The sequence below is a fragment of the Mirounga leonina genome, unplaced genomic scaffold (genome assembly GCF_011800145.1).
Source record: "Mirounga leonina isolate KUSES-001 unplaced genomic scaffold, KU_Mleo_1.0 Mir_129, whole genome shotgun sequence".
NCBI classification, from domain to species: Eukaryota; Metazoa; Chordata; class Mammalia; order Carnivora; family Phocidae; genus Mirounga; species Mirounga leonina.
The window spans coordinates 21,396-93,484 of record NW_023270323.1 but is presented as its reverse complement, the minus strand read 5'-3'; the positions used below and the strand labels follow the sequence as shown (position 1 = coordinate 93,484).

At 38.5% G+C, this 72,089-nt stretch overlaps 2 protein-coding genes across 6 annotated transcripts; both read right to left on the bottom strand.

The window, feature by feature from the left end:
- Nucleotides 1-22,865: 22,865 nt before the first annotated feature.
- Nucleotides 22,866-40,410, bottom strand: LOC118010824 (alcohol dehydrogenase 6-like). The gene is given in 8 exon segments (XM_035005538.1): nt 22,866-23,109; nt 32,313-32,409; nt 32,412-32,442; nt 33,661-33,921; nt 35,044-35,260; nt 35,362-35,422; nt 35,425-35,448; nt 40,311-40,410. Coding segments are annotated over 8 exon segments (1,035 nt in total).
- Nucleotides 40,411-43,473: 3,063 nt separating this feature from the next.
- On the bottom strand, nt 43,474-68,588 carry LOC118010307 (alcohol dehydrogenase E chain). Of its 5 annotated transcripts, none has more exons than XM_035004456.1 (11): nt 68,500-68,584; nt 67,600-67,675; nt 63,919-63,994; nt 54,262-54,363; nt 53,635-53,773; nt 52,254-52,341; nt 51,938-52,157; nt 49,500-49,760; nt 47,540-47,675; nt 46,569-46,707; nt 43,474-43,641 (listed from the first exon to the last, which is right to left on the bottom strand). In XM_035004456.1, the coding sequence occupies exons 3-11, from the start codon at nt 63,934-63,936 to the stop codon at nt 43,617-43,619; spliced, it is 1,128 nt and encodes a 375-aa protein (XP_034860347.1). In that variant the 5' UTR covers nt 63,937-63,994; nt 67,600-67,675; nt 68,500-68,584; the 3' UTR covers nt 43,474-43,616. The 5 variants fall into 5 exon arrangements, with proteins under 5 accessions (XP_034860347.1, XP_034860350.1, XP_034860348.1 ...); XM_035004459.1 differs by having other exon boundaries at nt 63,919-63,989; XM_035004457.1 differs by having other exon boundaries at nt 67,600-67,691; nt 68,500-68,583.
- Between the last annotated feature and the right edge of the window lie 3,501 nt (nt 68,589-72,089).

Here is a 72,089-nt window from a genome sequence, read left to right as displayed (position 1 = left end):
TGAGACTTTTCTTGTTTCTTGAGGAAGGCCTGTATTGCTTGTATACTTCCCTCTTAGGACTGCCTTTGCTGCATCCCAAAAATTTTGAACAGTTGTGTTTTCATTTTCATTTGTTTCCATGTATTTTTAATTTAATTTCCTGGTTGACCCATTCATCCTTTAGTGGGATGTTCTTTTACATCCATGTATTTGTGGTCTTTCCAAATTTTTTCTTGTGGTTGATTTTAAGTTTCATAGTGTTGTAGTCAGAAAATGTGCATGGTATGATCTCAGTCTTTTTGAAGTGGTTGAGACCTGATTTGTGACCCAGGGTGTGATCTATTCTGGAGAATGTTCCATGTGCACTCGAGAAGAATGTGTATTCTGCTGCTTTGGATAAAATGCTCTGAATATATCTGTGAAGTCCATCTGGTCCAGTGTGTCATTCAAAGCCCTTACTTCCAGGGCTCCTGGGTGCTCAGTCACTAAGTGTCCGCCTTCAGCACAGGTCATGATCCCAGGGTCCTGGGATCGAGCCCCACGTTGGGCTCCTTGCTCAGCAGGGAGTCTGCTTCTCCCTCTCCCCCCCAACTAGTGCTCTCTCTCTCGCACTTTCTCTCTCTCTCACTTTCTTTCTCTCTCTAAAATAAATAATAAATAAAATCTTTTAAAAAATATAAAGCCCTTGTTTCCTTGTTGATCTTCTGTTTAGATGATCTGTCCATTGCTCTGAGTGGGGTGTTAAAGTCCCCTAGTATTATTGTATTATTATCAATGAGTTTCTTTAATTTGTTATTAATTGGTTTATAGATTTGGCTGCTCCCAAGTTAGGGGCATACATATATATAATTGTTAGATCCTCTAGTTGTATAGACTCCTTTATTATGATAGAGTGCCCTTTTTTATCTCTATTACAGTCTTTCGTTAAAAATCTAGTTTGATTTAAGTATGGCTACTCCAGCTTTCTTAGTTTTTTTTTTTTTAAGATTTTATTTATTTATTTGAGAGAGAGAAGGAGTGAGAGCATGAGCAGGGGGAGGGGCAGAGGGAGAAGCAGACTCCCCGCTGAGCAGGGAGCCCGATGCGGAGCTGGATCCCAGGACCCCAGGATCATGACCTGAGCCGATGGCAGATGCTTAACCGACTGAGCCACCCAGGCCCCCTTCCTCCAGCTTTCTTTTGATGTCCATTAGCATGATAAATGGTTCTCCACCCCCTCACTTTCTTTCTTTTTTTTTTTAAAGATTTTATTTATTCGTTTGACAGAGATAGGTAGAGCGAGAGAGGGAACACAAGCAGGGGGAGTGGGAGAGGGAGAAGCAGGCTTCCTGCGGAGCAGGGATCCCGATGCAGGGCTCGATCCCAGGACCCTGGGATCATGACCTGAGCCAAAGGCAGATGCTTAACGACTGAGCCACCCAGGCACCCCGCACCCCCTCACTTTCAATCTGGAGGTGTCTTTGGGTCTAAAATGAGTCTCTTGTAAGCAGCATGTCAATGGGTCATGTTTTTTTTTTTATCCATTCTGATACCCTGTGTCTTTTGGTTGGTGCATTAGTCCATTTATCTTCAGAGTAATTATTGAAAGATATGAATTTAGTGTCATTGTATTACCTATAAAGTCACTGTTCCTGTAGGTTGCCTCTTTTCCTTTCTAGTTTTTGTGACTTTTGGTTTCTCTTTCTTCCTCAAAGTTTCCCCTTTAATATTTCTTGCAGAACTGATTTAGTGTTCATGAATTCCTTTACCTTTTGTTTGTCTTGGAAATATCTTTCCTTCTGTTCTGAATGACAGCCTTGCTGGATGAAGCCTTCTTGGCTGTGTATTTTTCCCATTTAGCACCTTGAATATATCATGCCAGTCCTTTCTGGCCTGCCAGGTCTCTGTGGATAGGTCTGCTGCTAACCTTATGGGTCTACCCTTTTGGTTAAGGATCTTTGGTCTCTAGCTGCTTTCAGAATTCTCTCTTTATCTTTGTATTTTGCAAGTTTCACTATATGTTATGGTGTTGACCTGGTTTTTGTTGATTTTGAGGGAGTTCTCTGTGCCTCTTGGACTTAAATGCCTATTTCCTTCCCTAGATTAGGGAAATTCTCAGCTATAATTTGTTCAAATAAACGTTCTGACCTTTTTTCCTGCTCTTCTTCTTCTGGGACTTCTATGATACAGATATTATTTCTCTTTATGGAATCGCTGAGTTCCCTAGGTCTTCTTCGTGATTCCTTTCCTTCTTCTTTTCAACTTCATTATTTTCCATAATTTTATCTTTAATATCACCTGTTCTATCCTCTGCTTCTTCATTCCTTATTGTGCTTACATCCATTTGGTTTTGTGTTTCAGTTATAGCATTTTTTATTTCAGCCTGACTAGTTTTTAGGTCTTTTATTTTTGCAGCCAGGGTTTCTCTGGTGTCTTCTATACTTTTTTCAAGTCCAGTTAGTAGTCTTATGACTGTTGAACATAGAGTCTGCTTGGGACTCTCTCTCCCTCTCCCTTTGCCCCTCCATTCTTCCCCCACCCTCAAATAAATAAATCTTTTTTTTAAGATTTTATTTATTTATTTGACAGAGAGAGACACAGTGAGAGAGGAAACACAAGCAGGGGGAGTGGGAGAGGGAGAAGCAGGCTTCCTGTGGAGCAGGGAGCCCGATGTGGGGCTCAGTCCCAGGGCCCTGGGATCATGACCTGAGCCGAAGGCAGATGCTTAATGACTGAGCCATCCAGGCACCCCTAAATAAATAAATCTTAAAAAAAAAATCCTACTGCTGCATCTCTGCCTACTAAAAACTCTAATACATATTTTTTAAGGATTTAAAAAATTTTTTTAAGTAAGCTTTACATCCAACACGGGGCTTGAACTTACAACTGTGAGATCAAGAGTTGCATGTTCTACCAACTGAGCCAGCCAGGTGCCCTTAAACTCTAATATATTCTTAAAGTCCATCTCCAGGTACCTATCTTGCCTTTTCCAGTTCTTTTTGGGTACAATCTTTCCTCTCTTTGAATACCCACAATACTCATGTTTACACCTCTTATAAAGTTGTTCACACATAGACAGCTATATGAAGCAAAAGTTATTCTGTCTTGTGTTCTTTGTGTCCCTCTTTGACACCTCTCTCTCACCTCCAGCTTCCTTAATTGTAAAGATTTTATTTTACTTACATTTCATATCCTGCAGGGTATAGTTCAGAGACCGAAAAGTTCTCCATGCTTAGTAAATGCTGATCAAATTTAATATTTACCTTGGAGATACAGTAGTCATTAATGCACTTACTAGCCTTCTTTCTGCCTTTGTTTTTGTGTTGCACTTTGATGAGTTTCTTTGAAGATAGAGACTGTCTTTTATTTTTTGTAAACATCAAAAGAACCTGCTAAAAAGTGTTTTGAGAGGAAGCTGGAAAAGAGATTTCAGAATGGTAAACCCCTGGGCTTTTGGATGTGAGGGCTGTTTCTGATGTTTAAAAAAAAGGTCATGTTCTTCCTGAGAGATTGGCTTTATCTTTTCTGACCATTGATTTTTAGGCTTATAGTTTTTGAAATTCCCAGTGTTGTATACATCTAAAAGTGTAATTTCTCTCCCATTACATTTCTATATATGCATAATTTTAAAATAATAATTCATTAATCTCAACATGAATATCCAAACAGCTTATTTGGGACCCACGATGGTCCAAACTGAATTCATTGTGTTTCTGCATAAACTCGATCTTTTTCTATTTCTAAACTACATGTTTTCTTTATTTCCTGCATCTAATTTTACATTTCCTTGATTCTAAAGCCCTTTTTTTACAAGATAAAATTACTGATATCAGTTGCTTCTTACCATCAATGACATATCATTGTTTAATTGGTAGTATGTTTCTTTCTTAGAGGTATATAAAATTATGGTGCCTCGGGGCGCCTCGGTGGCTCAGTTGGTTAAGCGACTGCCTTCGGCTCAGGTCATGATCCTGGAGTCCCGGGATCGAGTCCTGCATCAGGCTCCCTGCTCAGCAGGGGGTCTGCTTCTCCCTCTGCCCTCTTCCCTCTCGTGCTCTCTGTCTCTCATTCTCTCTCTCTCAAATAAATAAAATCTTTAAAAAAAAAAATTATGGTGCCTCTTAAAATTGATGGCATTTTAGCTCTGATAAAGTAGAGTAGTTGCAAAAACATGTGGATTGTAATTCCTTAACTTTTCACCCATTTTGTTTCTATTCACATAACCATTACCGTAGTTAATGGTCTTCCTTCATTTCTTCATTATTTCTTTACTTTTCTTTTTCTTATTGAGATAAAATTCAATTAACATAAAATTCACCATTTAACCATTTGTAAGTGTACAATTTAATGGTTGTTGAATATATTCACAATATTACGCAGCGATCACTAATACTAATTCCAGAATATTTCTGTCACCCCAAATGAAACCCCATACTTTCTAATTTCCCCCTCTGCCTATTCTCTGGCAACCACTAATCTACTTTCTGTCTCTATGGATTTGCCTATCCCTGGGTGGCTCAGTCGGTTAAGCGTCTGCCTTCGGCTCAGGTCACGATCCCAGGGTCCTGGGTTGGAGCCCCACATCAGGCTCCCTGCTCAGCGGGGAGTCTGCTTCTCCCTCCCCCTCTGCCTGTTGCTTCCCCTGCTCGTGTGCTGTCTCTCCCTCTTCCTCTCTCTGTCAAATAAATAAATAAAATCTTAAAAATAAAATGGAATCATACATACATACAAATATACATACATATATGACCTTTGGTGCTTGGCTTCTTTCACTAACATTTCCAAGGTTCATCTGTGCTGTAGCATGTCCTCTGTCCTCTGCTTCTTCATTCAGCCCTAAAAAGGGCTTCATCCCTTTTTATTGCCAAATAATATTCTGTTGTATGGGTAAAGCACAATTTATCATTTTTCAAGTGATGGATATTTAGGTTGTTTTCACTTTTTGGCACTATGAATAATGCTACTATAAGCGTTCCCATACAGGTTTTTGTGTGGAACATACATTTTTAATTTTCTTGTGTATGTACCTAGAATTGGAATTGCTAAGTTATGGTAACTCTGTGTTTAATTTTTGAGGAACTGCCAGACTATTTGACACAGTGGCTGCACCATTTTACACTTCTACCAGCAGTGAATGAGGCCTCAAATTTCTCCACTTTTCACCAACACTTGCCTTTTTTCTCTTTTTCCTTTCATTATAGCCATTCTAGATCGTATGAAATGGTATTCTTCACTGTTTCTTAAATGGTGTGCCCCTCATAACTTCCTCATTGACCTTCTGGTTTTTTCTCATTTTAGTTCATCCAAACCCCACTGGCAGAATAGATTTCCAAAGGGAAGTTATATAATTTCCTTTATAACTTTTTTTCAATGGTTCCATAACAAATCTGTCAAATTAGGTATGACTTTGTTATCCTGGAACACAAAGACTTTATATCTCTCTATAAATTTTGCTGCTATTATTTCACTCCTTCACTGGTGGCACTTTGTTTCAACAAATCTGGAAAATTCGCTGTTGCTTGAACATCTCCTATACTGTCTTTTGTTAATTTTGTTTCCTATACCTTCACTTCTCCAGGTAGAATTTCTACTTTTCATTAAAGGCTCATCTCACAAATCCTCTTCCAAGTGAAACCTCTCCTGATTCTTCCATCCTTACTTCATTTTCCCTCTTCTGAGCATCCAGAGAAATTGGTATGTTTCTTATATTATCCATCTTACTCCACCTTTTAATATGAAAGATTGTGTTCTTTTCTTGCTCTTCCCCCTTAGGTACAAAGGCTTACTCATCTTGTGTCTGTAGTTTCTTGCAAATGTAAAATATTTAATAATTAACTAATGGGACTTTGAAATCATTCAGTGGTTTCACAGAATTAGGTGAATCTTTTTGAAGTATAGTGTGTTGTGTGGTACTGTGTATTTAAGTTATGTATTAGGGAAAATAGAAAGAACTTGCTTTAGTCTAATTGGAGAAACAGGGCTGAAAATATGAAATCTACAGAAATATGTAACTGTGAGTCTAATAACTTTAAGCTTGCCTTGAAGGGGAGGAATCATGCTGGTGGATTGGTAATGTGGTGGACAGAATAAGAACAGATTCCTGGAAGTTGAGCTAGAACTTTAATTTAAAGGACAGTATTATTTGGGAAAGCTAGAGCACAATATAGGAAAGACAGTTTCTCCAGTAAATCTGGTAACTCAAGTTACATGTTTGGTAAACTATCTTGTTAATTGATTTAATTATTATCACCTGTGGTTTTCAGCACCTGTTAAGCGGCCTAGAAATTCAATGATCCATGTTGTTAAATGACCTTTGTTTTCCTGGAAGGATTTTACAGAGGGAACAGGCCTGAGGTGATGATTTATAAAGACATTCCAGTTTATGCCAATGAGGAGATACTAAATTCAGATACTTAAGTAATAATAACTAGGTCACTGAGAATTTGCTGGTAGTGAAAGCAGTTTCATAATGAATAGGTTGCCTTGTCTGAAGGCAGTATATCTGGCTAAGATGTGCCTGATTGACTGGTATTTCCCTCTGATTCTCTTCCCAGGAGGAGATTAGGAGAAATGTGCAGGTGCTCTCCCAGCCCCAGACCACTGTTGCTCTGTACTTTTGTAGTTATTCTTACAATGTTACAATATTAAGGCTATTAATAAAAAGATAGGTACTGCTAGTCTCAAATAGTTTGGGTTAAGACTTTAGAAGAGTTACCCTCTGAGGTCAGTGTGTTTTTTAAAAGTATAGTAACTATTGCATATTGTTTCTTGATTTTGGGGAAGAGGGGAGGTAGTGGAATGGAATAATTAGGTATTAGTATCTATTACTGAGAAAATTGGTGCAGTTTTGTGTATTGTGTATTTGTGTATTGCTGGAGATGATTACTCTTACACTTAAAGTAAGTTCATATAATTTACCTTTTTATGATTCATCTTTTTAAAGCATATTTCAGAATACAGATTAATATATTCATATAGCATATTATAAACATCTGGCCCATGATTTTATTGCTAATTTTAAAGTTCCAAAAAACAGGAACTTTTTTTTTATCCAAGATAAGGTAGTACTGAGAAAAGAAGCATAATAAATTAAACTCATAGGGCGCCTGGGTGGCTCAGTTGGTTAAGCGACTGCCTTCGGCTCAGGTCATGATCCTGGAGTCCCTGGATCGAGTCCCGCATCGGGCTCCCTGCTCGGCAGGGAGTCTGCTTCTCTCTCTGACCCTCTCATGCTCTATCTCATTCTCTGTCTCAAATAAATAAATAAAATCTTTGAAAAGGAAAAAAAAAAAATTAAACTCATAGATGTCTGCACACTATAATGCCAATTAATTAATTTATAATGGGAAATATATGGGGCCTGTCAGAAATCTGTGACTGATCCCTGCAAAGGCCACATCTTTGCTGATCTGTAGGTCCATTTATGAAACTTAAATTAGAATTCAGAGTTCAGACAATTCACTTGGCTATTGGGAGACCAAAAGAAAGTTAGGGATATTTTATTTAGACTAAGGGGGAGGGAACTAAATTATTCAAGACATTTTTGGCAGGAAATGATAGAAATCTCTGACCCCAAATTCGCTTTAAACAAGGTCCTTACGGGTTTAATTAGATTTCCAGAGCTAGGGCTGGCTCTGGAGTTGGTTGATTTACTGGGTCAATGATGTCAGTAAGAACTTAGATTTTTATCTTTTTCTCTTCTCTGCTGTCACTGTTGAATTCATCAAGGGCTGCTTCCCCTTGTGATTAGAAACCTTGATTGGTACTACATGCTTCCTCGTTCATTTGAAATTGGGAGAGAGGAGGAGAGGGTTATTTTGAATTTGATTACTAGCGTTGAAATTCCAGAAAAAGAAGTGTCATCTCACTGAATTCCAGAAAAAGTGAGAATTCCTCTCTTCTTGAAGTCCCCCAAATATCCTGAGGTTCCTGTACCTGTCAGAAAGTTACATTTTTTTATTTACCTGGTAAGGCTGCTGAGAACTTTGTAAGCAAGATATCAGGCCCAAATTTCCAAAGGGCTCCATTCGATCCGTAAAGTTAACCTTAGTTCCTTGAAACTGTCTGTGCATGTCTCTTTCAAATATAACATTCCAGTCAAAGTCTTAGTAGAATAACCAATGTTATAAGGAGAACAGATTCTTTTTTTTTAAAGTTTTTATTTAAGTAATCTCTACACCCAACATGAGGCTTGAACTCATGACCCCAAGATCAAGAGTTGCATGCTCTTCTGACTAGGCACCCCAGGAGAACAGATTCTTATTGAACTTATGCAAAAAATTATAATTGCCATGGAAGAAAGAATACTCACTGAGAGTTTTTTGAATTCTAGAGGGTTCAGGTAAGGAGAAAAGATAAATGTTTTAATTTGTTTACAAAGCATTTTTTTAAAGATTTTATTTATTTATTTGACAGAGCGAGAGAGCACAAGCAGGGGGAGCAGGAGAAGGAGAGGGAGAAGCAGGCTCCCCGCTGAGCAGGGAGCCCGATGTGGGGCTCGATCCCAGGACCCTGGGATCATGACCTGAGCTGAAGGCAGATGCTTAACCGACTGAGCCACCCAAGCGTCCCTCAAAAGTCCTTTTCACCTCCTTGAAGCTGAAACACATTTGTGAGAGCATCAGGGTCTAATAATAACCATAAATGACAAAAGACTCAAAATGGCCATGGTTAAAAATCTGATGAGAGTTCATTTTAATGCAGTCCACAAGAAAATGTGGTTATTTTTGTGACACATAACATTTTAATAATTAGAATTTCAAGTGATAACATTACACCAGAACATATTAGAACTTTAGGAATTTTATATACTTTCTAGTACAGTTATAGCATTCACTCATACAATATAACCAAGATGGTTTATCATCCCTTATCTGACAGTGCTTCCCATGTAGTTTCAACTAGCCTAATTAGTCAAGAAGACTTCATTTTAGGATTGGACTATTTGGGAAGTTTGTTACAATCAAAAGATTTTAAAGTACCTGTCTAAATAGGATCATAGATCATTATAAAACTTAAAACTTAATTATTTGTGTAACTGAGGTGGCCATAAGAGATTCTGAAGACAAATACAGAAGGTTATACAGTTAGAAAAACTTAGGTCTTTTAATATTGAGATTTAACCTTCTTAAGTAATTGAAGACCTGATAAAGGCAAAATATAGAAACTGTTTTTCTGAGCAGATAAAGAAGTGCCTTTGTTCATGATTTTTTTATCAAGAGCAGACCAGCAATCCAAGAAAACTTTGTCTTTCTAACAGAGAAAAACTGAATTCTGTTCTGGTCTTATAATAGTGTACTTTTAAAACTTATTCATTACTCTAAGTCCTGACCACACTTAAAATTCTTTTCTAAAGATTCCCCTTTATAAACCTGGTACAACTTTCTTTTTCATTTAGATTTTGTCTTAAATTTTCCCTCTCTAAATAACCAGTCTCATTTCAGGACAAAATTACTTGTTTTCCCTGCAACAAAAATGTATTCTCATTTCTTTTTTTTAAACTTATTTTATTTTATTTTATTTTTTAAAGGTTTTATTCATTTATTTGAGAGAGAGAGAATGAGAGAGAACACATGAGAGGGGGGAGGGTCAGAGGGAGAAGCAGACTCCCTGCCCAGCAGGGACCCCGATGCGGGACTCAATCCAGGGACTCCAGGATCATGACCTGAGCCGAAGGCAGTCGCTTAACCAACTGAGTCACCCAGGTGCCCATGTATTCTCATTTCTTATACCTTTTTCTTTTCTTTTTTTTTTTTACATCTCTTACTTTCCTATGTATAGAGTTGCTTTCCTTATCATTTCTAGCAGTCTCAATTACATTTATCAGAATTTTGACTTTTAGAAACTTCAGTTTCCAGTGAAAACTAAGTAGTAACCTATTGTGAACTGTTTATCAGTTCAGTTCAGTTCTTTAGATTGACAAATTTGTGAATATATTTCATAACTTCTAGAAATGTGTTTTTTCATAGTATAACTTTCAATAAAGCATAAAACATATTTAGACCCAGGTATCTACAGTTTCTCTGCAATAGGACAAAAGCAGCCAAACCTGTGTTTTGTAATCGTTTTAGTATTTTATCTTATTTGGAAAAGACTTAGATATTCAATGAATTTAACCCAGTTTATCATTTAACCTAGCAAAACTTCAAGGTCTCAGGTTACCAAAGATTTTGAAAGCTATTAAAAGTTTACCTATAAACCTTTTTATTTATTTAACCTATTTGCTTTTAACAATTACCCTTTGAAAACTTTGAGACAGAAGAAATTAATCATTTTAAATCATTTTTGCTGACAAATTGCAGCAGAGATAACATGAGCTTATTTGACCTATAGTAAACTTGGTAGAATAAACGTTTTGTATTTAATGCTGATAACCCTAAGTACATGTCTATTTTAATTAAACCAGCAATCTTGAATTTTAATTTACCGAAGATCATCCCAGATCACATGAACTTGAAAAACATTTGGGTTAGTTCTTTTTGAGTTTCAGAGTGCCCAGTTTTTATAAGCACTTGCTTTTAAAAATTAGAGCTCCTTTACAAATTAATCTTAGCAACACCATCATTTGGGGGTAGAGAAAATACCTCATATTTATAACACGTACAGACACATACACACAAACAAGATGCAAACAAAATCTAGCCTTTGTTTCACTAAGGTTTGTGGAGAGGACATTAAAGGCCCAAATTCCAAATATCTCTCTTTTACAAAACAAATCTAATTGCAAGATAGCATTATAATTTATGGATCCATTAATTAGTCATTTTCCCACTTTCCAATTAGAACACAGCTGGTTTTGTCCAAAGATGCCAAAAGCTGCAGCAACAAACAAACCAAATGAAGCCCCAGGGTACGTCTGTGAGCCTTGGTTCCTCCCGAGAAGTTGGGAGCTTCATCGATGGATTCAAATAGCTTCCTAGTTTCTGGTTACTTAATCTTATAGCCGGCTGTGTCTAATCATGTGCCCAAGAAAACTAATTCAGACATGTCAGAAGAAGTCATAGGAGTTTGGTCCTGTTATAATTCTTGTTTGGTATTTAAATTATTAACTAAAGTAAAACTGTTGTTTGGTTTTATTTAGTGGGAAGAAACTAACCCTTATTGAATGCCTAGTGAATATTAGGCACTTTGTTACTGGTTTCATCCTCTCTTACAGCCCTGGAAGGTAGATAGTATGTTTCCTATTAACAAATAAAGTACATAGCTCTCTGATTCTGAACACTTGCTAGTTAAGAAAGTGAGGATTTGACTTGAAGTCTGTTTGAATCCAAAGTTCATGTTTTTTTCTAGTTAAGCTGGTGCTCTGGAAAGTTTTAGGTTACTCAATACAGTTTGGACTCTGTAGTTTCCCTTCTCTTGCCATGACTTGTAAATAGAATTGTGACTTCTAAGGTGGTATTCATTTTACTTTCATTGTTATTAAGTTAGTAAACATAATATAGAATTAATAGGTCCTAGTTAGAAAAAAAGGATTATTTTTCCATCTTTAGATGAGTGTCTGTAAGGTAATTCATAACAACATATAATAAATTTAGCATTGGGATATCAGGAAAATATGACTCTTGTTTTTCAGATTTTAGAGTAAGCATCCTTTGTTCCAATCCCTCAGATTGAGTCAGGGCCCCTTGTGTTGTACTCTCACAACACCCCCTCCTTTTCCTTCATGGCACTTTTGACTTTCACTTTTAAATTTGGTGATGTTGAGTTATATCTCTTTTTCACCTAGTGATTAAGATGAATATAGCATGCAGGATTTAAATGGACTTACAGTAATTCTTTACCATTAGCTTACCACGCAAGCTCTAGGTGATCATAGGTTATGGCAGGGGAAAATTTGCGGAATGAACCTGAACTGCTCTGAAGCAGAGTCCGCATGATGTATTTTTCCTCCAGAGAAAACAAAAGATCAGAGCCTGAAGAGATCACAGAAAGAGATACTGAGTTGTTAAATGTTACATGTGTTTTACTGAATATTAATGAAATACAAAATGAGAATTATAGCTCAAGCACTTTCATGTCCTGCTAATGTTAGAAGCAAAGCATGGTTTCCAAACCAAGTAATAAAAACCTAAAAATCAGAGAACATACCACAAAAGACAGTAAATGCTCTATTTTCTAAAAGGCTCAGCACAAATACAAACCTTATATCTAGGCCTATTATATACACACATTGCTGTATTAGTATTCACAGCTCACCTTAGATTCCAGTCTAAAATAGATTCATTCTATTCTTTTCATTCTGGTTCATAGCAGCCAATTATCGTCTTAAAATACTGATCACAGTCTGTAATTATTTTTTTTTAAGATTTTATTTATTTATTTGGCAGAGAGAGACACAGTGAGAGAGGGAACACAAGCAGGGGGAGTGGGAGAGGGAGAAGCAGGCTTCCCGCCGAGCAGGGAGCCCGATGTGGGGCTCGATCCCAGGACCATGGGATCATGACCTGAGCCGAAGGCAGACGCTTAACGACTGAGCCACCCAGGCGCCCCTGTAATTATGTATTTATTTGTGTGTTTACACATTTAGTATCTGTCTCCCTTATGAGACTGTAAGCTCGATAAAGGTAAAGGACCGTGTCTGATTTGTTCAAATCATGCACATGGGCTGCCAACATGCCTGACAGTTCATATACAGACCATTTGTTTCTTGAATGTTGAATGGCTTGGGTTTAGTACTATCTGTAATCTGTGCCATCTTTAAATAGGGAAGGGTCAAATTTGGCCTTTGTACCATGAGTGTTAATATCATTAAAAAACATTTCTTGTTAAAAATTCTTTCCTGTTAAAAACTTTTTTTTTTTTAATTTTATTTATTTACATGAGAGAGAGAAAGAAAGCACGAACCGGCGGCGGGGGGGGGGGGGGGGCAGAGAGAGAGAGGAAGAGGGAGACGCCCCACTGAGCAGGGAGCCTGATGCAGGACTTGATCCCAGAACCCCGGGTTTATGACCTGAGCTGAAGGCTTAACCACCTGAGCCACTCAGGCGCCCCTCCTGTTAAAAACTTCTGACCTCAGATCTGTATATAGTCAGTATGCATTTTGCAGATCCATGGCCATTATGGGTTTAAATATAATTTGTCAGACTGCAGAAACTCCCAAAGGTTGGGTCTGTGGATTAGGACAGGTAATTGGAAAGAATGTCTGTTGGGTTGGTGAAGTTAAATGCTACTGAAAATACTGTATTCAAAGAGAGATGCTGCTGTCCAGAGGATTTGAACCTCATCTGGAAAACACTTATGAGGTGCCTTAAGACTTGTAGATACTAGGCAAGAGCACATTGTTGTAGAGTCTTAAAGACTTAAATTTTTAATTATTTGTTTTTAAAAATTACATAAATAGTACATGTTTGTTGTAAACATGAGTTGGGGTGGTTTCAATCCTTTGTTCACCAGGTAAGTCACTGTATATAATTTATCTTTTGATTATGGCCTTTATGGTCTTCAAGTCTTCTCTTCCTGATATGTGTGTTATCTTGGTTTATATATGGCACTCTAGGTATCAGAATAAAATGAGAAAAATCTAGGATGCTGGAAAGGACACATTTACAAAAATAAATGTCCCTAGTTTTTAAGATCATCAGGGTGTTCATGGCAAATAATGGCTGAACACTTAAAAATGTAAAGTAGCTGCTTGGAAGATTTCCTTATGAAGAGCTGCATGGCGCCATGTTCTGCCAATAGTCATGAACACTTTGACTTTCCCTCCTTAGTTTCAGCATCTTCTCCTTTTAGCAGACTGCCTGGACAGAGATGCCACTGCTTCCTGGTCCTAGAGGCAGTCCACTGGCCTCAGCTTGTCCAACTACTGTCTCTCCCAGGAGGCTTCCTGGGCCATGATGGACATGGAACACTAGCTGACTATGCCCAGGGGCCAAGCCATGCTAGTTAATGTAGCTTCTATTCAATTTGCAGCAAGTCTCTGGCTTAGGATAGTGTTTCTCAAGTTATACATAGTGAAGAATGATTTCTGTTTATATTTTCAGTCCATAGTGGGATGGTACTTACTTTGTAAAAAATATAAAAACCAGTTGTTAGAAAAATGAAATGGAAAATATAAAGACAAAGACAAAAATAAGCCTTAATTTTTATTATTAGATTGGTTAGCCCAGTGATGGGTATTAAAGAGGGCACATACTGCATGGAGCACTGGGTGTTACACGAAAACAATGAATCATGGAACGCTACATCAAAAGCTAATGATGTATTGTATGGTGACTAACATATCATAATAAAATAAAATTTAAAAAATTAAAATTAAAAGATTCAAAAGACATAAAAGTACTCTGTAGCACATCTGCTACAGAAGTTTCTAAATGTTTACTCTCAGTTTGGTATTTACTTTGTTATGGGCTGATAGCAAAGAGTTCCTCGACCTGTACTGGTCCACTGTCCACACTTTTTTTTTTTTTAAAGATTTTATTTATTTGACAGAGACACAGTGAAAGAGGGAACACAAGCAGGGGGAGTGGGAGAGGGAGAAGCAGGCTTCCCGCCGAGCAGGGAGCCTGATGTGGGGCTCGATTCCAGGACCCTGGGATCATGACCTGAGCCGAAGGGAGACGCTTAACGACTGAGCCACCCAGGCGCCCCCCACTGTCCACACTTTGAGTAGCTGGTTTAGGCTTTTGCTCTGAGACCCTTGGCACGTATTTATGGAAAGTGTTTTGTATTTGGAGACATTACCTGTGTTCCTACTGTATGTATTTGTGTGTGTGTGTGCGTGCGTGTGCGTGTACATGGGTGGTCGTGATAGTTGTTTTCTTTCCCCACTACCTTCTCTTTGATCTGACTACTTCTGCCTAAGTGGAACCTCTAGCAGTGTTTTCAAACAGCATGGCACTGCTCCTGCAAATTCTTTGGGAATGTTAAGGGCCTATCACATGCTGCACCTCTAGTTGCTATGCCTGGATATAGCCTTTTCTTTTCTTTTAAAATTTCATTAAGTTTTTAATTTTCATTCCAGTATAGTTATCATACAGTGTTATATTAGTTTCAGGTGTATAATATAGTGATTCAGCAATTCTATACATTATTCAGTGCTCATCACGGTAAGTGTACTTTTTAATCCCCATCACCTGTTTCACCCATGCCCCCACCCCAGCCTCCCCTCTGGTAACCATCAGTTTGTTCTCTATAGTTAAGAGTCTGTTTCTTGGTTTGCCTTTCTCTCTCTTCTTCCCCTTTGTTTTGTTTCTTTAATGCCACATATGAGTGAGATCATATGGTATTTGTCTTTGTCTGCCTGACTTATTTCACTTAGCATTATACTCTCTAGTTCCATCCATGTTGTTGCAAATAGCAAGATTTATTATTTTTATGGCTGAGTAATATTTCATTATATTTTTCAATATATATGTATATTATATATACACATACACACACACCACATCTTCTTTATCCATTAATCATCTGTCATTGAACACTTCGGCTGTTTCCATAATTTTGCTATTGTAAATAATGCTGCAATAAAGATAGGGGTGCATATATCCTTTTGAATTAGTGTTTTTTTGAGGATTCCTGGAGTAAGAGGGTTGAGGGGCTGAGGTGATTGGGTGATGGACATTAAGGAGGGCACGTGTTGTAATGAGCACTGGGTATTACATACAACTAATGTCACTGAAGTAATAATACACCAAATGTTAATTAACTGAATTTAAATAAAACAAATTAAAAAAAAGAAGAATTGGTGTTTTTTGTATTCTTTGGGTTAAATACCCAGTAGTGTGATTACTGGACCATAGGGTAGTTCTGATTTTAACTTTTTGAGGAGCCTCCCTGCTGTTTTCCACATGGCTGCACTAGTTTGCATTCCCATCAACATTGCATGAGAGGGTTCCTTTCTCTCCAAATCCTCACCAACACCTGTTGTTTCTTGTGTTTTTGATTTTAGCCATTCTGATAGGTGTGAGGTGATATCTCACTATAGTTTTGATTTGTATTTCTCTGATGACAGTGATGTTGAGTATATTTTCATGTGTCTGTTCAGGTCTTATGCCACTTTTAATTGGATTATTTGGTTTTTGGTATTAATTTGTATAAGTTCTTTATATATACTTGGACATAACCTTATCTGATAGAACATAGCTTCCTATTTACAAACCCAAAGGGATGTGACTGGAATATCTCTGGATACACACAAAAATGCACAAAGATTACAAGTGCATAACACATGGTGGACAGCATTGTTGGCATCTGTCTTGTTACTGTTTGTTCCCCCAGTGTCCAAGTTACTAAACTCTTTTCTCTCAACTCCAACCCCCCTTGTACACTTGGCTCTGTGATGCTGGGACTCTTATAAACCACTGTTCTGCTTTGCTGGCTGACTCTATTCTCTGCCAACAAGGGGGCACTGGGATTGTGGAGGAGAGGAGACTGGGAGGGTAGAGAAGGAAGAAGGACTTGCTCTTTCTTGTTTGTGCACAGTGAGTTTCCTGATTTATTCTTTGATGCTTACATTTCCTGTCAGAATCACCCCAGCATCATTTCTTCACCCCAGTAGCAGCAGTATCCTCTCATAGCAGCAGCTAAATCCAGTTAGAAGTTTTTCCAGCCCTTGCAAAAGTTGCCCATGATGCATCTTCAGAGACCCCAGCTAGCCAGAGCCCCCTCCTCGAGGTCTGAGTCTCAGGTCGGTGGGGCCCCTCTCTCAACCTTCTGTTTTAATAATTCCAACATTGTCCTTTTGTTCTCCCAACCCTAAGGAGTGTAGCAGTTTATTGGGATTGCTACCTTTATTACATGGTAGTCTTTTCTTGCCTTTTTAATCACCTCATAAACCAACTCTATTGCTACCTAACAATTTCTTATATGAACTGGTATGGTTTCTGTCTCTTGACTGAATCCTGACTGAAGCATAGCAAAGGACAAAGGTAAGGACCTTTGACAGTTTAAGTTTGTATGCTTTCAGCATGCTCAATAATGCTTATTTGAACTTGAGCTTGAGCTACGTTTAGTGTCATAGAAGGCAATAAATAGAGTGAAACTGGTTTTGGCATTCCTGAACCTGGGAAAGTCAGTACATTTGTTGAGTTGATGGCTATTTTCATAGATTGCACTGTTTCCCTGATCCCCATCTTCTTATTTATTTTTGCCATTCTACAGAATCTGTCTCAGTTAAACTCAACAATCCTTATTGTATCCAACTAGGACACTTTTTACAAATGCTAAACTAAACTAAATCCAGGGCTACCCTCAATTGCACTAGTAGGGAGGTGGAGCCATCTCGTAAACCAGACTTCAAATTGGCCTGCAGTGCTGAGTAGGACCAACCTGTGTAATTAACAGAATATTGTAGAGATGATGGTATGTGACTTCTAAGCCTAGGTCATAAAAGACACTGTGACTTCTGTCACTCTCTCTGGATCACTGGCTCTGGGAGAGGTCAGCTTCTATCTTGTGAGGACACAGCAATACGAATAGGTCAAGGTGGTAGAATGAGAGACCTCGTAAGGAGCCAGTGCTCGTTTGCCAACCATCTGAATGAGGCCCTGGAAAGCAGTTCATCCAGCCCTAGGCAAGCTTTTTTTTTTTTTTTTTTTTGAAAGAATGTTTTCTTTTCTTTTCTTTTACTTTTCTAAAATTTTTATTATATTACGTTAATCACCATACATTACATCATTAGTTTTTGAGGTAGTGTTCCATGATTCATTGTTTGCGTATAACACCCAGTGCTCCATTCAATATGTGCCCTCTTTAATACGCATCACTGGGCTAACCCATCCCCCCACCCTCCTCCCCTCTAGAACCCTCAGTTTGTTTCTCAGAGTCCAGAGTCTCTCATGGTTTGTCTTCTCCTCCGATTCCCGTCCCCCTTCATTTTTCCCTTCCTGCTATCTTCTTCTTTTTTTTTTTTTTTAACATATAATGTATTATTTGCTTCAGAGGTACAGGTCTGTGATTCAACAGTCTTACACAATTCACAGCACTCACCATAGCACATACCCTCCCCAGTGTCTATCACCCAGCCACCCCATCCCTCCCACCCCCCACCACTCCAGTAACCCTCAGTTTGTTTCCTGAGATTAAGAATTCCTCATATCAGTGAGGTCATATGATACATGTCTTTCTCAGATTGACTTATTTCGCTCAGCATAATACCCTCCAGTTGCATCCACGTCATTGCAAATGTCAAGATTTCATTCCTTTTGATGGCTGCATCAGGCAAGCTTTTGATGACAGCAGTCCCAGTTCCCATCTTCACTGCAACCTTATGATAGACTAGGAACTGGCTCCATTTAGCTAAGCTTTCCTCAAAAAGCTCACCCCCAGAAACTGTCAGGTAATAAATGTGGTTGTTTGGGACATAAGTTCTGAAGTAATTTGTTATGGGCCAAATAGATAAAACACAGACCATTACATTAATCAGTATGTAACTTTGGTCTTGGTGACAAGTATTATGATAGAGGTGGAATGCAAGTTGTGGTACAGACACTGGATGAAGTAGTAGTTCTTCCAAAGACAGGCCGAACTGCGATGCAAGTTTTCATGCGTTCTGCAAGCCTGGTATAAATTATTACTTGTTAATCATAAAATAATCAGAGAAAGGGAAGTATTTATTTCTTTGTACATGGAGGCAACCAAGCACATTTTCTCGTATGAAGTTCTACAAGTTAAGGACACTTTAGTTTTTCTAGCCAAGTTTACAACTTTAACCAAGGGGCTAGATTCCTGAATTCATGTTTTTATTTTTCAGATTTGGAAAAGCAACCTGCAGTATGTGGGGTCAGAGAAAAAGCTTTCAAACAAAATGTCTTGAAGTCCTTTAAATTATTGATTCCCTTCTTCCCCCAGTAAATTCTTCAATAAACTGGAATGCCTCATCTTTCACAAAACTTTAACAAGGGAACACGCTAGCATTTTGGTTATCCTAGTACTAGTGTCATCTCAGACTCTGTATCTGACAGTTCTTGAAAGATCTGGGCATTTCTTCTCTCCCTGTGTCTAATTATGCTAGTTTGTCTGCATGGGGGAGGATTAGGGGATTTGATAGTGTATATATTTACTGCATGGTGGGTTCTTTCTGAACCACTGGTGCATTTCTTACTGCTTTAGTGAAAGGGGTGACCCCCCTGGATTCTACTGAGGAACATGGTCATCTGGTGGATTTTCAGATTTTTATGTCAGATTCATTGTAACATGCCACCTTCTCTGAGCCTCTTGACTTTTGGTACTTTGCCAAAGCAATTCCGGCATCTGTACCTCATTTGTTGTAGGCCATTATTTCCACCACCACCCCCAAGCTTTGAGGAACCATCCCAGTAGCCCAGAACTGACTGCAGGTGTTCTTCTCAGGGATTCAATCCTGAGTTACAGATTGTACCCATATCAACGACCTCTCCCTTATATTCTGTTCCCTTGGTCCAGCATGCTCATGATTGATTTTCAATATGTTTTTCCAGTTCTTGCTGATACATGTGAGCCACATACTGTGATTATTTTGGTGAATTATTTTCCTAGTCAGGGTGAGACTTGAACTTATTTATTGGCAGAGAAGTCATGAGGTGAGGGAAGGTAGGTATCCTCTTATGAGGCATTTACCTTAGTAAGGCTCCTGTGGTGTCCAGGCAGGGAGAACCTGCTCTCCCGTGGCACTGGGGAGGGGGCCACTTCTTTAACAGCCAGCGGTTACAGCCAGAGTAATCGGAGGAGATAAGGGGAAATTTAAATGCTGTTATACAAGTTTTGTGGTTTTCAGTCGTGCTCTTCTTTGGTGGTTGGTTGACTCAACCTTGTTGTTTTGTTTTTCCTTCAACATATTGATGATACTTAACAAAAACCAACTAAACCCACAGTTCTTGTAATTACCATTGCCATTTTATCTCTCAAGTGCTAATGATATTGCACAAGCCAGTACATATCCTGCAATCTGTATCCCCTCCCAATTCACCACAGAAGACTCTTAGTCATTGTATTACGAGAGCATGCCAAGGGGGATTATTACCCACTTACACCAATGTGTTAGTTATCTATTGTTTAGCAGCTTAATACACAGACATTTATGCTCTCTTAAGTTTTTACTGTTCAGGAATCTGGGAGCAGCTTAGCTGGGTGTTTTGGTTCAGGATCTCCCACAAAGCTGTAATGGAGGTGTTGGCCAGGGCTGTAGTCATCTCAAAGCTGGACTCAGGAGGAATCCTTGTTTAGTTTTATTCACATGGCTGTTGACAGACCTCAGCAGCCAAACTAACTTGGGTCTTCTCCACAGGGCTGCTTCGTGCTGTGACAGCTGGCCTCTCCCAGAACAGGCAGTCCAAGAGAGAAGATCCAAGAATGGAAACCATGGTCTTTTTAGAACTCATTGCAGAGTGACATCTCATCATTTCTGCTTTTGAAATTGAGTCAAGTCTAGCCCACATTTAAGGAGAGAGGATTACACAGGGGCATGAATACCAGGAGGCAGGGATCCTGGACGTCCATCTTAACCACAGACCACAGTGCTGTTCTTTTGCCATCTTGTTGGCAAGTGATCCACTTTCAGAATCCCATCCTTAGGATTGCCTTCTTAGGACTACTTCTGGTACCAAATATCTTAGTTTGGGATAGGAGCAGAGCTTGAGACAAAAATTAGATTTGCAGTAGTTTGATTAACAAGATGGATGGGACACTAATAGGAAAGTGGGGAAATTCCAATTCAGACTTGGGAAGATAGTGAAGAGTCATCCCAAGGCCCAGAGTGAATAAGTTTGATAGCACCTATCCCCTCTATCTGCAGGGAGCAGGCACCCTGAAGGAAAGACAAGATGTCTACCTCAGGATGCTTGCTCTGTTTGGGAAGCAGAATCTCACAAGAGCCCCTTGACATTACATGATAGCCATGATATCCTGTTGGAGAGAGAGACTGAGGATGTAGCCCACCTTCCTGACCAATCTTTTTTTTTTTAAGATTTTATTTATTTGAAAGAGAGAATGAGAGATAGAGAGCATGAGAGGGAAGAGGGTCAGAGGGAGAAGCAGACTCCCTGCTGAGCAGGGAGCCTGATATGGGACTCGATCCCGGGACTCCAGGATCATGACCTGGGCCGAAGGCAGTCGCTTAACCAACTGAGCCACCCAGGTGCCCGTTTCTGATCAATCTTAAATCATGAAGCTAGTCGGTTTAGGTTTAAAAAAAAAAAAAAAAAAAAAGACATTTTATATCCTGGTCTCTCAAGGTCTACTGACATGCGGGGCTCCTGTCTGATTCAGTGGCTCCAGATCTAGGGAAGCCCGGGCTGGAGCAGAAGAGACTTGAACCAGGAAGGGAGCTCCTGTTGTGTGTATAGTGGGGAGAGGATTGGGAAAGAGACTGTATGTCTAGGAGATAGGGAAGGAAGTCCTATCCCAAGAGGAATGATAATCTTAATCCTGGATCTAGGAGAATTAAGAAGGGAAACCCCTTCTTAATTCAGAGTGGTAGGGAGCCAGGGTGAAGGGATTGGATGCCACAAACTATTAGTGGATCTTGTCTTCCCGTCATCCACTTCTTGGAGGAAAGAATCTGTGGGACACATTAGTTAAAGCACTACACAATTACCCCCTTTCTGTGAAGAGTGAAGTAAAAGCTAGTTTTGTTGTTTAATACCACAACTGCCTCCCAGGGAGTGTGGATCCTGATAAATAACAAGACTCTCCCCAGGACCCCTTCCCCCCATTTTTTTCCTGCTGAATCCCTAGATGGCTTAGTTATAAAGCCAGGTAATATGAACTGCTGAGAGCTAAACTGTCCTGGCCAATTGAAGAAGAACTTGAAATTGCTTTGATAATCCAGGAGAGAAGAGGTAAGTACCATCGACGTAAGTGATGGCTTGAGGCTGGGTTATATAAGATGAAATACCACTAGAAGTTCCCCTCAGGGGAGTTATATTAAGAATGAAATACTTAATGTTCAATGGGGATTTATTTAAGTTGATGTAATGAAGACCCACCCTCTTGCATCAGCTTGCTTCAGCCTGAATGTTTAATAAACTCATGAATGGTGAGTTTTGTTTCTTTGGTGTGAAATGGGCAGAGCTTCATGGGGTGGGAGAGAAAATATGTAAGGAAACACGGGCCCAGAGGTAGAGATGAAAATGGGAGTATCTTGGGGTGACTTGTTTAAAGGGTCTGAAATTGGGTGATTCAGATCAAACTTAACTCTAAAAGGGAGGATGTTACTGGGTGACATTGGGTCACGTAAGAACAATGTTGGTGAGGGTAGTGAGGGTAGGTAGAATCCAGATATGAGCATACTGCTGAGTGTATCGGAGGCAAGAAAATAGAAACAGCGTTGTGTAGATAATTCTTCTAGACCACGAAAATGATACAGAACACAATTTAGTTGGTGAAATAAACTGCAGATCTTGCATATATCACATTGTACTTAAGGTAGCAGGATACAGTGGATACTGAAAAAAAAAAGTTGAAATGTTTCTAAAACAACATTTGTTTTGGATTTCAATTTTTTTACTTTGTAGACAAGTAAGTTAGATTCCCCTTCCTCACGTCAGGTAAAAATAGGCAGATTAAATCAGTTGTGAGATTTTTCAAAATGGCATGAAGCGCCAAGGGTAAAGAATATGTAAGCAGACTTACTCCCTTGTGGGGAATGCCAGTGTCCAATTTATGACTGGTGATTTATTTACACTGGTGTCTGGTTTGTGGGCCAAAGATAGACATCAGAATTTGGAATTCTTAAGATAATTTCCCCTTTGATATGAAACAAAAACAACAGTGGCCTCTTTATAAACTATGAACTTGAACTTGGTAAAATTTTATGAGCTAAACCTCATCAGTTAATGTGCCATGTAAAAAGAAGAAACCCGCCAGATTGTAAATTAAACGCTATTGGCAAGGGTAGGTGAACCCTTAAGTATTTTCAGGCTTACATCTTTTATAAACGGAATAAAATAAGATATAGAGGGGAAAGAAATGTTTTACAAATTCCTGAAACCTTAAATTCCAGCCATTACTTCCTGTTTACTGCCTCCCCCAGCCCCCACACTCCTTTTTCTTGGTCCCAAACACTCAGACATAAAAATTATGTGAGCAACTTGCCATTTTCTGGTTTTCATTAATTCAATTGCTTCATTGATTTTATCCAGATTCAGCGTATGGATAAGTAGTGGATCTAGATTAAACTTCTTTGCCATATAATCAGAAACCAGTTTAGAGGCGCCCTCTCTGCTTTTCCAGCCTGGAAATACACAGATAAACAACAGATTTTATATATGAGACTCACTGTACAAGAAAGTCCATATAAGGTAACTGCTGGAGGTGCTGGCTTTGAGGAAATCAAAGGATTTCCCATTAATTGTCTCAGTTATGCTGAGAGTGACTGTCCCAACCATATATATACCTTGTATAGAAGGCTTTTCTCTTGAAGGAGACCTCTGATACTACAGAGGAGAATTTACTCAAAGCAAATAGAACATGGATCTCATCTTAGATATTCTTGGTGTCAGGTTGTACTGTTTGGGGAGCTGTAAATCCATATTTAATGTATAACAAAGACCAAAGTCTAGGGAACTATGAAAGGAAGCAATTCAAAAGTTGTGTGTGTGTGTGTTTTGATCTGCAGCTTCCTAAAAAGCCAGATATCTTAAGAGAAAAACTTTCATCATGGCAGTGATTCTAGTCACAGCTTTTAGAAAAAGAATTTGTACAAAGCAAGGTAAAAATGAGGTGTACTTTATGGAAGTAAGAATTGCACAGGGAAAGGAGGTCAGCCAAAGTAACGTAAGCTTGGTGTTCTCTTTTCTCTATTCTCATGATTTTCAAGAAATACTATCCTTATATTTAGCATTTATACTATCCTTATATTTAGCATTGTGCTGAGTAACATGCCTGGTGGGTCATGACCCAGAATTTGATGGCCTGCTCGTTCCTGGAAAGGGTGAGTGTAGTGTAATTGTGCAGGGAAGCAGGGGTGTTATAAGCAGCTTATCCTGTGACAGGATCTTGGCACTGTTCTTGGTTCCATCCTGGGCCGGGTTCTCTAACCTTCCTGCGTACTCTCAAAACTACCTAAAACTTTTTTTTCTGTTAAGTTGGCTTCCGTTATATGTAGTCAGTTCTAACTACTGCTCTATGTCATGACACGAATGGCTAGTGTATTTTTCTATTTGTTTTTTATCTTTTTAAAAAGTTGAGATATAATTAACATATAACATATTAGTTTTGGGTATATAACATAATGATTTGATGCCTGTATGTACTGTGAAATGATCACTACTAAGCTAGTAAACATCCATCACCATGCACAGTTACAAATTCTTTTTTTCTTGTGAAGACAACTTTGAAGATCTATTCTTAGTTATTATCTTTTGCTTGGTGATCTATAAAGCATTTTCATATATATATGAGAAATACTTCCAGTTGTTTTTTAAGAAAGGGTCCAGGACTATACACTAGGTGGGGCAGTGTTTCTCAAAAATGGCATGGCATTTTGGGTGGGGAAAGTTCTTCATTGTGTACATTGTAGGAAGTTTAGCCTCTTGGCCAACACTGTCACTCGTACTTTCTAAATTTTTTGAGGTAAAATTGACATACGATATTGGTTGCAGTTATACAACAGTGATTTGACATTTGTATACGTTGTGAAATGGTTATCACAAGTCTAGTTACTATGTGCCACCTTACAAAGTTAATACACTATTATTATTGACTGTATTCCCCGTGCTATGCATTATATCACCGTGACTTATTCATTTTATAACTGGGAGTTTGTACTTGCTAATCCCCTTTACCCATTTTGCACCCCCAACCTCCCTTTCCTCCAACAACCACAGATCTGTTCTCTGTATCTGTGAGTCTGGGTTTTGTTTTGTTTGTTTCATTTGTCATATGGTATTTGTTTTTTTCTCTCTGACTTATTTCACTTAGCAAAATAGCCACAAGGTCCATAAATGATAATGAAAATATCGAAATTTCATTCTTTTTTTTTTTTTTTGGCTGAACAGCGTTTTATTGTATGTATATACCACATCTTTATGCATTCATTCACCGACAGAACCTTACGTTGTTTCCACATCTCAGCTATTGTAAATAATGCTGCAATGAATCTAAGTGTGTCTATATCTTTTTGTATTAGTGTTTTAATTGCTGGAATTGCTGCATCATACGGTAGGTCTATTTTAATTTTTGAGGAGCCTCCATACTGTTCTCCACAGTGGCTGTACCAATTTACATTCCCACCAGCAGTGCCACAGGGTTCCCTTTGTTCCACATCCTTGTGAACACTTGTTACTTTTGTCTTTTTGACACTAGCCATTCTGACTGGTATGAGCTAGTATCTCATTGTGGTTTTGATTTGCATTTCTCTGATGATGAGTGATGTTGAGCATCTTTTCATGTGCCTATTGGCCAGCTGTTTGTCTCCTTTGGAAAAAATGTGTATTTAGATCCTCTGCCCATTTTTTTGAATGGAATTGTTTGATTTTTTTTTTGTTGAAGTGTATAAGTTCTTTATATATTTTGATATTAACCCTTTATCAGATATATGATTTGCAAATATTTTCTCCTATTCAGTAGGTTGCCTTTTCATTTTGTTGATGGTTTCCTTTGCTGTGAGATACTTTTTAGTTTGATGTAGTCCCATGTGTTTATTTTTGCTTTTGTTTCTTTTGTCTTTGGAGTCAGATCCAAAAAATAAAATAAAATAAAATGAAACAAAACACTATGATGTCAAGTGTCAAGGAGTTTACCGCCTATGTTTTCTTCTAGGAGTTTTGTGGTTTCGGGTCTTATATTCAAGTCTTTAATCCATTTTGAATTTTTTTTATATATGATAGAAGATAATGGTCCAGTTTTATTTTTTACATGTAGCTGTCCAGTGTTTCCAACACCATTTATTGAAGACACTGTTCTTTCTCTATTGCATATTCTTGTCTCCTTTGTCCTAAATTAATTGACCATATGAGCATGGGTTTATTTTTTGGACACTCTGTTTTGTTCCATTGATCTATGTGTCTGTTTTTATGCCTATACCATACTTTTTCGATTACTATAGCTTTTTAATATAGCTTGAAATTAAGGAGTGTGATATTTCTGACTTTGTTCTTTCTTAAGATTGTTTTAGCTGGGGTGCCTGCGTGGCTCAGTCGTTAAGCGTCTGCTTTCGGCTCAGGCCATGATCCCGGGGTTGTGGGATCAAGCCCCACATCGGGCTCCCTGCTCAGCGGGAAGCCTGCTTCTCCCTCTCCCACTCCCCTTGCTCGTGTTCTCTCTCTCGCTGTGTCTCTCTCTGTCAAATAAATAAAAAAAAAAAAAAAAGAAAAAGATTGTTTTAGCTATTTGGGATCTTCTATGGTTTCATGCAAATTTTAGGATTATTTGTTCTGGTTCTGTGAAAAATACCCATTAGAATTTTGATAGTGATTGCATTGAATCTATAGATTGCTTTGGGTACTATGGACATTTTAATAATACTACTTTTTTTTTTTTCCATCCATCAACGTGGATTATCTTACCATTAATTTGTGTCTTCTTCAATTTATTTCATCAGTGTTTTATAGTTTTCAGTGTACAAATCTTTTACCTCTTTGGTTAAATTTACTGGTAGGTATTTTATTCTATAATTGTAAATGTGATTGTTTCTTGATTTCTCTTTTTGATAGTTCATTATTAGTGTATAGAAACAACAGATTTTTGTATGTTAATTTTGTATCCTCTAACTTTACTGAATTAATTATTAGTTCTAACAGTTTTTTGGTGGAATCCTTAGAATTTCCTGTATTTAGCATCATGTCATCTGCAGATAGTGACGGTTTAGCTTCTTCCTTTCCAATTTGGATTGCCAAATTGTGGCTAAGTCTTCCAATACTATATTAAATAAAAGTGGGGATAGTGGGCATCCTGGTCTTGTTCCTGATTTTAGAAGAATAACTTATAACTTTCCATTTTTGAATATGATAGTAGCTCTGGCTTTGTCATATTAGTCTTTATTATGTTGAGATACATTCCCTTTATATTTACTTTGTTGAGAGTTTTTCATCATGCATGGATATTGAATTTTGTAGAATGCTTTCTCTGCATCTATTGAAATGATTATGTAATTTTTATCTTTCGTTTTGTTAATAGGGTGTATCATATCAGTTGATTTGCAGATATTGAACTATCCTTGCATTCCTGGAATAAATCCCACTTGATCATGTTGTGTGGTCCTTTTATTGTATCATTGTTTCAGTTTGCTAATATTTTGTGGAGGATTTTCACAGCTGTGGTCATTGGAGATATGGACTTGTAATTTTTTTGTGGTGTCCTGGCCTGGTTTTGGTATGAGAGTAATGCTGGCCTTGTAAAATGAGTTTGGAAGCTTTCTATTATTTTCATTTTTTTTTGAAAGAGTTTGAGAAGCTTAAGTATTAATTCTTCTTTAAATGTTAGAATTCACCAGTGAAGTTATCTGGTCCTGGACTTTTGTTTGTTGGGAGGTTAATTACTGATTCAGTCTCCTTTCTAGTAGTCATTCTATTCAGATTTTCTATTTTTTTATGATTCAGTTTTGGAAGAGTATAAATTTCTAGGAATTTATCCATTTCTTCTAGCTTGTCCAATTTGTGTATAATTGTTCAGAGTAGTCTCTTGTGATTCTTTGTATTTCAGTGGTATCACTTACTTCTCCTTTTTCATTTCTGATTTTGGTTATTTGGGCCCTACCTCTTTTTTCTTGGTGAGTTTAGTAAAGGTTTATCAGTTTTGTTTATCTTTTCAAAGAACCAGCTCTTAGTTTCATTGATTTTTTTTTTCTTTTTTAAAAAAAATTTATTTATTTTAGAGAGCGAGATTAGGAGCAGGGGCAGGGGCAGAAGGAGAAGGAGAGGGAGAATGTCAGGCAGACTCCCCACTGAGCATGGAGCCTGATGCTGCACTCAATCCCACGACCCTGAGATCATGACCTGAGCTGAAATCAAGAGTTGGATGCCCAACCGATTTTTCCTATATTTTTTGTCTCTATTTCATTTATTTCCTTTCTTATGTTTATTATTTAACTCCTTTTACTAATTTTGGGCTCTGTTCTTCTTTTTTAGTTCCCTTCGATATAAAGTTAATTGGTTGAGTTTTTTTGTTTCTTGAAGTTGGTCTGTATTGCTATGAACTTTCCTCTTAGAATTTTTGCTACATATTTTTTAGATTTTAGTATATTGTATTTCTGTTTTCATTTATCTCTAGGTATTTTTGATTTCTCCTTTGATTTCTAATATGACCCAATAATTGTTCAGTAACATACTGTTTCATCTTTACATTTTTGTAGTTTTTCCAGTTTTCTTCTTGTAATTGATTTCCAGTTTCATACCATTGTGGTTGGAAAAATGCTTGATATGATTTCAGTCTTCTTAAGTTGTCTTGTGGCCTATGTACCATCTGTCCTGGAGCATGTTCCACTTGTACTTGAGAAGAATGTGTATTTTATTGATTTGGATGGAATGTTCTCTATCAAGTCCATCGGACTTAATGTGTTACTTAAGGCCAGTGTTTCTTTATTGATTTTCTGTCTGGATAATCAATTGATGTAAGTGGGGTATTAACATCCCCTACTTATTATTGTATTGCTGTCAGTTCTCCCTTTAAGTATGTCAATATTTGCTTTACATATTTTCTTGCTCCTATGTTAGGTGCATATATATTTATAAATGTTAATATCTCCTTCGTCGATTTACCACTTTATCATTATGTAGTGTCCTTCTTTGTCTTTTGTTACAGTCTTTGTTTTAAACTCTGTTTTATCTGCTATAAATATAGCTACACCAGCTTTCTTCTTATGCATGGAATATCTTTTCTATCCCTTTACTTTCTTTTGTATGTTCTAACCTTTGAAGTGAGTCTCTTCTAGGTGGTACATATAGATTTATCTTTTTCTTTTTCTTTTATATCCCTTCAATCACTCCATGTCTTTTGATTGGAGAATTTAATCCATTTATATTTATTTATTTTATTTTATTTATTTATTTTTTTAAAGATTTTATTTATTTATTTGACAGAGAGAGAGAGACAGTGAGACAGGGAACACAAGCAGGAGGAGTGGGAGAGGGAGAAGCAGGCTTCCTGCTGAGCAGGGATCCCGATGTGGGGCTCGATCCCAGGACCCTGGGATCATGACCTGAGCTGAAGGCAGAAGCTCAATGACTGAGCTACCCAGGTGCCCCTAATCCATTTATATTTAAGATGATCTATCCTTATTAGGGTCTTTTTCTGAGGTTTGGTCTTGCTCTTTTGTTTGGAACATATTTCTGTGTTCTCCTTTTTCTTGACTCTCTATGTTCCTGTATATTAGGTGAAACAGCTGCCTCTCTCGTTGAAGGAATGGCCTTGTTTAGGTGATGATCCTTCTTGTTCAACCTTTCCCTAGCTCTTTTTTATTTCTCAAACCATTGTGGTTGTCTAAACTACTTGACTTAGTCTTTTTTTTTTTTTTGATAGTCCGAAGTTATTTATAGAAGAATTTCAAACGGAATTAAATGCAAAATATACACAGTTCATTTATTCTTGATGTGCTCCTGTTGTTGAGGTTGTACCAAGCCTGTCAGTGACCCAACAGGAGGAATTTCATTAGCACTAATTTCAGACTGATTGGAAGCCAGACTCTCAGGCAACACCTTTTAAAGTATGCAAATATCTATAGATGAGTGGAGCTGCAATTATAATCTCTGTGGCCTCCAGCGCAAGAGGTCCAGAGGTGTACTGTAGGTGACATTTGCAAGAATCAGGGCTTTAGATGAGTGTATAAGCTCCTTTCTGGGAAATCTTTTTGAGCTGTATCAATGCCAGGGAGGTACAGAAGGATGATATCTTCTTGCTTATATTTCCTGAGAGTGCCTCCTTAGCCTCTAGATGTAAGAGAAACCTGAAGCCTATCCCTCAGGCTAGAGTACCAGGTTAAATAAATAGGCTTTTTTCACAGGAGGACTGTGGTTGTGTTTCAGTCTATTGTCTACCTAGGGGTGGTAGTTTGCCAAGAACTGTATTTCTGATTGTTACATATTTGTAGAGCTCTGGAATGCTATCCTTCTTGTCCACAAAGACTAGGTGATCAAGGAGAATCCCTTGTTTTTGATTGTTTGTTCCTATTGGTTTTAGCCAGGTGGAGTGAAAGGGTAGGGCATGCTCACTGGTTTCAGAAAGGCAGTGGGAAAATGTCTTGACTCCATGTATCTGTGGGCCTCAGCAGTGCCAGCAGGAGAGTGCCTTGTCTCTCTGCATGCAGCCTTTAGGCTGGAAGCAGGAAAATGCTGGACTGCTTGTGCTTGCCAGCCTCAGTCAGGGGCAGGGGAGTGTCGCAACCGCCTATGCTCACAGACTTTAGCTGGGTACCAGAAGAACTCCATTCATGATTTCCTGCCCCAGCGAAGGAACAGGGAAGCACTACAATCACTTGGGCCCTCTGGCCTCAGTAAGTGCCATGGGAGTGTGCCATATCCAAGCTTGCTCACCTATGCTAGCAGTTTTGTGGAGAGTACAACAATGGCATCGGCCAGTGCCTCCATCACTGGGAAGCTTCTCAGCTGGCCCCTGCCCTTCCTGCTGATGACCCCAGATTAGCAAATGAATCTCCCTCATATATAGTTTAGGCACTTTTCAAACTGTTGATTTTTCACTGGGTCTTGGGGTGAGCAAGATCATACATGAGCCTTCTAAGAAGGGAATCTCAGTTCCCTATAGCACTTAGCGCCCCCCACCTAATGTCAGCCCTGGTTGGTTTTCCAAGCCAGACATTCTGGGGGCTTATCTCATCCTTGTGCAAATCCCAGGGGCCAGGGTGCCTACTGTAGGGCATCAACCCTTTGTTCTTCAGGGACAAGCCCCTGTCTGCTGAGATCCATCCTATTGTGTATCACTGCACCAGGGGTGGGGTTTTGCAAGACCATGTCTCTGCCTCTTCTCCCCATTGCAATATGATCCTTTTATCCTTTGTTGTATAGAGCATTTCATCTAGTTTTCAGTTTTTAGATCTTTTCAGAGGGAAGTGATGCATGTGTGGCTGTAGATTTGGTGTGTCTGTGGGAGGAGATGAGTTTAGGATCTCCCTATACTGCCATCTTGTATCCTGCCTTTCTTAAATATTGTCGTTATTTGAAAACTATTGACCCAGAGGATTATACTGTCTGTGGAAGGTAGGATTCATGTAATAATTGTTATATGAATGCTTAAGTGGCCAGTGAAGTAGTTTATGAGAATTATTTAAAATATTTGTGATCTTATTTTGCAAGAGTTAGCTGAGTATGTGTGTTTGGAATCAATAATTACCATGTATAATAGAGGGAAAAAGCAGTGGTTGTATCCAGTTATCCCAAATGGAAGAACTGAAAATTATAAACTGGATTATTTATGTATTTGTTTTTGCTGGTCCTGCCATTTATCTACTCTTCATGAATGAATTGGGTAAGACTCCTAGTGTCTGTAACAATACACTGCTCTGCTATAGCTAATTTGGAGACCACAGATAGCTCACTAGTCAAATAATTCATATAGTTCCTAATCCTTATCTCTTTTGCCCCAAAATTCAGGTTGTCCAAAATCTCTGGGTAAATACATTTCTTCTTAAATAGTAGATTACTTGCTTATGAGCCCAGAATCCTAAGCAGATTTATTTAGTTTTCTAGTTTCTTAACTTTCTCAATAAACCCTCTTCTAAAGCCTATTAAAATGCAAGTTCTAAGACAGGTTTAAAAAATGGAAAATCAAAGGATTCTATGAAAAAATTTTTTTCTGGAAATAATTCTCATTTGCTTTTTATCAGTAGTATTTTTCACTCACGAATCCATTATGTTTCATATCTTTGAGTTGATGTAACGAAAACTCAGTTGTCTCAGATAAGACTTAACATTAGTTGAACAGTGATTCAGTATATTCTTCAAAGAATCCACTTGGCAGATATATAACTCAATTGAAGTATAGTTATTGATAACAGTATTGCCTTTTCTTTTCAACTTATAATTTGCATTAAACTTTGGACACCTGTTGCTTTACGAATCAATAAAAAACTTACCAAGAAAATAAGCGACTGCCTTCAGCTCAGGTCATGATCCCGGAGTCCCGGGATAGAGTCCCGCATCGGGCTCCCTGCTCAGCAGGAAGCCTGCTTCTCCCTCTGACCCTCCCCCCTCTCATGTGCTCTCTGTCTCTCTCATTCTCTCTGTCTCAAATAAATAGATAAAATCTTAAAAAAAAAAAAAAAAACTTACCAAGAAGTAACTGTAAATTTAAATAAAATAAAATTTAAAAATAAGTAACTGTATACATCTAATATCCATCTCCTTATCTTGGATATTTATGTGTTGAAACAAAAACTGTAATCTAAAGTTCTTGTTTGATGTTCCTTCTTAAGCATTTATGACACATTTCTCTATTTACCACCTCTAAAACCTCATGCATTTCCACTTTTCCCTGCTTCATCCATATCTCCAAAAACAGTTCCCTTCAAAGAACGTCCTGAGAGGAACAACAAGCCACTGATGTTGAGTTGGACACCTGCCAAGAGCCCAACAATCACACAGACCTGTGGCTCTCATTGCAGGAGGCCAGGGCAGCTTCCTGTTGTAAGACAATGCAAGGGTTAAAAGATGTCCTTAAGAGTTGGACCTAATCTCAGATTAGCTTTTAAATGGTCTGTGATCTTTTCTGATGCTCCCTGACCTCATTTGAAAATAACATTTATCTTACAAGGATTAGCTGAAACATGAATAAGACATTGCATGCTGCCTAGTATAATACCTGGCACTTTAGGACTCAATAAATGGAAATTAAAAAAATGAAAATACTAAACACACCCATGGTGGTAATAACAACAACAACAATAGTATTAATTTTTATGAGAGCCATTACTGACATGGGTGGTTTGTTAGAATTGACTTTTTCTTTTAGACATCGAGGAGTACAGCTTTGTAGTTGTATAACATCTTGTATTAACAGAGTGATAAACAGACATGTTCCCATTAGTTATTTTCAAAGGCTATTTCTCAGACAAGACTGTCTGCAGGAAAGATTGTGAGAAAGGTTTGGTTATACCATTTTACACACGAGGGAGTTCATGTTGTAGGGAGAATGAAAACATTTTGTAAGCTGAGGAAAGCACTCAGGTTAAAAGAGACAGTTATTGGGTTTTCATACAGCTAACTAGAGATAGAGCCATGCAATCCAATAGTACATTATTTCTACAAATCCCCAAAGAAAGCAAGTCTCAGATTGTGAAATAACTCCCTCTCCATTTATATTCTTATATAAACCATGTTCCGCTGGAAAAACAACTACTGCTTGCTTCATTTTTGAAGTTAATCCATCTAATCAAATTGGTTAATATTTTCTTTGGAAGCTCACTCAGGTCTACTGTGAAAGATTGCTCAAAGTGCAAAGCTCATTCCTTTATAGGTTGTTGATCCAATACTATCCTTATCTTGCTTAAATCTTTTGGCTTGGAATTTATAGTTACCAGGTTGTTGCTTATGAAATAATTCAGTGAGAATTCTTTACAAAGCTTTTCTGTACTGTCTGTTGGAGGTTGTCGTCTTATTTGAAGGAATGGCATGATGGAACAGTGGAAGAAGAAATCTCAGCATGGGAGTTCAGTGTTTGGAATGGTGAATAGATTTGTAGGAGTGGACAGAGGATACCAGCTGGGATGTCATGGGGCACAAGGAAGATTAAATAATTTAGAGGAAAAGTGGAGGGAATTTTAGAATTTTCATCCAATTAAAATCTAAGCTTATGACTGACACAAGCATTGGTTATTTTCCCTCTGGAAAAATCACATACCACAGTTTCTGGATTTCCGATGGCCTCAAAGCAAAATTCCACACCAGTACCTGTCATATCAAATAAAACTTCTTGGATGCGTTTCTTGAAGTCCTGTGGGTGGATGCACTCAGTGGCACCGACTTCTTTTGCCTTCTCAAATTTGTCTTTGTTGATGTGCACCCCAATGATCCTGGCTGCTCCCGTTGCTTTATAGCCTATGATCACAGACAGGCCGACCCCTCCAAGGCCAAACACCGCACAGGTGGAGCCTGGGGTCACCTGAGCACATGAAGGCAGAAAACAAAAGCAAAGGGAAACATGTGCCTTTACTCAGTTGGAAAGACCCAAGTCTGTATATACTTTTTATGAGATATAAGCAAAGGACATTTTCAGATAAAACTCATTGTAACTAGAGAGTTTTGGTTTCTGAGGGTATTTCTAGATGTGGAATACTTTTTGCTAGAGGAGCAAAAAACTACCTGTAAATACAGTTTTAATTTCTGGGAATTAACATTAGTAGAAGCAGTTTAATGAAATTTCATCAAATCTTAAGACTTATTACCATAGTATTTATTTGATTCCAGTTATTTTTGAGTTTTTAAAAACCATCCTCATCTTCCTGCAGCCCTTACTTTCTCTTTTCCTTTGGAAAACTTTGCATCACTTATAAGGTCAATGCCTTATGAAGGCAAAGGCTAATTTTTTTGGGGGGGGTCCAAAATGAGAGTAATTCAGATTGAACCCCTTCTGTCCTATTTCTCTATATAGGATTGGGATTAACGGATTTTGGGGGAAAACAAAGTATTGCAATTCAATAGATATTTAAAGAAAGTAGCTGGAGGATGTCTCAAAAACAATAGTTTAACAGTAACCCACTCAATCAGAGTGGGATTACCTGACCAATTTGTCTTATATAGCAACATCTCCTCCATCACCTGGTCTTTTTACTATCCTTTTATTTTTATGAACACTTGATTATCACCTGATACATTATACAACAGAATAACAGCTCGGTGAGTTTTGTTAGCTGCTGAGTGTCAGCCCCTGGAGCAGTGAATGGCTCCATAAATGTTTGTTGAATAAAAAAAAGAAAATGAACTGGCATGTGGAAGAACACAGTAATTTTGCCAACTGTGTTCTGTTTAACTTCCAGGAATTCCTGATATCTCCAGTTGTGACTGGCATCCAGACTTGATTTGCTACTTACTACTGACCAAAAGGGAATGGGAAAGATATTGAAGGGGAGCATGGGATGACTAGACAGTAAAAAACTCAGGGTTGTTTAGAGGCAGGTTTGTGATTCTTCCTGAGGTTGTATGATCAGACATGCCCAGATGCATGAGGATTTTCCTCTCCATCGACCAAGATTTCCATTCATACTGGGTATTAAATGCTCCTCACCTTGGCAGTCTTGATTGCAGCACCATACCCAGTGGAAAAACCACAGCTAACTAGGCATACTTTCTCCAGAAGTGCAACTGCATCAATCTTGGCAACCGAGATTTCTTTTATCACTGCTTATTCAGAGAAGGTGCTTGTATTTGCAAAGTGATACACTGGTTTTCCCTTGAAGGTAAACCTACTAGTACCATCAGACATCAGGCTGGATTCCGACTGTCATAGACAAAAAACCCCCAAATTTTTATTTCAAATTAGAAAGCTTAGATTCCTTCTAAGGAAATTGAATGTTTCAAAAAGAAAATATTAGTAAAACCTTACTTGATTTGTATACAAAGATTGTCCCCAGGATTAAGGCAAGAGGCACATTCTCCACATGCAGTAGAAAGAGTGTGATAACTTTATCTCCTAAAGAGCAAAAGTGTTTATTAGGTTATTATTTTTCTAAGTAAAGAGATGGCTGGCTTTCAGGACTTCAACAAGACACCCAAGAAAATATGACAACTGAGAATTATTTCCACATTTAATGGTGCTTGATTTTGTGGAAAATACCAACTACTTAGGAAAAGTGAGGATGTCTTCAGCACCTGTGTCTAGCCCTGGGCTCAGCAACTGAATCTCAAGGAGCTTGCCTTCCTATAAATTCCTCTTGAAGCCAAATGATTTTGTTATATAGCCATTGAGCCAAGTCGCATTTTATATTTTCTACACCACTTCTGCTGTGAGGGATTAGATTTAAAATAGTATGGATACCACATGCTCATAGAATAAGCTTCTTTATCAGGCAGCAAAGAGTGTCTGTTTGCTCTCCCCTGTGTTTTATATCAATCCTTTCTTCTTGGCGATGAGACCAAAGGCAGGCAGGTTTCTCTAGTAATGTGCAAAGTATAAGAAAAAGATTAGAATAACTTGCTTGTGATGGACTTACTGACTGACCCATTGTCTATTATTGTAGAGAAATTTGTTTCATGTTTTTTTTTTAAAGATTTTATTTATTCTCTCAGAGAGAGAACCTGCATAAGCGGGGTTGGGGGTGGTGGCAGGCAAAGGGAGAGAGAGAAGCAGACTCCCCACTGAGCAGAGAGCCCCATTGTGGGGCTCTATCCCAGGACTGATCCCAGGATCCTGGGATCATGACCTGAGCCCAAGGCAGACGCTTAACCGACTGAGCCACCTAGGGCGCCCCTGTTTCATGTTTTTAGTTAAAAACCCTTATAGGATTTGGGATTTTTAAATTTACTTTTAGTTTTTAAAAAGTACACATACATATGGTAAAACATTTAAACTTACACAAAAGTGTAGTTTGCATTCTTATCAGTGGTATCTTTCAGAGATATAACCCATTTCAAAATATAAAGGCTAACATAGTGTTTACTTTCTTTGTAGGTCTTACTTTTTTACTTAACAATAGATCTTGGAGATTTCTCATTTTAGTGATTTTTGTTTAATAGTTTTGTTTAATAGTTGCCCCTGCCCCGCAGTCATGAAAAATAACAGTGGAATGAATTTTTTGTGCACACGTGAGCTGTGGTAGGCAGAATTTTAAATTTTAAAAATGTGCCCCTGCCAAGATGTCCCATTCTAATCCCCAGAAACTGAATGTGTTACCATGCTGGTGAATATATTACAGGGAAAAGGGGGACTTGCAGTTGTAATCAAGTTTATTGAGCATTTGACATGAAAGTAGGGAGATTATTCTGGATTATTTAGGTGGAACAAAGTAATCACATAAGCCCTTGAAAGGAGACAAGAGGAGAATCAGCAGAAGAAGACAAAGTATGTATGTAAAAATCAGAGTTAAAAAGAGCCCTTCCTTGGAAGTTCCTTGGTCTATTTTATGTGAAACATCTCACTCTAATAAAAATTTGTAAGATTCAAGAACTCATAAGGATTGATGCTTAGTTGACAAATGAAAATTGTGCATCTTCACTTAGGGTCTTCATGAGGCTACCTGTGGGACAGGTAGTTACTGAGTTGCATTGTAGTGTTGTAACTGGAATGCCCAAGGGAATGGGTAACCTTTTTTTCCTCACATCCAAAATCTATATTCAGACTCCCAACATCTTCCTGTCTACCTAGTTATTTACCCACCATCCTGGACTCATGTTTCAAATGTATACCACCCTTAACAACGCTTACAGTGAGGGTGCTGTTGCCTGGGATAGCAGAAAGCATTCCCAGCAACACCAAAATAATCTAAATCTTGTGCTTTTATCCTAGGATGTAAGTATTACTTTCCATATGTATAAACTGCCATACACTGTTACACACACAGAAGGTGGACTGGGTTGGTTACTACTATAATAACCAGCCATCTTATTTATTAATTTTTAATTTGGGTGTTAATATCTCACATTCCAAAGTTTCAACTTACAGTTATTAACAATCAGCCCATGAACTTGCAAGGTGAAATTACTAAGATGGCTGCTACAAGTAATGTCCAGTTCACACATCATATTTTAGAAGTTCCCTCTTAGATTGTTTGGAATTTGGAAAGCATTTCCCCATATGCATAAATTATGGGGAAGATTAATTCCATATTAGAGATCTTCCTCATTATTCTTCATTGTTCCTTAAAAAGAACTTCCTCTCCCCTCTGTTGCTACTGCTATTATAGTCTACTTGTCCAACCTTTTAAAGTTGATCATACGGGCCTCTTTTCCCTTATAGCTCAACTCTTGAGTTTCTTTGCTTATGCCATTTACTTCTCCTACTCTCCTTTTTCTAGAACTGCCACTTTCAGAGGTAAAAGGGAGCTCTCTCCTCAAATCTCTGGCCTTCATAACCCAGTGTCTCCTCATTGTCTTCCTATCTTTACTGGCTGCTGCTTTTCTCTCCTCTTCGCAGAACTTCCTTTTTTTCACCCTAAAGGTGGGGACACATCCCAACACCAGTCCTCTGCTCTCAAAAATTGTTTTTATTTTCATGCTTTTGACTATTACCTCTGCCTGGTCTGACTGGGGAATGAGGAAATGACCACCTCATCTCCTGTGCCATCTTGGACCTCACATCTCATGTCTACTTACTGGACATCTTGTGAATACCTTCTGTCACCTCCATCTACTGTGCGTCCTGCACTCTCGCAGTCTTGCTGCCAAGTCACTTGTACTCCCTAAGAATATCTCATTTATCTGATGCATTCTTTCCCCTTTAACACTGTCCTAGAACAGGTTCCATTCTCTCTTGCCTCTACCTAGTGAAAGCCTCCTTACTCTCCTCACCCCCCACTTCTAATGTCCCCTCCCCAGGGCTGCAAGAAGGAGTTACTAATGTGTTGTGATCCATCACCCCTCTGCTCAGAAAATTTCAGTAAAGCTCCCATGGCCCAGAGGATAAAATCTAAAGCTCCTTTGAAGAATTCAGGAATCACTGTTACCTGGCCCCACACATTGCCCATCTTAAAGTTTGCAGGTCAGCAATACTAAATGATTATAATACCCTGAACATATTCTGCTCTTTCAGGCTGAGCCCTCTGTCTGGGACTCTCCCTCCATTTTCTTTGTCAAACTCCTCTTTACTTTTTATTTATTTATTTTTATTTTTATTTATCTTTAAAATCTTTTTTTAAAGATTTTATTTATTTGTCAGAGAGAGCACAAGCAGGGGGAGCGGCAGGCAGAGAGAGAAGCAGGCTCCCCGCTGAGCAGGGAGCCCGACGTGGGACTCGATCCCAGGACCCTGGGATCATGACCTGAGCCGAAGGCAGACGCTTAACTGACTGAGCCACCCAGGCGTCCCAACTTTGTGAATTATTAAGCAACTTCTGGGTTCTCTTGATTCTGACAGGATTGTGCAGATGGTCGTCTGGACACTGGGTCCCAAGTGAATAAAATGAGCAAACCAAGGCCACATATACAACCATTTAACCTCATCAAAACTGTGTTTGGCCCCAAGTCTCATGTTCCCATTCTGCTTTTATTCTTGCCTCACTAATTTTGGTTTCTTTTTTTATTCGGTGACCCATTTCCTGAATATCATTAGGTATTTGACAAATAGAACTTAATGTACTTCAATTAAATTGTTACTTTAACATTTTCAGGGAACACTTAGTAGAGGTCACTTGTGCAATAATCATTTACTAACAATTAAATAGTCAAGCGTCTAAGAAATACAATTTTCAAATACAGACTTACTCTCACTCTGCTTCAACTTCTGAGTGATTTTCTAATGGTTCTGTCAAAATGACCTTTCTTTCTAATCCTAAATCAGCTTATGTGATTTGTAAAATGGCAAAGGGTTAATTAAGAGATCGATCCTATTTCTCCTTTTTGCTTATTTACTATTTCAGGAGGAGCTGTGTCATTGTATCAGAGCTATTAGTTACACCATCAACATGTAATTATTTCTCTGCAAACTGAAAATTTTCTTCAGTTTGCTCAGCTTTTTGGGGCTGGCCAAAAGTCAGTGCAAGTTATGTACATTCACAGCTATATTTTTTTTAAAAGATTTTATTTATTTATTTGAGAGAGAATGAGATAGAGAGAGCATGAGAGGGGGGAGGGTCAGAGGGAGAAGCAGACTCCCCGCTGAGCAGGGAGCCAGACGTGGGGCTCGATCCCAGGACTCCAGGATCATGACCTGAGCCGAAGGCAGTCGCTTAACCAACTGAGCCACCCAGGCGCCCCGATTTTTGTCGTATTCTTAATTTGTTATTTGCTTACTATTTTCATGACTCTTGCCCTGTTTTTTTTTTTTTTAAGATTTTATTTATTTATTTGAGAGAGAGTGAGAGAGAGCATGAGAGGGGAGAGGGTCAGAGAGAGAAACAGACTCCCCGCCGAGCAGGGAGCCCGATGCGGGACTCGATCCCAGGACTCCAGGATCATGACCTGAGCCGAAGGCAGTTGCTTAACCAACTGAGCCACCCAGGCGCCCAACACAGCTATGTTTTTTTAAAGGAGACCAGCAAAATGGAAATTTTGGCTTCTAGAGTCAAAATTTTCATTGCTGGAGACCAGCAGGACACCGTGACCATGTGCACCCTTATAGGCTTATCAGGATACATTTTCATACTTTGATTTTAAGCTGCCTCCTTTCCCACCAGTGCCAATCCAGGGCTGGGTGCAGAAGGTACCTACCCCCAACTTCCCCACAGGTACCCCATGGAGGACTGTGCCACTCTGTGAGTAGAGTGACATGCCCACCTATGTCCTACTCTCCACTTGCTACCCATAGCCTGGGAGGAAGGAGGGTTGGAGGTGAATACGGGCCTCTGGGCAACCAGTAGGATTTTATGCCCACTCTTGTGATGTGTGCATTTGGAACCATACCTTCATTCTCTGGATCTCTCATCAGCAGCACCAGCATAAAACACTGGTGCACTGAGTAACATGGGACCCATACTATTCCATGGCGTTTTCTTAGGACCATTCTGAAAGCTGCCTTGACCCTAAATATCTCCTTCAGCCTCTTTGACAAAACAGTTAAACTATGCCCTACATGTACATGGTACTCCACAGTTGACAGAGCCCTATCACTAGCATCATATCGTCTAATCCTTATGAAGCTGTATTGGCCTGGTAATTTTTTTTAAAGATTTATTGGTCCATTACTTTAAGTTAGTTGAGGTAAAGAAACCTCTTAAAATTTACAATAGTTTATCAAGTAATATAAATTATTTTGTTTACGGCAAAACGTTAACACTAGTCTCATAGTAAACAATGGACAGAATTTTTTTATACACAGATATATGAAAAAAAGTGGACAAAAAATCCTCATGCCAGCATCAAAAATACAACAAAACCTTTATTTTTATTTTTACAATCCCTGAATTCCATAACAAAGAAAAAGGGTGACTTTTTTTTCCAAGTTTTAATTTAAATTTTAGTTTATTAACATATAGTGTAATATAAGTTCCAGGTATAGAATGAAAAGGTTTGGTAGCTGCATGAAGCAAAGACTTTGATCTGTAAGTAAATCACTTTCTCATCTACACACATTATTAAGCACTTTTTTTTTTTATGGCTTTTGATTTGGCTTACTGGCAGCATGGAGAGAAGAGAACACATTTACATGGGGACTTAACCAGTACCTCAGGTTTTTTCTTTGAAAATTTTAAAGCTAAGGAATGATTTCTAAAAATAAGAAGCACAGTCCATAATTTGTGCATGACTTAAACAAAAGTTTTTAATCTCTTTTTCAATAGTTAAAAAGCTACAAAGTTTGCTGGCAGTTTATTTCATGGGAATATATCGGATATACATCATCTTCCAATGCATTGCCAATGCACAGACATTAGGGGACAGTCAGAAAGAAGTACAATGGTCAGGCTGTCTGCTGGACGGGACCGGAACATCAGGGCTGTCCAGGTGAACGGTGCTGATTGTTAAGAGCTGCTGGTTTTTTGTTCACTGAAAGCCCAGCTGACCCCGGCATCATTTTATCACACTGATTCACATTTTGTTTGCAAGCTACTTTCCCCTCCCCATTTCTACACTGGTGAAAAAGTGATCCCCCTTTTCTCCTTCCACTATCACTGTGACTGAAGGGTTGGTCTGAGACTGTGAACCATCTGTCAGAGAGGGGTGTCGACAGGTGTTATCTGCTCTGCCCTGGCCTACAGGCAGCCCAGAATCATCTGGTGAGTGTGGCGCTGCTGGGCGAGGTGCATGTGCAATACTCCATCATTGGTTTTAATAGGAAATGCTCTGTGACAATGGACTAAAGTATGTGAGTCAATACAGAGGTGTTAGGTTTTTGGCATTTCAACGTCTGGAGAATCTCTATCTGAAGCATGCTGCTCTAAGGCCCCCATGGTATGTTTTAAAATGCTGTTCTGCAGAATTGGGATAAACCTTTAATATTGTCATAAGCTAGAGTTCTTTGTATCTGTGTGATCTGTCAGTGCTGATACCATACATCCTCTACAATCAAAAGTCTGTCAAAAGCACTAAATTAATCTTTTATACTTTAAAACAACAGCCAAAAAAAAAAAAAAAAGGCTTTGTGGGCCTTGTGTTTAGAGTAATTCTTTAAAACAAAGAATGAAACGGGTTCAGAGAGGTTGAGTAACTTACTGAAGGTCACCATTAAGTAGGTGATAGATCACTTGCTCTCAATCCAAAGTCCTTTCCACAATATCAAACAAATTGTAGACACAGAAACAAATAACCCTTTTGGAGAGAGACAAAACCCCTTAAAAGAATAAGCTTTTTATGTACATTTGGAGATAAAGCTTAAAATGCAAATCTTCCCTTGAGAGTGGGAAAGCATGAACAAATGTGTACACAGGCTCTTGCATATTCAAAAAATTACATTATTTCCAGGATTATAGATTTAAGACATGGTAGTTAATAGAAAAGTTCTAGATTGAAAATGCACATCTGTATATGCATATATGTTTAGTTAGAAAATATATCGCATTGGATGTTTGTGCATTTCTTGGTTACCCATTTTACATGTTGTGTCCACAGCTGCTTCATTCCAATCCCTACACTTCAAGCCACCATATTACTTTTCAATTACCTTATGAGTAATTTTCAGTTAATTACAATAATTAACTAAGTGTTTAGCCAATAAAGCACCAAAAAACTACAGATTTTTCAATATGGTTCCAGGAATAGTTCAGTTTTCACATTTAATATCTGAACCTCATATTTATCACATGTAGCATGAAACTGCTTTTGTTTTAAAGAATAATTGTATATTCACTGTGAACAGTATAAAAAGCAATAAGCATACTTCCCTCTGTCATATAAAAATATGTGACATTTCCCTAGAAAATTCCTTTATTTAGAATATAGTTAATAATATGGTAACAACTTTGTATGGTGCCAGATGGTGGCTAGATTTATCGTGGTGATTACTTCATAATGTACATAAATGTTGAATCACTGTGTCGTACATCTGAAACTAATATAAGATTGTACGTCAGCTACACTTCAATTAAAAAAAAAAAAGAAATTCCCTGCATATAGAAGTTCTAGACCTTCTCTACTTGTAAATCTAAATGTATCCTTTCCCAGACGATAGTGTTTCCCTTAGGGCTTTGGTACATTTCATCAAAAGGAAAATATAGACAGTGGAAATAGAAATAGGAAGAGTTCAAGTACAGTAGCTCATCATGTGTATGTTGGGAGGAATAATATAAAGTATAATGAAGACCTCCTCCCCGAGGTTTCAGTGACTAACAGTGGCGCAGGTACAAGAAATTCAAGAAGTCAAAGAAATATCCAACCTTTCCTCAGTGGGAAAGATGCCATAATTCAACATGAGTAGAATGATTAAGAAGGAAAGTTTATTGGACTCAACTATGCAGCTAATGATTCACCTAGCTCTCACTTGTATTTTAAACATTGGCTTGAAAAAGGATTTCATATGAATTTTTGTTTCTTTTGGATAGCTCTCATGCATGATTTATTGATTGCATCTCTGAAGAACAGAATGAGTGATGTTGTTTGGTTGCTCGTTTGTCTTGAAAAAGGATTTCATATGAATTTTTGTTTCTTTTGGATAGCTCTCATGCATGATTTATTGACTGCATCTCTGAAGAACAGAATGAGTGATGTTGTTTGGTTGCTCGTTCCAGAAGGTGCAGGAACCAAAAGACTGCTGCAAGTGAAGGCATTTGTATGGTCTCAGAATGTTAGGATGGTGCGGATGCTACAACAGGAAATAAAAGATATATTAATTGTTTTAATGTTCAGATAACCCACACTCTTCCACGTGAGAGTCCAAGGAACATTCACTGCTGTCTCAGTGAAAAGCTATCTGTGGTTCCACTACTTCATTTGCATCCCTGTGCATTCATGTCAAGTAAAGTAGTACAGTGGGTCCCCTTTTGCTGGTTCTTTCTTGTGTGTTCTACTGCCTTGAGCTCAGTCATAACATCCTGAATATGACTGCCATTTAGGCTTCATTATATATGAACATCCTCAAAAAATCACTTTTGAGAGCATGCATATCTGGCATAATAATACAAAACAACAATGGGTAATGACATGTAATAAGTGCTTGCTATTTGTCACATAATCTGTAGATGCTTTTTGTGCATTTTATCATTGAAACCTCAACTGAAACAACCATGCTATCAGGCAGGTCCTAATGTTTCCATTTTAGAGATTAAAAATACTGAGAGAGGGGGTTATAACTTGTTCTAGGTCACATATCTAGTGTGGGGTGTGGGAATTTAAACCTCAATATAAAGTTGCACAAATTACAAGATGATAGATAACTTGCTGGAAGGAACCGTAATGTAATAAAGACCATCTTGAAGGCTTCATAGAGCTTTGATAAAGAAATGTTGAAGGATTCTTAGAAATATATAATAAAGTTGATTTGTATTCAGAAACTTCATTCTTATGGAGATCAGAAATTTAGCATTTACACTGGAACCAATGGCCTTCCTAAAAACTATCTTCTGATGGATATAAACTTTTAGAAAAAAATGGTCTTTTTACCTTAAAAAATATATATATATATACTTATATTTAATAAGGAAAATATATGTAATTTTAGAAACTGAGAGATAGTGTGAAGAAGAAAGTAAAAATTAGGACGCCTGGGTGGCTCAGTCGGTTAAGTGTCTGCCTTCAGCTCAGGGCAGGATCCCAGAGTCCTGGGATCGAGTCCCGCGTCGGGCTCCCTGCTTGGCAGGGAACCTGCTTCTCCCCCTGCCTGCCACTCCCCCTGCTTGTGTTCTCTCCCTCTCTCTCTCTCTGACAAATAAATAAAAACAAAATCTTAAAAAAAAAAAAGTAAAAATTACCTGTAATCCCACACCTAGAGATAGTGTTAATATTTTCTTGCATAGATGGGCGTGCTTAAATAGATGTGTATTTGATTCTCTGATTATTTCTGTAGAATAGCTTCCCAGAAATGGAATTGCTGGGACAAGGGACCTAGGTTTTTTTTTTAAGGGTTTCTGATGCAGATTAACCAAATTGCTTTCCAGAAAGGATGTAATCTGGTGCTCTCGATAAGATTTGTCAGACAGCCCAGTATAATATGTTATGTGTGTGGGTGCTTAAGAACTTCTATTTAAAGTTGAAAACCTCATGAGAAGTATGAGATAGCAGAAAAAGTGTGGGTGATGCTCCTAGAAGGTGGGAGTTAGCTACAACTGCCTATTACAAGTTGCACCTCATGTGGAAATGCAGATGACAAAATTCTTTTTAGGTGGTCATTATAGTTAAATGTTAGAGGTAGGAAATGGAATTGGCTTATTTTCCTAATCTTCGAAGAAAATATAAGAGTTCAGCATTTAAAAGAGCATTCCCCTTTACAACAAGGCTCACCTCACTCTGTTGCTCCTTGCAGATACTACGTTCTTTTACGAATTGAAGGTTTGTGGTGACCCTGTGTTGAGCAAGTCTGCTGGTACTATTTTTTTCCAACAGCATTTGCTCACTTCCTGTCTCTGGGTCACATTGTAGTAATTCTTACAATATTTCAAACTTTTTTCATTCCTGTTATATTTGTTATGGTAACCTATGATCAGTGATCTTTCCATGCTATTATGTAATTGTTTTGGGGCTATCACGAATGTGCCCATAGAAGATGATGAACTTAATCCATAAATATTGTGTGGATTCTGACTGCCACTGGCCATTCCCCTGTCTCCATGTCTTTCCTGGGCCTATCACCTGAGACACAACAATACTGAAATTAGGCCAATTAATAACACTACAGTGGTCTCTAAGTGTTCTAGTGAAAGGAAGAACCAATCGATGTAACAAACTGTATTGCTGTCTTATTTTAATAAATTGCCACAGTCACCCCAAACTTGAGCAACCCCCATGCTGATCAGTCAGCAGCCAGCACAACCCTCCACCAGCAAAAAGATTACAACTCACTGAAAGGTCAGATGATGGTTAGCATTATTTAGCAACACAATATTTTTTAATTAAGGTATGTACATTGTTTTTTAGACATACTGCTATTGTCCCTTACTAGACTATAGCATAGTGTAAAAATAACTTTCATAAGCACTGGGAAAGCAAAAACTTCCTTTGACTCACTTTACTGCATATTCGCTTTATTGCAGTGGTCTGGAACCGAATCCACAATATGTCTAAGGTATGCCTATAATTTTTAGTTGTGAAAAGTTCTTTGTAAACTGAAAAAAATAATAATGGTGTTTTTTAATGAAAAAATTAGTGATAGCTGTCTACGAAAAAAAAATCTCAAGGTAGCTCTACCTCCTCCCATAATGAAATAGGTCCTTAATATAAATTTACAGCCATTAATGGTCAACCTTTTTAGGTGGCCAGGCAGAGGCTGCAGTGACTTAGGTTATAATTAAGACTGTGTGACTCTGATTCTTTTTCCTTCCAAGGGTGACTATTCTCTTGTAAATAAAGCTGAGTGGCTCTGATTATTCAGAGTCCCTGTAACCAAAATAATTTGGTTTCAGTAGAACAGGAAATACAAAGCAACTGTTTTAGTTTCTCACAATACCATCTTAAATGTTCTATATCCAAAGACTGAACTACCAATGGAGAAACAAGGCATTCCAGTATTTTTTTCATTCTTTCACCTTTTTTCTCTATTGACCAATCCCCACCATAAAAAAGAAATTTAATATCTACCTCTTTCCAGAGCGAAGCAGGTCAAATCCTTCATTTATTTTTTCAAAAGGTAAAACATGGGTTATTAATGGATCCAGTGGAAACTTCTTAGCCATAAAATCAGCCACAAGTTTGGGGACAGAATCTTTACTCTTAAAGCCTGAAAAGAAAATGACATCATTGTAAGATTCAGCCATGGGTAAGAGGAGAATTGGAGAAGAGAATTTCCAAGCAGAATTTTTTTTTAAAGATTTTATTTATTTATTTGACAGAGAGAGAGAGGCAGAGAGCAAGTACAAGCAGGGGGAGCAGCAGACAGAGGGAGAGGGAGAATCAGGCTCCCCACTGAGCAAGGAGCCCGATGTGGGGCTCGATCCAAGGGCCCTGGGATCATGATCTGAGCCGAAGGCAGATGCTTAACGGACTGAGCCACCCAGGAGCCCCTCCAAGCAGAATTAAGATGAAAGTTTCTAGAAAGTGCTACGTCCCACAGACTACTGTTACTGAGGCTAATAAGAGATAGTGTTTCAATATCCTTTTGCCATGGTTAGACTTTTTTTTTTTTAATCCACCTAGATAAACTAGAGTCCTTAATTATTAGCTCTCCCATAGAGAAATTATACTATTGGTGCTTATTTCCAAAGTCAAGGAGCAAATTTAGCAATTGCCTAAATTTAGGCGATGAGAGCATACATGAATGACTGCTGTGGATTTCTTGGGTCCTATGAGGTGTTTCAGTGCCTTGTGCCATCATGGGTATAAAAGAAGGGTACGGAAAGATTCTAGTTAGTTTATGGGAACACCAAACAGTGTGTCTTGGGACCTTCTGTGTGCATCAGATCCATAAATGTAGTTGATTTAGAGCCTATAGCTACAAAGGGATTTTAATTTACTTTTAACCATGTTGCTTTTTAAAACCTGGCTTTGTCACTTGTAAAAGGGAAGACCTCCTGAGGTTAATAAGAATTCAGCCATCAAGCCTAACTACGTACCACCAAAAATTGCTCCTTTCCAGGTACGTCCGGTCAGTAGCAACATGGGGTTCATAGAGAGATCTTGTGAATTAGGAGGTACTCCTACAATGACGCTTACACCATACGACTCTTGACAGCAGGACAAGGCAGCCAGCTAGAATAAAATTAATATTTAGCATCATTAAAGTGAATTTTCTGATAGTTCTCACTCATGATACATAGTATCATGCAATATTGATTTAGCTAGATTGTGAGTGTGTGGAGGGAAGAGATAACATCTTTTGTTTCTTTATTCCCCATTGTGCCTAGAATAGTGCTGTGGTTTTAGGAAATGCCCAGAAAATCTCTTTTTAATGAAACCAGTGGATAAATAAATTTGTGCATGCTTAATTCTTCCTTATAAAATAGTAGAGGCAAACATCATTACAAACATATCTATATAAAGTCTGATTCCTCAAGTAAAAGTAGTATTTTGTCACCACATTGCTCTCAGTCTATGAATTAAGTCATTTTTCATTTATTTATCACGTAGATATTTTGAACTCAGTACTTTGAACCATGTGTTTTGATGGTAAACAAGATATAAGGTCAATTACATTACTAAAATTGGTCTCTTGATATTCACTTGGAACTTTTGGTCTCCTGGAATTTCAAAATAAAGCCTTCCCCCTCCAGTCAAGTTTTTAAACATGCTCCATAGTAAGAGAATTTTTGAGGCCCTCCCCCCACCCAGCAATATATAAGGATTAATCCTTTGATTTTGGAGTATGATGTATAGAAGACCAGGTAACCTCAGAACATGCAGCCGTTGTTCTGAGATATTTGGTATCTTTAAGTGAAGTAACAATCCAATTTCGCAGAAGAAAATAGAGGGAAAACAACAGAAAAAGGGCATAAGGAGAAATGCTACCACCTTGAATAAAGTTGGATTCTCTTGGAACTTCAGTCATCTGAAGTTGGCATATTGTCCCAAGTCAAGGCTACAAAGAGCTTTATTCTTAGGGTGGTGCTCCCTATAACCAGCACTGCTGGGATTTACTGGAGAACCTCAAAAGGGGGATTCGTTTGTTTCTGGGGACTGTTTCAGTAGGATTCTAGAGAATTCTGGTTAGGTGGAATATAACTGGAGATGTGTTCCTCATTGCAATTGATGATATTTACAATAATTTGAAAGCAATGTTTTGTATATTTCAAAGGTGTTGTAAACACTGTAAGGTCAGAAACAGTATTGCATATCAATAGCACTAGCTAACATTGAGCTTACCATCTGACAGGTGGCACTGTGCTAAGTATTTTACATGCATTATCTCATGTAATTTATAAACAGTGCTATGAGATATGTATCTCTTAAATTTTTTTGGTGGAAAAATTTGTTGACTTTCTAAAGTATTCAGCCCAACACAGAGATATTGGGTGCTTACTATGTGCCAGGCACTGTGCTGTCTACTGTGGCAGAATGGGGCAGTGTGGTGAATGGTAAAATGCAATATTTTCTGTTAATAAATGATACTGGTCTAAAATTGGCCATGATTCCCTCTGGTCATAGTATGATATATGAAAAGAAATGAAAATTTATTAAAATATTAAAAAAGTTAAAGTGTTAAAACCATTTTTGTTAAGAATGGGGGAAAATCAAACTTGCCAATTTGAAAACAGAATTTATATTATCTATATTTACTTGAGTTCGGATTTTTTTACTAAAAGTTAACAAAGTAAATTTATAATGGCTTAATTTTAAAAAAAAGACCCTCTTTCCTCTCTCGAAGGGGAACTATTACTTGAGACAGATTTGCTTAGCTCATGGAATTAAAGATTTCTCATAGGAATAAACTGAATATCCCAGGTAACTGGCAGGAGATGGAAAATCACCATTCATAGTTTTTAAAATATTATTTATACATATTATTTATATTCTGATGCCTAAAACTACACTCTGGAATGTAGAAGCAGATATCTCAGGGTATTTCCTGTTACATACCATGGTGTCAAGCCGCCCAATGACTTCAAATGAAAAATCCACACCGCCACCACTCATTTCCTTCAGCACATCCTGGATGGGTTCCTTGTAGTCCTGAGGGCTGATACACTCAGTGGCACCCACCTCTTTGGCCTTTGCAAATTTGTCTTTGTTGATGTCCACCCCAATGATCCTGGCTGCTCCCGCTGCTTTACAGCCTATGATCACAGACAGGCCGACCCCTCCAAGGCCAAACACCGCACAGGTGGAGCCCTGGGTGACCTGTGTTTGCAGAAAATGCAAAAATGGATTAAATAATGATTATTAGAAAGTGCCTAAGCTGCATAAAATGCCATGCCTTGTCCGTTATGGAGATGCTATTCAAACTCTTAGGTCCAACCTTCTGCCAAATCTCTTTTGGCTTTAGTTGCTTCATGTTTAAATTAGGGGGGTTGAACTAGATGAGTGGTTCTCAAACTCTGCTGGACATTAGACTCACCTGGGGAGGTTTAAAATATCTCAATGCCCAGGTTGCAGCTCGTAACCAACTCCATCAGAATCTCTGTAGGTGGGACCCAGTTCCCAGGTGACTCCAATGGGAAGCCCAGGGTTGGAGCCAGTGGATTGGATGGTCTTTAAGCTCTAAATGCCAGTGACTACCATCTTGAAGAGACTCTAATAGCTCAAATCCATTGACACCCAGCTTTATTATATCACACACAGAAATGCAAGTTTTGGGAAATGAAATAATAAGTGGAAAAGATTACTCTGGGATACTGAAAAATAATCCAATCAAATTCTTAACAATTAGCTCCTTGGTTCATTAACTTTCAGTATCATGACAGTATCACAAGAGCAGAAATTAGCTGTGCAACATAGAAAAGTTATCCTTAGCTTAGAGGAAAGCCTAAGAACAGGGGAAATTTAACAGATAACTAAGATAATACAGCTTGAGACTGCTGTGATCTTGTGGGTCATTATCCCTGCTTTTAAGAATATACTTATAAACAATATGCACTGAAAAATTGGTCTGTATTTTATTAATGGCTGAGATTAATTATTACAAGTTCCCTCAGCTTCTGCTCTGTGTAGGCTCAGTTAGACCACCTGCTCAAACAGATGATGTAATTGCACAAGGGACTAAGCGCTAGAGCCACAGAAATTTGGAAAACAAGTGCTCTCAATTATTTAAATTGGCTAGGGACTGTTAGTAAACCTAAACTGCTATAGTCAGCCTTCATCATGGGTAAAATATTTCTTCTATCCCAAGTAATCATTCTGTGGGATACAATACCACTTTTTACCTTGTTTAGAAAAATTTGAGACTTGTGATTGTGATTTAAAGGTAAAGGTAATTATGTATCATGGTTTAAGATTCAGCCGGAGTTTGGAGAGAAAAGCTAGTTGCAGCTCTCATACTAACCAGCTGTGAGATTTTGGGCAAATAGCTTTATGTCTTTGGGCCTCCATTTCATAAAATGAAGGGAATACTGCTACATTTCCAACCTTTTGGGAAGAGGAGCCTTTGAAGAATTTCTCTTTAAAATCTACCACCTCTGACCTCTGTGTGTATATGTGTGTGTGTGTGTGTGTGTTCATGGCAGGAGGCGAGATGTAAACAGTGAAATCCCCTAATGACTGGAATAAATGCAAAATGCATTATTGAAGCTTCATTACTTCCCTTATAGGGATCCACAGAGTGGGTGGGTTGGTGACTCTTGGTTTGGAGGTGTACCAGATAAGGCTTTGGAATCTACTGTTGATCCTAATTCTGGGAGTAGAGGATCCATGGACTAGATGCTCCTCAGAGGTGACCCCTTCATTTACTTCTGCTGCCTCAAAAGCTAGCAAAATCTACTATACCTGATGCATGTTGGTGCTTACAGTACAATAAATTACTAAATGAGCTCCCAGGTCTAAAACTTAGTAATCACATAAAGAACAAATATAGAAGAATAATTGTTGAAAATTATATCTTTACCTTTTTTTAACTAAGCATCAATAGCTTTTTCATCTGTGACAAACAAATTTTCTAGGAAATGCTCCTCAATTCCTTCTGAAGCCATTTTCCCCAATCATAACTGATATCCTAAATTTTGTAGAGTATATCAGTGTTATTGTGGTAACAGGGTGGAAAGCTACCAGTAAATCTATGAAAAATGATCTCTGATTACTTTGAGAAATTGCTGTCCTTTTAGTTCCTGATAGTCTGAGTACAACCGTTTTTTTTTTTTTTTTTAAGATTTATTTATTTATTTGAGAGAGTGAGAATGAGAGAGAGTACATGAGAGGGGGGAGGGTCAGAGGGAGAAGCAGGCTCCTCGCTGAGCAGGGAGCCCGATGCGGGACTTGATCCCGGGACTCCAGGATCATGACCTGAGCCGAAGGCAGTTGCTTAACCAACTGAGCCACCCAGGCACCCGAGTACAACCGGTTTTATCATCCATTGTCGTTCCTACCTTGGCAATGTTGATTGCAGACCCATAACCAGTAGAAAATCCACAGCCAATGAGACAGACTTTCTCCAATGGTGAGGCTGCATCAATCTTGGCCACTGCAATCTCATCCACCACCGTGTACTGGGAGAAGGTGCTGGTGCCGATGAAATGGTAGATGGGCTTTCCTCTGCAGGTGAACCTGGTAGTACCATCCTGCATGATCCCCCGAGGTGTGCTCAGACTGGCCAATACAACACATAGACACACAGGGCATGAAACAGGAACATAACTGATGCACAAATCCATTGGCTGTGTAAATAGAGTATCAGAAACTTACTCATTTTTCAAGCAGAAGTTGCCTTGTGGGTGTTTACAAACAATGCATTTTCCACACTGGGGAGTAAAGAGTGGAATGACTTTGTCACCTGGAGGGTATAAAACACATTCTTCTTAAATTTCTACCCAGGAATTCATAGAGCAAGAACTGGAAGCTTATGTGTATGTGTTAGAGGTGTGTGTCTTTGAAAAATCTCCAAGAGATAGAATTCATTCACCACCATGTCACTGGTCAGTGCCTGCCAGCACCGTTAATGGTTTGGGTTTGTATGTGCCTGAAGATTCCCAAAGAGGAAATACAAATATTGGGAACAACGTGGATTTAAAAGACTGTTGCTCCTGTATTAATAGTTCTCTTTCGTTGTGTGCCTTTTCTCATGGGGGTTTTATACATACCATCTCATAAATCCTTGACAATTAAACCTTAAATATTCTCACTGTAACTGTAAATATAAATGTTAGCTGTGATCAGGCTACCATCATTCCACCAGATGCCTGGGGGATCCAGTAGTTTGTAATAGTTTGGGACAAAGTAAAAATGAGTATTGGCTTTTCAAAGTGACTGTGCTTTTAGGGTTTTCATTTTGTTTTGTTTTTTAAGGGAAAACTAACAAAAATGGGACAAAGAAGAATTCAAGAAATCCCTCTGTCAACCTCAACAATGAGTTAGGCACTCTCTTTGAGGATAAAAACTGACTTTTGGATGTTTGTAGCTGGCAACTTAATTGGTAAATTATTTTTTCTGCTTTGGTAGAAGGAAAAGTAAGTGTGTCATTTATTATTTATTTATTTCTAACTAAAGGAAATATTAAGAGCTGAAACTCAAACCAGATCATTTATTTTATTATTTTCTGTTCACAGGCCAATTAAGTATATGGTAAGGGAGAGGCCACATTTACTGGTAAAGTTCTTCCCACCTAAGAGGAGATCATGTTGATTTAATCATAGCCTCATGGCTTCCATCTTGTGAAATCAGCAAGGAACAGTTTCCATACACTGATTTGGAGGCTCAGGACATAGACTTAATTTTTCTTATTTTGTATCATTTATAGTTCTCTTTGGGCCTGACAGAAGACAGTACTCAGCAACACTAAGATGGAAATTATTTGTTTATGAACTCTAACTTTGGCAGGCACTGCATTTATTTCGATCCTTATGTGTCCCTGGGATCTAACCTGGTGCCTGACATCAATAGGCACTTGCTAAAGGAGAGAATTTATGAGTGCATGAATACACACATGTCTGAGTCAGGCAGGGAGGGAAGAAAGGAGGAGACCTATGTTCTAGTCCCAGCTCTGCCATGACCTTCTGCAAGGTCTTTCCAGGCTGGATGATCTTGGGGTCCTGAACTGAGGTACATTCCCTAAGTGTGAATTCTGTACCTGGTTTTACTGTAGTCACCCCTTCTCCAATGCTTTCCACAATGCCGGCTGCCTCATGGCCCAAGATCATAGGGAGAGGTGTGATGAGCGTTCCACTAACCACGTGATCATCGGAGCGACAGATTCCTGAGGCCACCATCTATAGGGTAAAGGGAGGATGATTAGATTTAGAAAAGATTAGGACCCTTTCCTTTTCCTCATCAAACAATTTGGAATAGTCTGTGAAATAATTGTTTCTGAAATATTTAAATCTTATTTAATATACAAGAATGTATCCATTTTTATAGAAGTAGAAATTGCAGCTTAGCACTAGGAAAATTGTCACTTAAGTTCTACCATCTGATGCTAATTGATTTTGACATCTTGATGTATATACCTTTGCACTTTTTTTCCTGTACAAACACACAAGTTCTTTTTTATTTTATTAGGATTATTGTATATACTCTTTGATTCCTTTTTAAAAATTTGACGATTTGTATTTATATCTTTCTTTGACAATAAATGTAATTCCACTGTTTGGATCACCATATAAAAAGTGTCTCTTAATGGATTTTTGCTTATTTCCATTTTTACCATTTTCTGAATTTTTTAAACCTAAAACCAAATAGAAATGGAAAAATGTTTCACCTTAATACGAACTTCATGGGCCTTAGGGGGTGCAACCTCCACCTCCTCAATGGAAAAGGGTTTCTTTATCTCCCATAGCACAGCTGCTTTGCATTTGATTACCTGGAAATTGAATAGAAAGATGATACCAGTTTTTCCCCACTTTTAAAGTCAGGGAGAGTGACTTTCATTTTTTTATGTGCAACATCTAGCCCCATGTCTGGAACCTAACAAGGGTTCCATAGAAATGAAGAACCTCTCATTTACAAAGAGAATAAAAATACCTTTTAAACAACAGGCAACGCAATAACATAAGGAAAGAGAAACAGAATTAACTATAATGAAACATTGAGACAAAAGGGAATATATTCTTTTAGACCATCTTAATGTTGGTTTTTCTTCTCCAAGGGTTGTTTCTTCCTGATATATTTTTTTTTAATTTTATTGTGTTATGTTAGTCACCATACAATACATCATTGGTTTTTGATGTGGTGATCCACGATCTATTGTTTTCGTATAACACCCAGTGCTCCATGCAGTACGTGCCCCCCTTAATACCCATGACCGGGCTAAACAATCCCCCCTCTACACTCCCCTCTAAAACCCTGTTTGTTTCTCAGAGTTCATAGTCTCTCATGGTTCATCTCTCCCTCCAATTCCGCCCCCCCATTTTTCCCTTCCTTCTCCTAATGTCCTCCATGCTATTCCTTATGTTCCACAAATAAGTGAAACCATATGATAATTGACTTTCTCTGCTTGACTTATTTCACTTAGCATAATCTCCTCCAGTCCCATCCATGTTGATGTAAAAGTTGGGTATTCATCCTTTCTGATGGCTGAGTAATATTCCATTGTATATATGGACCACATCTTCTTTATCCATTCATCTGTTGAAGGACATCTCGGCTCTTTTCACAGTTTGGCTATTGCGGACATTGCTGCTCTGAACATTGGGGTGCATATGGCCCTTCTTTTCACTACATCTGTGTCTTTGGGGTAAATACCCAGTAGTGCAATTGCTGGGTCATAGGGTAGCTCTATATTTAATTTTTTGAGGCACCTCCACACTGTTTTCCAAAGTGGCTATACCAACTTGCATTCCCACCAACAGTGTAAGAGGGTTCCCCTTTCTCCACAACCTCTCCAACATTTGTTATTTCTTTCCCTGCCCATTTTTGCCATTCTAACTTGTGTAAGGTGGTATCTCAATGTGGTTTTGATTTGGATTTCCCTGATGGCTAATGATGATGAACATTTTTTCATGTGTCTGTTAGCCATTTGTATGTCTTACTTCAGAGAAGTGTCTTTTCATATCTTCTGCCCACTTTTTGACTTGATTATTTGTTTTTTGGGTGTTGAGTTTGAGAAGTTCTTTATATATCTCAGATACCAGCCCTTTATCTGTAATGTCATTTGCAAATATCTTCTCCCATTCTGTGGGTTGCCTCTTTGTTTTGTTGACTGTTTCCTTCACTGTGCAGAAGCTTTTTATCTTGATGAAGTACCAAAAGTTCATTTTTGCTTTTGTTTCACTAGCTTTTGGAGATGTATCTTGAAAGAAGTTGCTGTGGCCGATGTCAAAGAGGTTACTGCCTATGTTCTCCTCTAGGATTTTGATGGATTCCTGTCCACATTGAGGTCTTTCATCCACTTTGAGTTTATCTTTGTGAATGGTGTTAGAGAATGGTTGAGTTTCATTCTTCTGCATGTGGCTGTCCAATTTTCCCAGCACCATTTATTGAAGAAACTGTCTTTTCTCCATTGCATGTTTTTTCCTGCTTTGTCAAAGATTATTTGACCATAGAGTTGAAGGTCCATATCTGGGTTCTCTATTCTGTTCCATTGGTCTATATGTCTGTTTTTATGCCAGTACCATGCTGTCTTGGTGATCACAGCTTTGTAATATAGCTTGAAATCGGGCAACGTGATGCCCCCAGCTTTGTTTTTCTTTTTCAACATTTCCTTGGTGATTTGGGGTCTTTTCTGGTTCCATACAAATTTTAGGATTGTTTGTTCCAGCATTTTGAAAAATGTCATTGGAATTTTGATCGGGATTGCATTGAAGGTATAGATTGCTCTGGGTAGCAGAGACATTTTAACAATGTTTATTCTTCCGATCCATGAGCATGGAATATTTTTCCATCTTTTTGTGTCTTCTTCAATTTCTTTCATGAGTGTTTTGTAGTTCCTAGAGTATAGATCCTTTACCTCTTTGGTTAGGTTTATTCTGAGGTATCTTATGGTTTTTGGTGCTATTGTAAATGGAATCGATTCTCTAATTTCTCTTTCTACAGTTGCATTGTTAGTGTATAAGAAAGCAACTGATTTCTGTGCATTGATTTTGTATCCTGCAACGTTCCTTAATTGCTGTATGAGTTCTCGTAATTTGGGGGTGGAGTCTTTTGGGTTTTCCACATAAAGTATCATGTCACCTGTGAAAAGAGAGTTTGACTTCTTTGCCAATTTGAATGCCTTTTTTTTCTTTTTGTTGTCTGATTGCTGTTGCTAGGATTCTAGTACTATGTTGAACGATAGTGGCGAGAGTGGGCATCCTTGACGTGTTCCTGATCTTAAGGGAAAGGCTCTCAGCTTTTCCCCATTGAGGGTGATATTCGCTGTGGGTTTTTCATAGATGGATTTTATGAACTTGAGGAATGTTCCCTCTATTCCTATACTCTGAAGAGTTTTAATCAGGAAAGGATGTTGTATTTTGTCAAATGCTTTTTCTGCATCAATTGAGAGGACCATATGGTTCTTCTCCCTCCTCTTGTCAATGTGTTCTATCCTATTGATTGATTTGCAAATGTTGAACCACCCTTGCATCCTGGGGATAAATCCCACTTGATCGTGGTGGATGATCCTTTTAATGTATTGTTGGATCCTATTAGCTAGGATTTTGTTGAGGATTTTGGAATCCATATTCATCAGGGATATTGGTCTGAAATTCTCCTTTTTGATGGGGTCTTTGCCTGGTTTGGGGATTAAGGTAATGCTGGCCTCATAGAATGAGTCTGGAAGCTTTCCTTCTGTTTCTATTTTTTGAAACAGCTTCAGTAGAATAGGTATTATTTCCTCTTTGAATATTTGGTAGAATTCCCCAGGGAATCCATCAGGCCCTGGACTCTTGTGTTTTGGGAGGTTTTTGATCACTGCTTCAATCTCGTTACTGGTTATTGGCCTATTCAGGTTGTCAATTTCTTCCTGTTTCAGTCTTGGGAGCTTATAGGTTTCCAGGAAGGCCTCCATTTCATTCAGATTGCTCAGTTTATTGGCATAGAGTTGTTGATAATAATTTCTAATAATTGTTTCTATTTCCTTGGTGTTAGTCATGATCTCTCCCCTTTCATTCATAATTTTATTAATTTGGGTCCTTTCTCTTTTCTTTTGGATATCTGGCCAGTGGTTTATAGATCTTATTAATTCTTTCAAGGAACCAACTTCTAGTTTCGTTGATCTGATCTACTGTGTTTCTGGTTTCTAATTCATCGATTTCTGCTCTAATTTTAATTATTTCTCTTCTAATGTGTGGCTTAGGCATCGTTTGTTGCTTTTTCTCTACTTCTTTAAGGTGTAGAGTTAGTTGGTGAATTCGGGATTTTTCTTTTTTGAGTGAGGCTTGGATGGCTATGTATTTCCCCCTTAGGACCGCCTTTGCAGTATCCCATAGGTTTTGGACCAATGTGTTTTCATTCTCATTGGTTTCCATGAACTGTTGAAGTTCTTCTTTGATTTCCTAGTTGACCCAAACACTCTTGAGCAGAGTGGTCTTTAGCTTCCAAGTGTTTGAATTTCTGCCAAAGTTTTTCTTGTGATTGCGTTCCAGTTTTAAAGCATTGTGGTCTGAGAATATGCAGGGAATAATCTCAATCTTTTGGTATCGGTTGAGACCTGATTTGTGACCCAGTATGTGGTCTCTTCTGGAGAAAGTTCCATGCGTGCTTGAGAAGAATGAGTATTCTGTTGTTTCAGGGTGGAATGTTCTGTAAATATCTGTGAGGTCCATCTGGTCCAATGTATCATTCCAAGCTCTTGTTTCCTTGTTGATTTTCTGCTTAGATGATCTGTCCATTGCTGAGAGTGGAGTATTGAGGTCTCCTACAATTAACATATTGTTATCAATATGACTCTTTATTTTGGTTAACAGTTGGCTTATGTAGATGGCTGCTCCCATGTTGGGGATGTAGATACTCACAATTGTTAGATCTTCTTGTTGGATAGACCCTTTAAGAATGATATAGTGTCCTTCTGTGTCTCTTATTACAGACTTTAGTTTAAAATCTAATTTGTCTGATATAAGAATTGCTACCCCAGCTTTCTTTTGAGATCTGCTGGCATGGAAGATGGATCTCCATCCCTTCACTTTCAGTCTGGATGTATCTTTAGGTTCAAAATGAGTCTCTTATAGAAAGCATATGGATAGGTCCTGTCTTTTTATCCAATCTGCAACCCTGTGCCGTTTTATGGGAGCGTTTAGGCCATTCACGTTGAGAATGATTATTGAAAGATATGAATGAATTGTCATCATGTTGCCTGTGAAGACATTGTTTTTATAGATTGTCCCTGTAAATTTCTTTTCTATATCACTCTTGGGGTCTTTCTCCTTTTATAGAACCCCCGTTAATATTTCTTGCAGGGCCGGCTTAGGGGTCACATATTCTCTCAGTTTCTGCTGGTCGTGGAAGCTCTGCATCTCTCCATCCATTCTGAATGACAGCCTTGCCGGATAAAGTATTCTTGGCTGCATGTTCTTCTCATTTAGTACCCTGAATATGTCTTTCCAGGCCTTTCTTGCTTGCCAGGTCTCTGTGGATAGGTCTGACGTTATTCTGATGTTCCTCCCTCTGTATGGAAGGAATCTCTTCCCCCTAACTGCCCTTAAGATGGTTTCCTTGGTTCTAAGATTTGCAAGTTTTACTATTACATGCCGGGGTGTTGGCCTGTTTTCCTTGATCTTGGGAGGGGTCCTCTCTGCCTCTAGGATGCTAATGTTTCTTTCATTCCCCAGATGAGGGAAGTTCTCAGCTATGATTTGCTCAAATACATCTTCTAGTCCTCTCTCTCTCTCCACTCCCTCCGGGATTCCAATGATTCTGACATTGGAACCCTTCATGGTGTCACTTATTTCTCTGATTCTATTTTCATGGATTCTGAGTTGTTTTTCCCTGGCCTTTACTTTTCCCTTTTTATCTATTATATTGTCTTTCAGGTCGCTTATTCGCTCTTCTGCCTCAGTTACTCTAGCTGTTAGATTATCTAGATTGGATTGGATCTCATTGATAGCATTTTTAAGTTCTGTCAATTCAGCTTTCATATCTGCCCTTAGAGACTCTATGTTGCCATTAATTGATTTCTCCATTCTAGCCATTGTCTTCACAATTGCTAGCCTGAATTCCATCTCCGACATCTTGGTTATATCTGCATCCATTTGTAAATCTGCAGCATAAGTCATAATCTCTGAGTCTTTCCTGTTTTGGGGGTTCCTCCTCCTAGTCATTCTGTTGATGGATGTTTGAGGGAATGTATAGAGTCCAAATTATTGACCAGAACCCCAAGCAAGATGTACCTGTTTTCTTGGGACCTTAGGGTTGCTGGCCTCTTGTTTTCCCAGCCTGTCTTCTGCGGGAGGGGCCTGCTACGCTGTTACTCAGGTAACCCTGTTTGGGTGGTGTTGCCCTGCCCCCCTGTGGCGGGGGATGGGCTCAGCTGGAATCAGTCTTTGGGGCTTTTGTTCTCTGGCGGCTTTCTCTGGTGGCTTTCCACTTCTCTTCTGCGAGTGAGAGCAGAAGAGACCATTTCCAACCGTCTGCCTCAGAGCAGAGAGACTGCAGTCCGTCCTTCACTGAGCTCTCCAGGCCACACCGTCTCCGTTTCTGTCCATGCTGCCATAAACTGCAGCATCCTGAGTTGTGCGTCCCTCCACAGCGCCCCCAGTCCTGCCTCCAGGTCGGGGCACGTCTCTGCCCTTTGTGCTTCTGAAACCGCCAGCTGCTCCCAGTTCACGTGTGCGACCCCACCAATCTGGGTTTCCGTCCAGGGGCTGCAGTTTGCAGGTGCGACCCCAGCGCTCCAGGTATCCGCCCCAGGGGCTGCCCTAGAGTCCTTTTCCTGCCACTACTGGTCTGCGAGTCTGTGCCCGTCCGTGCCCGTCCGCAGCGCATGAGGCTGTCGCTCACCGGCGGTGTAGGATCCCCACGGCCAGGCACTCTCCCGCTGCCGTTTATCCTCCGATATCTGCCCGCAGAATCACGGCTCCCCTCTTCGTACCTCAAAACCAACTGCCTAGGATATTGTTTGTAGAGATCCAGATCTTCTTACATCTCAGGCTGGTTTTGTGGGTGCTCAGAGTGGTCTGGTAGATATCCAGCCCAATTCCGGGGACCAGTTGAAATAGGGTCCCCTACTCCACCGTCTTTCCCTCCTCCCTCTTCCTGATATTTCTTAATGTGGTCCTTAAATTGATTGTTTACCCACAACTGTTGGCTAGTGCATGAAGTTCTAAATCAACATAATTTTGCTGACAGGTATAGTGCTGTTCACATAAAATCTATTGCCCTCTTGCTCAATTCTCTGCTGAAGCCCAAACAATCTAACTTTATGATTTCATTTGCACATTTGCCTTCCTGTCGAGGATGCCTTCTCTTTCTCTATTTGCCTGTTCTCTTCCTTTGACTTTGTTTTCCCTACTGCTTGTGTGTGCTACTTGTTTGCATCACTCATTTGACAGTTAGCTTTGGTAGTGCTGTTTTCATCAAATTTATGTGTAGAAATTCCTTCCAGATTAGATTTGCAACAAAAATTGCAGAAGTTACAGCTGTATACACCCACTCACACATACCCACACATGCACGTTTATATTTAAAAATGAGAGAATGGTGTGCTGGAATTTCTAGCTAGCACAGCTTACCCATGAAGGTTCTGAAAAATAAGAAGTTGAAAGCATGTTCTTAGTGCTTGGGAATGTAATATAAAACCTGTCTTCTTTGTTGCAAAGCTTATACAGTTAAGGGAGTTTTTCCTCGAAAGAACTGGCATAATTGCAAATATGATAAAAAAAAATCTTCAATAGAAATTTATCCTTTTGGGGGCGCCTGGGTGGCTCAGATGGTTAAGCGTCTGCCTTCGGCTCAGGTCATGGTCCCAGGGTCCTGGGATCGAGCCCCGCATCGGGCTCCCTGCTCCTTGGGAGCCTGCTTCTCCGTCTGCCTCTCTCTCTCTCTCTGTCTCTCATGAATAAATAAATAAAATCTTAAAAAAAAAAAAAAAAAGAAATTTATCCTTTTGACAATTCATTTTCATTATTTATATGTCAAATCCTCCCACAAAACCTTGCAAGGTTTTTGCTATGATCAATGCCACAAAAATGTGAAAGTTCTTGGAAATAATACACTAATGGTAGATAGATCCTAATTATAGGGTTCTGTTCTGGGCGAGTTACATGCTTGATCTTTAAACCTCACAATGATGCTACCAAGGAAATATTATTGAATTTTTGGTCTTATTTTACAGATAAAAAGATTGAGGCTCAATTGACTCAGTAATTAACTGAGTAATTTTCCCTAAGTCACAAAGCTGGCTGTCCAGAGAATTAAGATCAATCCAACTTAAAAAAAAAAAAAATCACCCAACTTTATTTTTTTACTACCCCATGGGTAGTGAAAGATTAACAAAGGTTAAATAATAATAACAGCAACAATAATAATAGCAGTGACTAACATTTATTGAAGTATTTCTATGTACCAGGCACTATTCTAAGTGCTTTACAGTATTAATTTATTAAATTCTCACAACCACCTTATAAAATAGGTATCATTATTATCTCTTAACATTTGAGGAGAATATAATACAGGAAGGGTAAACAAAAATGGTGTTGTCACAAAGCTAAAAGTGACTGATATGGCATCCGAAGGGGGAGGATTGTGTTCATTTAGTTTACACTTTTGCTCTCTGACCCTTCTTTTAAGCTGAGTTTTGGCATATTTAATTTTCCTTTTTCCTAACTCTTCTTCATTTGAAATGTAATGTCATTGTAAAGGCCAACCAGTAATGAATGAAAATAAAGAGAGTTGCAAGGAGAAAACCGACGGTTGGCGACCTGTGTGGTTTCCTGCTGATCTTACTGATACAGGAGTGTTGTGTCACAGTGTGTGTAGAAACCTCAGAATCTTTAAGTTATCATAGCAAGATAGTATATTGTGTGATCCACTCCTAACATAACACATGTATTGGAAGGAGTTGCACAGGTTTTTGTAATTGAGTGAACAACATGAATTGCTTATGTTGAATGACCACATGCGTTTCTCTGTCCCTGCGAGCACATTGAACAAATAAACATGAATCCATGGAAGACTTAGAATCAATTATCTGTGTTCCCAGTGCTATTAAGTGATTCAAACCATATCACTGTTATTATTTTTTTGTAAAAAAAAAAAAAAAGGGAAGATATTCTTCCATAGGATTTCTATGGAAATTTCCTGGATTATGCCACAATAGGACCCTTTTAATTCAGAATTTGCATGTTGATGTTGGCTTGCTTAACCTTGATTCTAATGCTTTGAAATCAGTATGCCTTTTTTAAGAGATTTCATAGTAAGCTTCGAAGGATAAAGCCCTCTGAATCAAACTCCTCTCGTAGAACTTTTGTCAGATCTAACTGCCCTGTGTTCCTAAAAATATGATTACAAAAAATAACACATTTAAATTATGGTTTCTTAATATAAAGATAACTTTTTGATTAAAAACATAGAATTTTAGGGATGCCTGGGTGGCTCATTCGGTTAAGCGGCTGCCTTCGGCTCAGGTCCTGATCCCAGGGTCCTGGGATCGAGTCCCACATCGGGCTCCTTGCTCAGCAAGAAGCCTGCTTCTCCCTCTGCCTGCCTCTGTCTCTCTCTCTCTCTGATAAATAAATAAAAATCTTAAAAAACAAAACAAAACAAAAACATAGAATTTTAGGTTTGCAAATTATTCATGATTGGCCATAGCTCATTATTAATATATTGCACATTAATATAGGAAGTAAAGACTTTATTAGATACAGATGCTATTCATTCTTGATAAAGATATTTAGGAATAGCTTTTTTTTTTTTAAGAAGTAGAAATTAAATTTAAAGATCACCCAATTCAACAGAAAAAAAACTCCATTGGTTTTTACATGAAGCTTTGCCTAAACCAATTATTAAGACAATTTGAAAATTATTTTTTCCTTTTAATTGAACATACAGAGAGACAATGCATAAACAGATGTTTTGCATTATTTCATGAAGGCACTTTTGGCCTCTTGCATGACCTCCACAAGTTACAGCAAATGTTATAGGAAACATTAAATTGCCATTGTATAACCTTTAAAGTTAAATTCAGACAGGAAACTCAGCTGTATGAAGAGCGAAATTTTTTTAGAAAAAGTGTTGTGAAACTCAACTATAAATGTATTTATACTTCAAAATAGTTTATAAGAAATATGTCCCAGTGTTGTCACAGTCTATAAAACACTCTTAACAGAGGAGTAGCCTATTTTCATTGTAATTTAGTAGAATTGCATATTGAAGCATATAGTGTATATTGTATTTCAGTGTATATTGTTTCTAATTTATATGTAAATTTTAAATTATTCATTAATAGTATATTTCTTTGGGTATTATACACTATTTCCCCAAAAGTAAAAAAACTTTTTTTGCTTACTTTTCCTGCTGTGCTCATGATTCCGTTTTGTCTTCAGGCCAGGAGACTGGTGAATTCTTACAGACTCTTTTCTGCTCTAGTACAGAAAGTTGACATATTACACAGATTGTTTGCTTGAGTTAACAACCCATTACACACACGTGATCTGGTCTTTAAGCCACACCCCTCAGCTTATTCTCCAGCGAAGTGAAATCAGAAAGAAAAGGTCACTGAGCCAGCGTTCAAACCTTGACTTTGTTTGCAATATGCCAATTTCAATTAATATCTTGATTTCATCAGGTTAAATATTTCCCTACACATAACATTTTAATCTCCCTCTTTTTCCTGGATTCTATATTTCTTATCTCTCAGCCCCACACAGGGTGTTCAGAGTTCTGTTTTCCCGTTGTGTGCACTTCTTCTAATCCACATATTGCATTCAGAGAACTTCTAATCCACATATTGCATTCAGAGAAGAGAACTTCTAATCCACATATTGCATTCAGAGAAGAGAAGTAAGGAAGCAGCACAAATGATGTAGGACAGAGAGTGCTTCGAGCCAGAGGAACATGTTTGATTTAGCATTCTTTTCACAGCGGAGAAGTCACTGCAGTGCAGACAGCTGTCAGTCTCAGCAGAGGTGCTCACCATCTCTGGCATTTCTGCTCCATGCGACGGAAATCAGCACTGACTGCACACCTCCCTGGTCCAGGCACTCAGCTGGGCACAGTGGGGGGCAGTGATGGGTAAGAGGTGGCCTCTGCCTGTGCCAACAGGGAGTTTGGAGCGGTGGTTCTGGCATGGCAGACCCCATTGTTGGATTCAGGCAGACCCTATCCTTACCAGCTGTGTGCACTTAACTGTCTTTGGCTTTAGTTTTCTTATTTATAAAATGAGGATGACTAAGCTCCTCAAGGAGTTGTCTGAGGAAAACTGAGATCATCCTTTTAAGGCGCTTAACAGGGAGCCTGAAATAGGGCAACCTTCGATGAATATTAGCTACTCACTGAGGTTTCAGTGCTGACAACCTTACCACTTTCTTTTTGTTCTCCAGGCACTCTAGGGACTGAATGTTCTTAATGTTCTGTGTGGCTTCAGCATGACTTTGGTGCTCTTTCTTTCAGCTTTCCAACAATTGTGCAATCAGTGTTCTCTATTAAATCCACTTTGTTTGAAATACAGTTTTCGATTTCCTTAACTGGAAGCTGATATAGTTCTTGTCACCAAGAGTGGTCCTGGAAGCATATTCTCAAGTAAACAAAAGTATTTACACAGACTGAGTTGATGTCTTTGTAATGGTCACAGTTTGCTGACATAGAAAGCACTGGAATGAGTATGTTTAAGGAGGTTGAGAAGGAAAATATCCGTAATCATCAACAGAGGAGAAGTCAATAGAAGACTGACAGGGCCCAGTTGCTCTTTGCTATTATAGATTGAATGTAGGCCCGATCTGCAATGTTTCGCACACCTCCATGTGCCTTCCAGTAGTTTTCCGGAGCACTTGCAAGGTGTTCAAAATATAGTAGCTTTTGAATCCTTATAAAGTCACTAAAGTGTTATGCTCAGCCATATACACCTATTTGCACAAGGCTGTGAAATTTGTTTTAGAATTCTCTTTATTTTGTATTCTATGAGTCCTAGAATATAACCAACTCTTTTGTCTCCATCATTTTTCTAGTTTTTGATTTTTTCATTTTCATTTTTACCAAAATTATACGTGCCTATATGTATGCATTTTTCTTTTTTTTTTTTACAAAGCCTCTTAAGAGAAGCAGCAGTATTGACTTTCCTAATTCTTCCTACATTTACTCTTCCCTAGAAGCCACTGCTCTCAACATTTGAAACTTATTATTTTGTTTTTTATTTCCACATCTCTAAGTTGCATGCCTACATTCCTAACTTGGTTTTTCTTTGGGCATTTCTATTAACTTCCCATTTTGGAGGATGAAAATTTGGGGCAGTCATTACCACAAAAATACTCTATTTCTCTTCTGCTTCCGGAAGGAGTAACAATAATTTATATTATTAGGACTACGTAAATGCTGCTTACAGGTGAGCTGTGTAGTTTGCAATGTTGTTTTTTTTTTTTCCCTTTACCTAAACAATCCTGTTTTCCCCTAGGGTTAAATATTGGGTTTTTAATTTTTTTAATTTTTAAAAAGATTTTATTTATTTATTTGACAGAGAGAGAGAGTGCACACAAGCAGGGGGAGTGGCAGGCAGAGGGAGAAGCAGGCTCCCGCTGAGCAGGGAGCCCGACTGGGGACTTGATCCCAGAACTCAGGGATCATGATCTGAGCCAAAGGCAGCCGCTCAACCGACTGAGCCACCCAGGTGCCCCAAATACTGGGTTTTTAAAAAACTAGCTTGGTTTTGTCTTTATACTTACAACCAATTCAATGCCCATAGCATCTCCAGCGGTCTAATTCTCCACTTAAGACAAATAGGTGATCAAGTATCCCACCAATTTTGTCTTGTAGAGAAATCCTGCCTGGAGTCTTGGACTTGCTCCAGAACGGCCTGGGTGTGCTCTGTCTCTGGGGCAACCTGCTGTACTTGATTCCTGGGGCCACTGTAACAAATGATCACAAACTGAGGGCTTAACACAATGGAGGTTTATTTTCCCCCAGTTCTGGAGGCCCAAGATCTGAAGTCAGTATCACTGGGCTGAAATCAAGCGTCAGCAGAGGTTCCAAGAGAGAATCCATTCCATGCTTTTTCCAGTTTCTGGTGGCTGCCGCATTCCCTGGCTTGTGGCCACACACTCCAACCCTTTCCTTCCCTGCTCCTTCCTTCCTCCTCCTTCACATTGTCTTTGGGAGCTTGTAGCATGTTCTGTTTATCCCCAGTAGCCTGCAGTTTTGCAATGATCTGTTCTGGGTGGGTGTATTTTTATCCGTTTTACTGGCATGCTGTGGCTTTTAAAAAAATGAGGATTAACTTTTCAGTCCTAGAAAATTTACTTAAACTTTTTCATTAATACTCTCTCTTCCTTCCCTCCCCTCCCGCCCTGCCTTGTCTGTTCTTTCATTCATTCTGGAACTCCTCCGATATTGAATGTGTTGATACACTACTGTCATTTTCTCTCTCCGGCCCCTTTTGCCCTTTTTCCATCTCTTTGTGTTTGTGCTCCCTCCAGTTTCAAACCTTCTCTTAAAATGAAGGCAGCATAGGCAGGGCTTGCAGAGCATGCACAGTCCTCCTAGGGGCTGGGGGTACCTGCCAGCCTGGCCCTGGCTCTTCATCTGCAGTTCCAGGGCTGGGGTGAGAGGTGCGCTGGAATTCAAGCCTGGGGTGATGAGCAGCAGGGCACTGGCTCAGAGCACCCTGAGGCCTCCCGGCAATGAAAAATTTGATTTCTAAGATTAAGAACTTCTACTTTGGCTGGTTTGCCCCCAAATTGTCACCTGTGAATTTACGCATCTTATATTCATGGAAACAGGAGCCCTGATTTTTTTTTTTTTTTTTGCTTACCATGCCTGTTGGTCTCCTGAGAAACTGTGAATGATATTTCTATGATGACTGATAAGTTCATGGTCCAGCTGAGACCTGTGCTACAGCTTGAACGTGCTAGCTCAATAATAACACATCTCAGTTTGCCAGAGACATTGACTGTTGTCCCAGCGTGATTATTAATAGCTTGCCCCTTGCTTTCAAAAGTGTGCTAGTTCAGATGGTTAATTATGGGATCGCCCTACTTACCCTTGAATGTGAGCCAGAACAGAGGCTTGTGGACACCCTGGGTGGGACCTGGATTTAGTCAGCTGCAAAAGGCTTCCTTGGAAGAAAGCAAACTTCAGAGTTTCAAGAGTTAGCACTTGTTAATTGCTTACCCAGTAGTTTTGGTAGTTGTGACCTATTTCAGTGATACTGTGACAATTAACTGTAAAGAGTACTACAGAATATCACTTAGCTAACCTTTACTACTTTGTGAATAATGTAAGCTGGTCTAGGATTAGAAAGAGCAAAGGCTAATGTGATTTTTTAAATTTGACAGGCTCATAAGAAAATTACTCTCAGAAGCTGAATTAGAATGAATCAAAGTCTATATTCAATAACTACCTAATATTTAAATATTTAATTTTGTTAGGAAATGATTATTACAAAACCTTAATTAACTAGTCACTGAAAGATCTGAAAGTGGTAACTGTATTGAAGTTTTATTTGTATAAAACTTGCAATAACCTTTAAATAGGCCACTGCATAAGAACAAATAGAATTATTGGAATGAGAAAGTGAAAAGTGCAATAGTTATACTGTAGCTTTAATCAAATTGGTATTTGTAGAAATTAACAGTCATAAAGGTGGACTTGGGTGTTTTTTTCTTTTCTCTCTCTTTTTTCTTTCCTGACTTACAATCCAGAAGACATTCTGTGCGCTGCTAGCTTAACAACAAAGACAGAACTTGTTTATTGGTCTAAACTGCATGCTAAGTGGAAATTAAAAAGAATCCTGGTTTGCACAGCTGTGTGAAAGGTTGTCCAGGTAAGCTCTTTAAGGCATTTACCATGTCAACAAATACAAGAAATTTTCTTTTCAGTGAAGGCAAATCAGAAAAAAAGCAAGATCATTCTTATGTAAGCCTGATGGTTTACTACTTACCTGGAAATCCAGGAATTGTGGTAATCTTGACCAACTCTCGTTGTCTTAAGGTAGGTCACTGTAGTTTCAAAACAGAATTAATGTTTGTTTACTTTAATGTTAAAAGTAAGTATCTCGTGGTATGCCTTGTCTGGAATCTAAGTTGCAGGGAGGTGAACGGAAGAATGCTAAAAAACAACTTTAGGAATAAGTATTTCTCCTGAGTCTAAATTCAGCCCTTGGAAAAGTAGAATCTAGAAGAAAAGCTGAAGTGCAGTATATTCCTTTATCTATAAAAGAGAGTTCAAAGGCACCACCCCTCCGCGTCCTGCCCTGCTTAAATAAAAATAGCAGGAAGGGTTTAGAGGAGTTCATGAGCTATTTATATGATACATAGTGCCTTCTCCTCCTACAAGGACATTCCAAAGATTATCACTTAAGCAGTAGGTGATTTTCAGGTCTGAGGGTTCTGGACCCTTTTGAGCAGTTTTTACTTATCTATTTTAAAATTAACTTTATTGATGTCAAAAAAATGCATCCATTTTAAGTGTATACTCAATGAGTCTTGACCAATTAATAGACCTCTAAATCCACCATAAACAAGCTATGGAACATTTCCATCACCCCCCCCCAAAGTTCCTCTTATGTCCCTTTACAGTCAATCCACCTACATATACCCAGCCCAGGCAACCACTCTTGTGCTTTCTGTTAAATAGATTGCTTTGCCTATCCTACAATTTCATATAAATAAAATCATGCCAGTTCACACCCTCTTTTGTGTTTAGCTTCTTCAGTTTTTGAGATGTATCTTGTGGGTATCAGTAGTTTATTCCTTTTTATTGTTAGACCGTGTCCATTGCATGGATTTACCATAATTTGTTTATCCATTTCCCAGGTGATGGACATTTCAGTTGTTGCAATTTTGGCCAATATGAAAATAGCCGCTGTAAACACTTGTGGACAAGTTCTTTTTTTTTTTTTTTTTAAGATTTTATTTATTTATTTGACAGAGAGAGACACAGCGAGAGAGGGAACACAAGTAGGGGGAGTGGGAGAGGGAGAAGCAGGCTCCCCGCAGAGCAGGGAGCCCGATGCGGGACTCGATCCCAGGACCCTGGGATCATGACCTGAGCTGAAGGCAGTCGCTTAACCAACTGAGCCACCCAGGCGCCCGTGGACAAGTTCTTTTGTGGACAAACATTTTCTTTCTTTTGGATAAATATTGAGGAGCAGATTTGCAGGTCATGTGGTAGGTGGATATTGAATTTTATGAAAAATGGCCGCACTTTTTGCCAAAGTATTTGTACCATTTTACACTCCCACAGGCAATGTATGTAAATTCCAGTTGTTCAGCATCTTCACCAACACTTGATACTGACAGTCTTTAAATTTTAACTGGTGTATTGGGTATAGTGTTATTTCAGTGTGGTTTAAATTTGCACTTACTTCAGGGGCACCTGGGTGGCTCAGTTGGTTAAGCGTCCAACTCTTGGTTTCAGCTCAGGTCATGATCTCAGGGTTGTGGGATCCAGCCTGGTGTTGGGCTCCCTGCTCAGTGGGGAGTCTGCTCAAGATTCTCTCTCTCCCTCCCTCTCTTCCCCTCCCCGCACACATGTACACATGCTTTCTTTCTCTCTCTCTCAAATAAATATATGAATAAATCTTTTAAAAAAATTTACACCTACTTCAAGACTAAATTTGAGCATTTTCTTCATGTTCATATCAGTCCTTTATATATTATCTTTTGTGTGAGCTGTTTAAATCTTTTACCTATTTTTATTGGGCTGTCTTCTTACTATTGAATTGTAAGAGTTCTTTATACATTCTAGATACAAGTACTTTGTCAGATACCTGTGTCAAGAATATTTTCTCCCATTCTGTGGCTTGCATTTTCACTTCCTTAATGATGTTATTAGAAAAGCGTAGGTTTTTAATTTGGAGACAGTCTTATTTATTCATTTGCTCTTTTATGATTAGTACTTTTTATGTCCTGTCTAAGAATTATTTGCATTACCCAAATATGCAAAGATTTTTCCTATGTACTCTCCTTGAAATTACATCGTTTTAGCTTTCACATTTGGATCTGTGATCCAATTCAAGTTACATTTTTTGGTGTATGGTAGGAGTTATATGTTGAGGTTCATTTGTTTTCATATGGATAGTTGCTTGCTGTAGTACTGTTTATTGAAAAGCTCTCCTTTCTTCCATATATTACCTTGGCACCTTTGTTTAAAAAAATATGTGTCAGTCTATTATTTTTGGCCTCTGGAATCTCTATCAGGTTCTATTGCTATTTGTCTATCCTATGCCAATACTGCACTATTTTAATTACTAGAGCTCTATAGTAACACTTGAATCATCCAACTTCATCCTTACTTTTCAAAACCGTTTTGGTGATTCTTCCTTTGAATTATCATACAAGTTTTAGAATCAGCTTGTCTACAAAAACAAAAAAAACCCAAAAAACAAAACTAACCAGCTAGGATTGGAATTGTGTTAAATCTATAAATCAATTTCAGAGAATTGATATCTTAACACTATTGAGTCATCTAATCCATAAACATGGTATATCTGTTCACTTAACATCATCCATAATATATGACAATAATGTTTAGTAGATGTCAGTGTTTCATACTTGTTCATATTTTGTTCATTTATTCTTTTTTTTTTAAGATTTTATTTATTTGACAGAGAGAGCACAAGCAGAGGGAGAGGGAGAAGCAGGATCCCCACTGAGCAGGGAGCTCGATGAAGGACTTGATCCCAGGACCCTGAGATCATGACCTGAGCCGAAGGCAGCCGTTTAACCGACTGAGCCACCCAGGTGTCCCTTGTTCATTTTATTCTTAAGTATTTCATATACCGAATGATACTGTAAATGATCATTATTTTATTTTCTGATTTTTCATTGCTGCTATATTAAAATATAATTAATTTTTGTCTGTTGACCTAGTATTCACTAACTGCTAAATTCACTTCTAACCCTAGAAGCTTTTTGGTACATTTCTTAGGATGTTCTATGTGTGTAGTCATGCCATTAGTTAATAAAGGCAGCTTAATACTTCTTCTATGATATTTAGGACTTTTATTTATTTTTCTGGCCTTAATCACTAGTTTGGACCTCCAGTATAATGTTGAATTGGTAAAGGTGGAATTTCTTGCCTTGGTCCCAAACATAAGCATATGGGTTTAACAGTAACTAAGCTGCTAGATTTAGGTTTTTATAGTTTGCAAAGAGATTTTTAGTCATGCATGGATGTTGGATTTTGTCAAAGTTTTTCTTGTATCTATTGAGATGATTATATGACTTTTCTCTTTTATTCTGTTATGAATTATATTCACTCTCTGGTGAATTACATCACTATTTGAATGTTAAACCAACTTTGCATTCCTGAAATAAATCCCACTTGATCATAATGTATTATCATTTTTTTTAAAGATTTTATTTATTTATTTGAGAGAGAGAGAATGAGAGACAGAGAGCATGAGAGGGAGGAGGGTCAGAGGGAGAAGCAGACTCCCCGCTGAGCAGGGAGCCCGATGCGGGACTCGATCCCGGGACTCCAGATCATGACCTGAGCCGAGGCAGTCGCTTAACCAACTGAGCCACC

Excerpts from the sequence above, each read along its gene's own strand:
- LOC118010307 (XM_035004458.1), bottom strand. Across the intron at positions 53,774-54,261 it reads CCCATGAAGTTCGTATTAAG|ATGGTGGCCTCAGGAATCTG; the intron begins GTGAAACATTTT and ends TTTACCCTATAG. Across the intron at positions 49,761-51,937 it reads CTGCAATCAACATTGCCAAG|GTCACCCAGGGCTCCACCTG; the intron begins GTAGGAACGACA and ends CTGCAAACACAG.